The sequence below is a fragment of the Arachis hypogaea genome, chromosome 14, assembly GCF_003086295.3.
Source record: "Arachis hypogaea cultivar Tifrunner chromosome 14, arahy.Tifrunner.gnm2.J5K5, whole genome shotgun sequence".
NCBI classification, from domain to species: domain Eukaryota; kingdom Viridiplantae; phylum Streptophyta; class Magnoliopsida; order Fabales; family Fabaceae; genus Arachis; species Arachis hypogaea.
In genome coordinates this window covers 11,649,975-11,708,942 of record NC_092049.1, presented here as the reverse complement: position 1 = coordinate 11,708,942, position 58,968 = coordinate 11,649,975, and the positions used below count along the sequence as shown (strand labels likewise).

Here is a 58,968-nt window from a genome sequence, read left to right as displayed (position 1 = left end):
AATAAAGGATCTTATGTTTCGAATGAATCATAGTGACCTTCTGTTGATGGCAGCCCAGCTCCTTTCATCCTGGGAAACCAAAAACAATAATCAGCAACCAAAACACCTTAAAATTGGTAATATACACCCAAATGTAACAAAACCCTGTGCAGCAGCCTTTTCGTTGGTCTTCTTCTTTTTTTATTCTCTTAAGAATTCTTCTTTTTTTACACTGCTTTGATCTATTTGTCCTTGAAACAAAGGATCACTCTCGCTTCCTAAGTTAACCACTGACATTTAAAGCATATAATAAACATCATTCAGTAAAAATACTATTTAGTTAAATCAGAATGTCAAAATTTTATCAAATAAAGGATCTTACGTTTCGAATGAGTCATAGTGACCTTCTGTTGATGGCAGCCCAGCTCCTTTCATCCTGGGAAACCAAAAACAATAATCAGCAACCAAAACACCTTAAAATTGGTAATATACACCCAAATATAACAAAACCCTGTGCAGCAGCCTTTTCGTTGGTCTTCTTCTTTTTTTATTCTCTTAAGAATTCTTCTAATACTTCAGTTTCAATATCAGTTCTAATAGTACGTGCAAAAGAACATGTTGACAAATATAATTTTGATGATAAAGGGTAAGATAGGTTTACAAAGTATCTTACCCATCATATGATTGAATTTTTTCTTCAGAAGACGAATCCTCAACAATATGCTTTCTCTTTTTGGATCGCGTCCTGGAAATAAAAAAATATGAATCAGAAAAATACAACAAAATTGATGATAAAATACTCTTGAAAACAATCCATACTTTTTGTGGGGAGTCTAAATTTTTTCTTTGATTTTTGTTTTCTAATTGGCGACGATTCTTCACTTCTGAAATTAAATGAGAAACACTATGTTCTATTAATACATCAAATTTTGAAAATAAACAGAAAAAAAAAAGCTATGATAATTTCAAAATTTTACTCATCATTGGATTTACTTTCACTTTCTGAAGTGGAATACTCTAAAATCTGCTTCCTTTTTCTTGATTCCATTCTGGAAGGCAAACAATCATTAGTAAAAAATACCCTAAAAGTGACAAAATACACAAAAAAAAATATTACTTACTTTTTAGATGTTCTGGTGGGTTGTTTCCTTCTTGGTTCCTCTGAGTCTTCTTCAGACCGAAGACTCAGAGGAAAAATCAAGTTCACTCTCCGATGGATCACTCTCGGATGAATTTGCTTTCTTCTTTTTTGTTTTTTTTTTTCTTTTTTTCTTTCTTTTCTTTTTTTTTTCAATTCTTTCAACTTCTTTTTTGTTTCCGCCTTCTTGACAATGCCCTGAAACAGTAGAGACATTAGTTTACACCATCTAAATAATTAAAATACACCTAAATTAGAGAAGGTAATCTGTTCAGTTACCATATGACCATCTATCTCTGCTCTCATTTTTGTAACCAGCAGCTCTCTACTCCAGTGGCTAACCCAAGGAGGTCCAGGGATTGCTTCTCCCTTCTTGTCTATGTGTTTTGATAGATGGAAATACACTATCATCAAGGCATAGAGGCAACTGTCAATCGATTTTTTCTTTTTCAAACGGTAATTGGTTATGCCTTTGATGATGAAATTGAGTACATGGCCGCCCCAGTTGCCCTCCGTTATTTTGTTCATCTAAAAAATTGGAGTTAGGTGCACAGGAGATACTTTGTTTATCGTAGTTGGCAACAAGAACGCCGTCTGAATATAGAGGATGAAAATCCTCTTGAACATCAGGCGATCGTGGTCGTTGTCAACACTGATATTCATCATCTCATCAATTAGATGCTTTAATGTCTTCCCCTGAAACCTTCTAAAAATTAGTTTGTTCTCCTCAGAAAGTTTCTTATAACTCACTTTATCGGGAAACAGATCTCCTATAAAAAAAAAAAAAGAAAACAATTTATACTCTAAATCACTTGAAATACACCCAAATATCACTCATATACACCTAAATTTTTTACTTGATTACATGATATCAAAATAAAATATTACAAAGAATATATTACAGAGAATGCAAGTATAGAGGTTTTCTGTAATCAGTTACTTGATGCATTGAGGCCAAGTGCAGCCCCTATTATTTTGGGTTTAACTTTAAACAAACCATAGCTTATGTCCAGTTTGTTTTTGTCCAAATTAAAGGAGTTAGCCAACTCCTTTAACAGTTTGTGCGGTACATTCATTGGTGGGATGTGCATGAGGCCACCAAATCCTAATTCGGGAACGATGGCTTTCTTTGGCTCGCTCATCATTTCAAACTTTTCACTCAATAATCTCGTGGCACATTTCAAGTCTTTAGTTTGCTGTAAACAAAGCAAAATGAGAGTCATTTAAATAACCTATATTTACATTAGAAATAATTGAATTGTTCTAAGATATATATATATATATATATATAGACGTGCTTACATTTTATTTTTTTCACATTGGCTCTTGGTTGTCATTTTTATTGTAAGGAATAATAAGAAATACTATCAATAGATAAAAATACCAGACAGGTAACAGACACATACACCCAAATACCAGTCACGTACACCCAAATTCCAGCCTCATACACCCAAATTCAGTCCTATACACATTTATTATTTTTTTGATTATACGAAATTAAATGAGTTCAAAATGATATTCAAGACCAAACATGCATACATTGACACTACAAGGTCAAGCACAAGTACAATAGCACCAGTTACACTTCAATACTCTTAATATATATATATATATATCAGTTCCATACACCTCTATTTTTTTTGGATTCCGTGACATTATATTAGTTCAGAATGAGATTTAAGTTCAAAATGTCACTAGAAACACCAGTCAAATTGGAATTTCGAGATATACACCAAAAAATAATTTCACTTGAAATACAATACAGAGTTTATATTTATACAAACTTACTTTAAAAACATGCAAATATGCACAAATCATGTTCCGTCACTATCCGCAAGTAATAAACTACAGTATCCGAACCCGCCCCTGCGGGTACCCGCTCCGCTCTTACCCGTCCCTATAAAAATTAAATAACATTTTAATTTTTACATATTCATATATAAATTAAGACAAAAATTTAAAATTCATAAATAAATTAAATATAAAACTTGAGCTAATGACAGCATCTTTTCAAATTGCAAACTTGACAAATCACAAAACACATTTTTCAATTATTTTCCTTTCTTGCTTTAATTTTTCAGTTTAATATATGATTGGTGCCACAAAATATATATCTAAAATCAAACTTACTCTACTATAATCTAAAATAAATAATTGAATCTTTATTATTATATAGAGTAAATGTCCAAAATAGTCCCTGAATTTCAAATCGCTATTTAATTTAGTCTTTGATTTTTAGAAATGACCAACTAAATCCCTAAAATTCAAAAACGTGCATCTCCGTTAGTCCCTCACATAAGTGCCGTCTAAACGTTGCTGATGTAGAACGTGAACTGCCATGTGGGCATTTTCAGCTGTATGCTTATGTATACCAAGGTTGAATTTGATTCAAATTGGTATCTGAAATTGCAATAATACCCAAATTAATCCATTTCAATTATAAAACCCTAATTGTCTTCTCTTCTTCGACCTCTATGTTGTCTCCTTCTCTTCTTCGACTCTCCTTCTCTTCTTCGTCCTCTCTTCTTCGCCCTAATACCCAAATTAATTTCTCGTCTGTGTGAGTGATGATGGATGGTGGCGAGAAAAGCCAAAGTAGCTCAAGTAGGAACAACTATGCAGGGAGACCTTATGGCAGCAAAGGAGGAATGCGCAATAGGGGAGGTAAGAACGCCATTTTCTGCAATTCAGGGCTTCGAACGGTGATGAAGTACTCAACGATAGCAAAGAATCCTGATAGACCATTTTATGGTTGTCCGAACTATGAGGTAAGGTTATGGCTGTGAAGAAAATGTTAAGATGGTTTCACTTTGAGTTTGGATTCACCTGCGTTTTTTACTCTGCAGTATGAAATTCATTATAATTTTTTCTGCTGGGCTGATGGATGTGAAGAACCAGTTTGTGCAATACCCATTCCACAAGAAGTTTTGCATGAGTTAAATTGGAGGATGATAAGTTTGGAGAGTGATGTTAAGATCGTGAAGATGATGACAGTGGTGCTGCTGGCTTTTGTAGTTACTTTTGGTGTGTGTTTAGGTTTTGACAAACTGAAACTCAAACAGAAGTTGCTGCTGAAGGGGGTCAAGGAGCTGAACAAGAACCTGCAACTCGGGTAATAATAGTATTAACAACATTAATCAAAATTAGAGCTTGAGTTAATCAATTTGGATTAACTTGTGGAACAGATTAATCTTTAGAAACAAATCCATTTTCTTGTTAACTTGAGAGGATATGTTTTTGGTTTCATTTTATTCTTGTTATTGCTATCATAGGCTGCAAAGACTACAAAGAATGCCAAGAAAGGGCTTCTAAGAACTAAAAGTGAGAGGCGCAACGAACTCCCTGTCAAGAGGACAACTTTATCCACTGCTGCTATTGCTGTGGTTGCTCCACATCCAACTGAGGTTTCAAGGGAGACTATTCAGGGAGCTAGTGCAGCAACCTCTGAAAAACTAGCCTGCTTCTTGAAATTTGTTCCAACTCCAGGATTCAACCCACCAAGAAAAAATGTCTAGCTAGCACAAAGTGTAGTGGCTTTTTGAGTTCATATTATTGTAGTTGAATGCTATAGTTAAACAATGTGTCTTTTTATAATGTAACCTTTGAAATCTGTATGCATGGCCTTTGAATGTTGTTATGGCCTATGATGTTTTGGGTTGTGATAGTATGTTATGCACAATGTGCTTTAGCACAAACAACACTTGTTCCATGTTTTGGAATTAGTTATGTTAGGTTAAATTAATTTCATATCAGTTTTGTTGCATGTTTTGATTTATCTCTTTTTGGTTTAATTGAACACAATTTTAGCAGAACAAGTGTAGCATCAAGAGTTGAACTCATGTAAAATTAGTATTTCATTTCATTCCATCTTTATCAAGACATTACATATCACTTAAGAAATTTAAAATTTCATAACAAAATAATTATTTGTTGAATATAAATCCCAACAAGCAAAAACCTAAACACACACCAAAAGTAACTACAAAAGCCAGCAGCACCATTGTCATCATCTTAACGATCTTAACATCACTCTCCAAGCTTGTCATCTTCCAATTTAACTCATGCAAAATTTATTGTGGAATGGGTGTTGCACAAACTGGTTCTTCACATCCATCAGCCCAGCGAAAAAAATTACAATAGATTTCATACTGCAGAGTAAAAAACGCAGGTGAATCCAAACTCAAAGTGAAACCATCTTAACATTTTCTTCACAGCCATAACCTTATCTCATAGTTCGGACAACCATAAAATGGTCTACTAGGATTCTCTGCCATCGTTGAGTACTTCATCACCGTTCGAAACCCGCAATTGCAGAAAATGGCGTTCTTACCTCCCCTGCGCATTCCTCCTTTGCTGCCATAAGGTCTCCCTGCAGAGTTGTTCCTACTTGATCTACTTTGGCTTCTCTCGCCACCACCCATCATTACTCACGCACACGAGAAATCAATTTGGGTATTAGGGTGAAGAAGAGAGGACGAAGAAGAGAAGGAAAGTCAAAGAAGAAAAGGAGACAGCATGAGTTCGAAGAAGAGAAGACAATTAGGATTTTATAATTGAAATGAACTAATTTGTGTATTATTAGGCAATTTCAGATACCAATTTGAATCAAATTCATCTTTAGTACACATCAACATACAGCTAGAATGCCCACATGGCAGTTCACATTCCACATCAACAACTTTAGATGACACTTCTGCAAGGAACTAACAGAGATGCACGTTTTTGAATTTCAAGGATTTAGTTAGTCATTTCTAAAAATTAAGGACTAAATTGAATAACAATTTAAAATTCAGGGACCATTTTAGACATTTATTCTTATTATATATAATTGAATAACAGATAAAAATAATTAACGAAGCAACATCACTATTGCCTAGTTGAGACCTATTTACTGAAACATAACCATGTGGTTAGCAAACAGTAACTTCCATTAGAAACAAACTTCATTACCTCTTCAAAAACCACTTTATTTCTTTGAAAAGGACGAAAATACAGCTCATTCTCCAAAACAACTAGAAATAAACTGTAAACAATGGGACTATCCCAAAAAATCATGCTCTGGTACATTCAACAATACAGTAGCCCTAAAAAATAGAAATCTTCCATCAAAAAATCATAAATAAGACCTTGTAGATGACTGTGGCATGATGAAACAAACAAAAGCTCGACCTTTTCGAAATCTCATATAAACTAAGAAAAAGGAGAAGACGAGAGCTAAGCCGGACTTGATATGTTGTACCCTTGTAGGCTTGTACTACGAAGACGAGAGCTAGCTCGATTTGTGCTGAAATTAAAATACGTTACAAGTAAAATAGTACACACAATTTTTATTAAAGGAAGAAAAAATTGTTCCGATAGAAATTGCAGATTATTTAGAGAAACGAGAAAGTAAGAGGGGGAAGTTGGGAGTTGGGAGGGAGAAGTTGATCATTTGCTTCTTGGCTTGATTTTGACAAGGAGGGGATGCATCCTGTGGGTGGTAAGGCCGACTGTGTCAACATTCTCCTCTTCACCTTGAGCCAGCTCCCATTCAAATTCCTGAACCAGTCTCCCAATTGACGAGCATGCTATCAGATTCGCCTGCAGAGCCCCTGCGCACACCCTCTTCCCCGCCCCAAATGCAATTGTCTTGTACAGATCCATGCTCTCATACTTCTCATCATCCAGAAACCTCTCCGGCATCCACTGCTCAGGATTTTCCCACACTTCCTCGTCCATGTTACACCCGTATATGTTTATAGCAATCTGTTGAAATCACCCTACACTGTCATTACTGGAAAGAATATAAAATGCTTAAAAGTTGAGCCCAAAGGATAGGATAAGACCTCGCTCCCAGCCGGAATGTGATATCCTCCTATTTGAGTATCTTCATCAACATGCCTTAATGGGACAATGGGAGCTGCACTGTGCTTCCTCAAAGTTTCATGGAATACAGCCCCTAAATACGGCAGCTTAGCCAAATGGTCTTCTGTTACCCTCTCATTCCCGCATGCATCTTGGAGCTCCGAATACAGTCGATCCTGCCATACAAAGAGGAACAGGCCAGTTATGCTATCTTATCTAACAGAAATAACTAACCGGTGCAATAGATAAAACACAGGTAAGGCGAACAACCTGACGTGTTTTGTCTTTAGCAAGTTCATACATAGCCCATTCGGACGTAACTAATGTAGTATCCGAAGTCTCTATGATGGTCTCCCAAAGAAGCATCATGATTTGGTCTTCGGTTAGCTCCTTCGCTTCCGATAACAGGTAGTCAATGTAACAATTCACTTTCTGCAAGAAACAACCAAATTGGGGTGAGCCTCTGCAGATTTTAAGTTGAGCTGTACACTAGGGCTGCATTTGTTTTTGAGAACAAGTTAAAGACAAGACACTGAGAACAAGACATGAAGGACAGAAACACAAAATTTTGTGTTCTTAGCATTCCTTACCTTTCCCGAAGCAATTCTCTTCTTCTGCTCATTGATTAATGCTTTCATAACTGCTTTCCTGCGGAAGCACATTCTCTGAATTTTTGTCTCCATGCTCCTATTTGGAATCCATCTCAAGTATGGGAAGAAATCTCGCCAATCAACCTCAATTGCACCCTCCATTATGTCAACCACTAGAATTTGATACATGTCCTTCCTTGATATTTTATTTCCAAAATCATCCACATAAATGGATTCCACATCACTTCCTACACCCTGCGAATACCCCATGCTTAGTTTTATAACAACTATATTATTTTACTTGTTACAATAGATACCATTTGTCAATCATAAAATACAAACTCACTTGCTTCATTGCCAATCCAAAAAGTTGAGAAGAAAATATATCCCTAAAATTAATTGGGGAATCAGAGGAGTTCTTCACATGTTCATTAAACTGCCTCGACATGTTTTCCACCATTTCTTCTCTGTGGAGACGATGCCGCTTCTGAATAATAAACAGAAAGATATATATTTCAGAGCCTCTCACATTCCAAAAGGAAAAAAAGATGCTGCCACTCAAACAGATAAGGTTGCCAGATAACGAACCTGTGCATTGGGTCCGAGAACATTTGCAAGAATAAGTTTTTTGACCATTTTGTGAAAGTCATTGTAGTCACTTATAGCAACCATACATTTATTGGAAGTCAGAATTGTTAATGCATTTGACAGCTTCCTTGATGAAATCGATGAATATCTGGTAATCATGGCCTGATTACAAGAAAACAAGAAGAATTAAAGGGATGGAGTTATGAAAAAATAATAAACTAGTGTAGTGCAAAATAGCCAGAATTGGTCCTGATGTATAATATATTGGTCAAGAGTAAACACCAGTAGTTACAAAAAAAGGCTATGGCATCGCTCTCAGAGTCTCAGTTAATCCCAAGTAGGGTGTTTCATCTAGTGCCTAAAAATTAGTACTTAACTTTTAGATACTAGAGCAAACACTTCCAAAGTATTTGTCCCAAAGTCATGCTATACATAGAACCATAACTTTATTTAATTGAGACTTTGATAAAACTTTTTAAGGAGGTTGTTTGTACTTTTGAAATAAATCAGACTAAAAATGACTTTAAAATAAACAAGAACATTAACAATTGTGTTTGGTAAATTAATTTTTAAAATTTAAAAAAATCATAGAGACATAAATACGATAGCAAATTTAAATATTTACTATTATACAAAGTTATATTAGATTTTTTAAGTTTGATAATTACAAATAAATTTTGAAAAGTTCTTCAGATGCTTTTAAAGTGCTTTCAAACACAAGTTATCTTTTTTATTTTACAATTTCTTCAGGAAAAAAAAAAAGGGAAGTTTCATCAGAACAAAGCTTGACAACAATTCAGCATAAGGTCAATGTTTATGCTTCAGCATAATATGTGATCTTGGTACAGAAAAATTCGATACTAAACTTGGATGATTTCGAATTCGTCAGATTCCATAATTAGGTTGGAACTTGAAAGAGATAAAATTATCAATTTTAAATCTTAAGACTACAAACGGTTAAAAAGTTGAATTAAAATAGTAGTATATAATTATCTACATGAAGATATATACTTTTTTGGTGACTTAAATGAAGATATATACTATTACTGTTAAACTAAGAAATTAATTATTAATCATAGTATTCAATGATTCAATAAAAAAAAATAAGGATAATCCTGGCTTCTTGAATCAGAAGTAGAGTGGATAGTTGGAACTAAAATTAGAAAGTAAAATAGTAAAGTGGAGTGACTGGGTTAGTGACCTCCTTGACAAGATGGGCAGAGTTGAGAACGATAATGGTGGAAGCACCTGTCCTGATGGAATATATGGGACCATATTTCTGGGCAAACTGTGCGAATGTCTTGTGCGGCTTCTTATCCTTCAATTGCAGCAAATTTCCAACAAACGGTAAACCCGGAACCACTGACATGTATCAAAATCACCCAATTTCAGTTCAGTTAAAGGAAGGTAAATAAATAGTACAAAGTCTAGTGCAGAAGAATTGAGCTAACCTGTTACTTTAGGAAGAGAAGAAGCAAGACCAACCACAAGTGAGGCAGCTGCCGGGGTGCGGTTACGGTTTATTAGATAAATAAAGAGGAGAAGCGAGACAGCAGCTACCACAAGTGAGGCAAAGGGTTGTGCCTGAATAAAGATTAGGGTGTCCATTTGCATGCCTCGTAGCTCTTGGAGCTGTGTTGAATTGCAGGAAACGAAATGGTCATAGAACTATATATATCGACAGACAGAAGCAGGCGAGGGCCTAGGGCAGAGGGAAAGTAAGTAGCATGCAATCGTGACACGAACCGTCCCAGTCACACAACACAGACATAGAGGTCAAAGGAGTATCTCTCAACTTCCAAGAAACTTTTAGATTCCGTGCACGGTGTTTATCGAATCCCCATTCTACTCACTTGTCACCATCATATTTTATCATTTTCCATAATTTTTGCCCATTTCCCGTAAATATAAGGGAAAAAATTTTGTTAATAAATACATAGTAAATTACTAAATATATCATAAAATTAAATTTTAGAGAAAAGGACAAATAGGTCTCTGACCTTTTGTTCCGCAGATATTTTTGTCTCTAACCATTGAAAAATACTTTTAAGTCCCTAATTTTCACAAAACTTGGACGGATCAGTCTCTCCGTCCAAAATGTCTCCGTCAGAGACTGAGGGATTGATCCGTCCAAATGCCTCCGTCAGGGACTGATCCGTCTAAATTTTGTGAAGGTCAGAGATTTAAAAGTATTTTTCAATGGTCAAGACGAAAATATTCGTGGAGCAAAAAGTCAGAGACCTATTTGTCCTTTTCTCTAAATTTTATATATTTTTTTATAAGAAAAATTCAGTTGATAATATACACACATGTTAAGTGAATTTTTTTAAAATTTAAATAAAATAATTATACTATTTACAAAAATATATAAAACATAAGAGTAAATATAGAGGTGGTAAGAGTACCCGAACTTGTGGGTACCCGCCCTGGATGCGGGGTAGATTTTTATCGGGATAGGTTTGCTAGTGGGATGGGACAGGATCAGGTTAGGGTGAATCCGTCTCAGAGTATATATTATATATTATAATATAAAATAAAACATATAACATAAATATATAAAAATTAATAAATATTATTAAGAGTAAAAGATAAATAGGTTTCTGACTTTTTTTGCGGACATTTTCGTTTCTGATCATTTAAAAATATTTTTAAGTTCCTGACATTCGAAAAAATCAGACGGATCAGTCCCTCCGTCCAAATACCTTCGTCAAACCCAACGGAAAATGCTTGTCATGCATCACGCGTACGCGTCGCTATGAATTCTCCAATTTGCATTTTTTTTCATTTCTTTCGAACCATTCTTGCCTTTAAAACTTTAAACCACTCAAACAAACATATCAAGGCATCGAATGGCAGAAAAGTAAATTAAATTTAGCCATTTAGGATGTGTTTGGTATTCACGTTGGGGAAGAGAGAAGTCCGTTTGAGTGTTTTGAACGTTCTATTTTTATATTTGGCAACTTTGTAACACTCTGAACCCAGAATTGCTTTCACCTCTGAACGTATTTTGTGAAGCAAAAAATTTTAGCTTTTGCATTTACATTAGGGAAGGTTGATTACAGTTGAGAAATTAAATGAGAAATTCATTCATTTTCTACCAACTCTATCCTTTATTTATTTGGTTTTATTTATATATATTTTATTTACTTATTATAATTTTTTTGTTCATATGATATATGTTGTTGGTTATAATTATTATATATTATGTTTATATAAAAAAAAATTTTTGTTGTTTTTATTGTACTTTTTATTGTACTTTATTTTCGTTTTTATTATATACTAATGATAAATAATAAAAGAGTCATAAATAATAAAAATTTATAGTCCAAAATAATACTAAATTAAAGAGTATTAACGGTACTAAAAAAATTATAAAATATTTTTTTTGTTTGATATTTTAAAATATATACTACTCTTTTTCATATTTTTATTTTTTATTGTATTTATTTTATTTATATGATTAATATTTTTTTATATTTTTTTAGTGTTTTGCTTTTTTATGTATATTATATGAAATTTTTTTAGTTCATCTAAATTTTTTTATTATATGAAAACTTTTTATAATATTTTTAATTATTTTTTATGTATTTTATCAATATTTTATTAGTATTTAAAGTTTTGAAGGTAAGAATGGCTTAAAAGAAATAGAAAAAAGTATGCAAAGTGGAGAATTCATGGCCAAGTAGAGAAGTCATGACGACGCGTACGCGTGACCCACACGCACGCGTGAGAGGGAAGTCTGTCCGTTCCGTTGGGTCTGACAGAGGTATTTGGACGGAGGGACTAATCCGTTCAGACTTTTCGAATGTCAGGACTTAAAAGTATTTTTAAATGGTCAGGGACGAAAATGTCCGCGAAAAAAAGGTCAGGGACTTATTTGTCTTTTACTCAAATTATAATTTTAAAAAATTTAAAGGATTTAAATTTTAAAATAACTACTATATTATTTACTGAGATTTAAAATATTAAATTTTTAAATATATAATCAACAATAATTTGATAAACTCGTTTAAATAAAAAAATTTACTATAAAAAAATTACAATTTAAAAATGTAAAATTTTAAAATACAAATGACAAAATAACTTTATAATAATATAATTATATTATTTTATCTAAAGAGAAGTTTATTTATTAAGGTCTAAAAAAATACTATCAAAAAATATTTTAAATTTAATATTATGAAAAAAATAAAAGAAATTTATATAAGGACTAATTTGATTAATTTTTAAAATTTAAGGGATGAAAATGACTTATATCTAAATTTTCAGGAACTATTTTGATTATAAATAATTTTTTTACATGTCAAGTGACACGTGATATGCTAGGTATCACTGACCTGACACGTTAACCAATTATCTTGTGACACGTAACATTAACTTACTACATCATCATGTCACGTAATACTTAACGTGACACGTTGACTAATTTGACTTATATTTTATCTTTCAATGACTAATATGACTAAAAAAATCATTTGAGGACTAATTTAAAGAATGAGTGATCTTTTAGAAATATATTTGACTATTAATCTAATTATCAAACATATAAAAGATAATTGTAACATTTGATTACCCTAATTAATGCTAATAACACAAATTCATTACATAATAAATTATAAGAATAGTAACAAATTTTTAGTTTTGTTTTTAGTTATATTTAAAAAATTAATATTAAACTTTATAAATAATGAGAACATGTGACAAAAAAGAATTAAAAGGATTGAGAAATATTTTAATTAAAAATAAAAAGATTAAAAAATAATTTAATTAGATAAATTATGTTTAAATTGTATGAATTAGTCACTTAAGTTGATGTGGTATTATGATAGAAAATAAGAAAAATAACAATACATTTAAAAGAAAAATCCAAAACCGTCATTGACAATTATCTCAAAAGACAACGAGGTTTTTGACAAAAAAAATACCCAACTCAACTCCTGAGCTTTACTTTTATGAGACTGATTAACTTCTGTGCTAAAAAAAGTCAATATTTTTTCTTGGCACAGGGACTAATCAGTCCCAAAAAAAAAATCCGGGACTGGGTTGAGTGTTTTTTTTCTTGGAGGCCTCGTTGTCCTTTCGAGATAATTATCAAAAGTACAGTAGAATATTCACTCTACATTTAAAGGTTACTTGGCTCTAATTTAATATATTATTAATAGATATAAAGATAGATAGATATGTATAATTCTGTACTCTAGGTAATATTCACTAAAATTGTGAATGGTATCAGAGAGGTTGGAATCAATTGAATGAACAGAAACTGAGGCATGGATAAAAAGAGTGAGCGAGCTCAGGTTTTACGATGTATTGGCTTAAAGCTCCATCATGATCAATTGAGTTCAGCTAAGCATTCTCTTAACTACCTGACAGCTCAGCAATAACAAAAAATTAACTTCCTAATTGTAAGTAGAATACCCACAACTAATTGGTCCTAGGATCACTCACTCATATAAATGGCACTATCATATTTTTTATCTCTCAAACTCACTAATACTCATAAAACAAAGGAGAGAATTTTTACATTTCAAAACATACACATTTCATTATGGAACACACAAAATACATAAGGCATATATGCCTTTATATAGGCAAAGTTTCATACTAAAAGTTTATGATTCTACTAACTTTTTAATACACATACTTATCCAACTTTGCTTCTTACTTTGACTATTCAAATAAGTAATTTCTAGCACATCTTGAAAATTCTTTATTAAGTTTAGTCATCAATCTTGTAGCTTTCAATGCACTTCTTGATTCTTCTAGTATGGAGGTGATGAGTGCAACTTCCTTTCAATTCCAATTCAATTTGATTTTGAACTTCTTCATTGTTGTAGAATGTTGTAGTTATACTACTCTCTTGAATGTTCTTCAAAAATCTTCAAGCTTCCAACATTAGTTTCTAGCAATATCTAGCCAATTGATGATTATTATATTCAACTCAAACTTTGCTTCTTCAATTCTTTAACCATGCTTCATGAAAATTCTAATCTATGCAAGTTGATTTAAAATTTTTAATCAACATTGCCTCTCTTAAATCAAACTTGCAGAATTAATCATTCCAAGCATCTTCTTCAATTTGTAAAATAATTCAGTCTTCAATGACTTTGTAAATATATCTGCAACTTGTTCTTCAGTTGGACAGTACTCGATCACAACTTCTTTTTCATTCACCAACTCTCTGATTTTGTGACCCGAATATCAATATGTTTCGATCTTCCATGAAATACTGGATTTTTGCAAAGTGCAATAGCTGACTTGTTATCACAAAATATTGTTGTTGGAGTATTTTGTTTCTCGTTCAATTCCTCAAGAATTCTTCTTAGCCAAACTGCTTGTGTTGCACAACTTGCTGCTGCTATATATTCTGCTTCTACTGTAGATAGTGCTACTACTGGTTATTTTTTTGACGACCATGAAATTGTACCAGAACCAAGATGAAATACAAACCCTGAAGTACTTTTTCTTGTTTCTATATCTCCGGTCCAATCACTATCAGTGTAGCCAACAAGGTTTACTTTATTAGTATTCTCATAATAAATTCCATCATTTAAATTACCTTTGATATATCGAAGAATTCTTTTTGCCGCTTGCAAATGGTTGGTACAAGGCTCCTCCATAAATCTGTTAAGCAAACTAACTCCAAACACAATATCTGGTCTAGTCGCAGTCAAGTACCTTAGACTTCCAATCAAGCTTTTGTAATATGTGGGATTTACTGCTCTTCCTTTATCTTCTCTCAACAATTTGAACTTCTCTTCGACTGGAGTAGAAACTGGTTTTGAGTGCTCCATCTGAAATTTCTTTAAAATATCATTTGCATATTTCTTCTGAGAAATGAAAATTCCATCATCTTTTTGAACTACTTCAATGCCAAGAAAGTAAGACATCAAGCCCATATCTGTCATTTCAAAGTGCTTTATCATAGCCTCCTTGAATTCTGCAATTATCTTCAAATTGTTCCCAGTAAAGATCAAATCATCAACATAAAGACACACGATCAAGATATCTCTAGGTTCAACGAACTTGATATAAAGAGTATGCTCAAACGGGCATCTTCTAAAACCATTCTCAATGAAATAAGAATCAATCTTCTTGTACCATGCTCTTGGACCATGCTCTTGGTGCTTGCTTTAACCCGTACAAAGCTTTCTTCAATTTGTAAACTTTATCTTCTTTTCCAAGAACTTCATATCCTGCAGGTTGCTCAACATACACTTCTTCTTCTAAAGTGCCATTTAGAAATGCAGACTTAACATCCATATGATGTATCTTCCACATATTTTGAGCCGAGAGTGAAATAATCATACGAATAGTGTCTAATCTAGCAACAGGAGCAAATACTTCAAAATAATCGATACCTGGCTTTTGTTTGTATCCCTTAGCAACTAATCTTGCTTTGAAACGATCAACTTCACCGTTGGGTTTGTACTTAGTCTTGTAAACCCACTTTACTCCAATCGGCTTCTTATCTGCTGGTAAATCTGTCAGCTCCCATGTGTCATTCTTCTCAATGGTATGAATCTCCTCATCCATTGCTTTCTTTCAATTGTTGTCTTTAGAGGCTTCTTCAAAGTTCAACGGCTCACAATCTGAAAATAGAGCAAAATTTATGATTTCTTCATCGGACGGATCGTTGTCATTGCCAACTTCATAATCTGATAATCTAGCAGGCAGTTTCCGCTCTCTTTGCGATCTTCTAGATGATTCTGATTGTTCAGATGTGTCAGGTTGCCTTTCTTCTACTTCATCACATGTATTTGGAATTATAGTCAGCTGCTTTTCTGTCTTTGTGTTCCAGTCCCACATGACTTTCTCGTCAAACGTCACGTCTCTGCTGATGATTACTTTCTTTGTTTTTGGATTGTATAGCTTGTATGTTTTTGAGTCTGTGCTATAGCCGATAAAGATACACTTCTCGCCTTTATCATCTAACTTCTTCCTTAATTGATCTGGTACATGGGCATAAGCAATACACCCAAAGACTCTGAAATGATGGATGGAAGGCCGCTTTCCACTCCAAGCTTCCTCTGGAGTTTTATCACGAACACTTTTTGTTGGACACCTGTTTAAAATATGAACTGCTGTGGCGACTGCTTCTGCCCAAAATTCTTTAGGCATTTGTTTTGACTTGAGCATGCATCTGACCATATCCATGATGATTCTGTTCTTTCTTTCAGCAACTCCATTTTGTTGAGGAGTGTATCTAGTTGTTAGTTGGTGTTGAATTCCGTGTTGCTTAAAGTATTCTGAACATGCAAGATATTCTGTGCCTCTGTCTGTTCTGAGAATTTTGATTTTATAGCCACTTTGTTTTTCGACAAACGCCTTGAATGTCTTAAAGACATCACATGCTTCTGATTTCTGCTTCAGAAAGTATACCCATGTATATCTACTAAAATCATCAATAAAAGTGATAAAGTACTTGCTACCACCATTACTTGGAACTTCTACAGAATAGAGATATGAATGCACAATTTCAAGTAATCTTCTAGCTCTCCATGACTTTCCTGTAGGGAATGGATCTCTATGCTTCTTTCCCAGTTGACAAATTTCACAAACACAATTGGGAATATGAATCCGCGATAGACCAGAAACAAGTCCTTTTCTTGACAGGTAGTTTAGGCCAGAAAAATGAAAGTGCCCAAATCGCTTATGCCACAACCAGTTATCATCAAGTATCACAGAACTCATGCAAGAGAGATTAACATGTTGAATTTTTAACGGAAACATTTTGTTTGAAGTCATCTTTGCTTTATCAATGAACCTTCCATTGCTGTCAAATACAGTGCAATATCCACGATAAGTTATCATCTTATATCCCTTCTCAGATAATTGCCCCATACTCAGTAAATTGTAATCAAGTTCAGGAGCATAGAAAACATCAGAAATATAACTCAGAGAACCATCCTTCAATCTAATTGGTATGTGCCCTTTTTCTTCAATAAGGATCTTTGTACTATTACCAAACTTCAATAATAGTTTAACTGAATCATCTAATGAAGAAAATAACTCCTTTCTACCAGACATATGATTACTGCAAGCATTATCCAAGTACCATATATTTTCATCTTCAGCACATGAATTACTTGTAAAAAATAAAGTCTGAGTACTCGGATTATCATTAGCATTTTGATGCTGATTTTCTGCAACGTGTGCTTGATTGTTATTCACCATTTTGAATCTGCAATCTGCTGCTTTGTGTCCATACTTTCCACAATGAAAACAATTGAAATTAGTTCTTTCCTGATAAAAATTGCCTCGACCTCTTCCTCGATTGACAGGCCTGAAATTCGTTCCACCTCTTCCTTGATTAGGTGGTGTAAAATTGTTGTAACTTCCTTGGTTGTAATTGCCACGACCTCTACCTCTGAAACTTCCTCTGCCTCTACTTTGAAAATTGAAACCACGACCTTGTTTTTCTTGTGTACAGCTTGATTATGCAACATTGTTGAAATTCACTCGGCTTTTTAGGGCTTCCTCGGTTGATTTTTCTGATTTCTCTAGTATTCTACTGATGTGGCTTTCCATGGTTCCTTGCAACTCTACAATCGTCATGGTATCCATATTGTGTGACTCTAGTATCGTAGTCACCACATGGTCATACTTTATCGGCATGGTGCGAAAAATTTTCTCCACCACTTTGCTATCGGGCATATCTTCTCCATAAACTCTCATCTTATTGACAAGATCTGTAACACGAGTAAAATATTGCTCAACGATTTCTGAGCTAGACATCTCGTACCTTTCATATTCTCTTCTTAAAGACTGTAGCTTTGCTTTCTGAGTTTTATCTACGCCTTTGTATGACAGCTTCAACGTGTTCCATGCTTCTTTTGCACTTTTGGCATTTGCTATTTTGCCAAACACCGTATAATCTACTCCTTGATGAATTTGAGATAGTGCCAATTGATCTCTCCTTTGTTGGACAGCATCTGCTCCTTCTTGCAAACCCGGTTCAATGAAATTCCACAGGTTCTGGGCCTTCAAATGGGTAGACATCAAAGTCTCCCAATAACTATAATCAATTTTTCCATCTAACTTGGGACCGGACCACACAATATTGAAAGTGTTTGCCATACTGACTCTATGAATAAACAACTATGTGAGAACTCTCCCACACCTCACAAACTCTAATCTCAAATACCAGGTGCTGGATTAACCAGCTCTGATACCAAATGTAAGTAGAATACCCACAACTAATTGGCCCTAGGATCATTCACTCATATAAATGGCACTATCATATTTTTCATCTCTCAAACTCACTAACACTCATAAAACAAAGGAGAGAATTTTTACATTTCAAAACATACACATTTCATTATGGAACACACAAAATACATAAGGCATATATGCCTTTATATAGGCAAAGTTTCATACTAAAAGTTCATGATTCTACTAGCTTCTTAATACACATACTTATCCAACTTTGCTTCTTACTTTGACTATTCAAATAAGTAATTTCTAGCACATCTTGAAAATTCTTCATTAAGCTTAGTCATCAATCTTGTAGCTTCCAATGCACTTCATGATTCTTCTAGTATGGAGGCGATGAGTGCAACTTCCTTTCAATTCCAATTCAATTTGATTTTGAACTTCTTCATTGTTGTAGAATGTTGTAGTTATACTACTCTCTTGAATGTTCTTAAAAAATCTTCAAGCTTCCAACATTAGCTTCTAGCAATATCTAGCCAATTGATGATTATTGTATTCAACTCAAACTTTGCTTCTTCAATTCTTTAACCATGCTTCATGAAAATTCTAATCTATGTAAGTTGATTTAAAATTTTTAATCAACACTAATAATAACTATACTAACTGCCTAACCACTTTAAGATTTCTCCTGACAAATTGGTTATATATTTATTTTGAAGCAATGACAAGTTAAGAGTAAAAATCACAGACTCCATTCACCAAAGATGGGAGATCCTCGACGAAGTGATTCCAAGAGGTTCCAATTACAAACAATTCTCTTCTTCCTACAACACCAACAATCCAAAACTCTCTAACAACAGTACAACACCAAACTCAGACCTCATATTCAGCCTCCATAACACCATCCCATTTAGAAATATATAATTTACACTTATAGTTATCAGAATTTACACATATAAGTCAATATAATTTACATTCACATTTTTTAGAATTTGTACACATGAATTAATAAAATTTATTTGTTGAAGATAATTTAATATTTATATATATTAATCAAACAATGACCAAAATTACTAAAAACTGTTATCCCTCCTAAAATTTTTGTTTTGATAATGATGATGAATCTTAGTGCTCTTTTCATTTGAAGGACAAATTGGTCACTTTTCCATCTAATTAAAATTTTTTATTACCATATAGACACTTTTTGAATTTAGCTTAACATTCATTTGTTTTTAGGATAAATTACTGAAATAAATCAAATGCAACTCAAAATTACTCAAATCCTTCGAAATAAAATTTCCTTTGTAAATGTCGCAAGACACATTTTTATATAAATCGATTTTAATAAATTCGATTTACAGAAAATAGCACTAAATTGAATTAAGTAGATTCGAATTACATGCATGAGAAAGACTATAAATCGAAACAGTAAATTTCGAACTAGAAATGACCATAAATCAAAACAACTGCATTCGATTTTTATTTGCATGTAAATCGAAAATCGAACCAATTCGGTTCGATTTAGACACGTGAACAGCAGTCCATATAAATCGAAGTCAATTATTTCGGTTTAATGGTTTATAGAAATCAAAACCCATATATTCGATTTACAAGAAAATCTCCCTCAATAATTTTTAATAAGCATAACTAATAAAAATTATATTTAATAAATAATTTTTTAATTTTAAAATATTATAATGAATATAAATATATAACTTTTAAATATATATAAAGTTATATTAAATTTTTTAATTTAATAAGAACAAATTATATATTTATTAATGACTTAATCACTCAACATACTCTTTTAGTATTCTTTTTAAATGTTCTAATTATTATTATTATTATTATTATTATTATTATTATTATTATTATTATTATTATTATTATTATAATATATGATCAATTTTTTATTTACTTTTTAAAAAGGATCAACAATTCATACATAATAATCTTATTATCGAGAGTACTTAAAAAAAATTTAAAATATATTATTTTATATATGTTAATTTTAATTTAATAAATAAATTAAAAAATCTTGTAATTAAATATTTTATTAGCTTATTTTTTTAATGCATGAAATAAAATAATTTTTAAAATTTTTAAATTATTATTGATTAAAAGAGTATTGTATTTGAAATTTGAGTAAATATATTTTTAAATAAAAACTAAAAATAATTTTAATAAAAACTAAATAATTTTCAACAAGCACAACTAATAATAATTATATTTAATAAGCACAACTAATAGTTTCGAATTAAATCATCATACTAAATCGAAACCATTAGCTTCGATTCACCATGGGCAGCTATTTATGTGTATAATCGAATTGAATGGATTCATTTTACTAGCAAATATAAATCGAATCTCTTTATTTCGATTTAATATAGTGATTTAATTCGAAGCCATTAGCTTTGATTTATACGTGAACTTCATTTGCATGTAATTCGAATCCAATGGATTTAGGGTTGGACAATGGGTAGGGTAGAGTAGGGTTTCGACTCTATCCTAACCCTACCTGCTGGTTGAAAACTATTTTAAAAACTTTTTTAAAACTCTACCTTATTCTATTCGCGGGTTGAGAATCTGTTAACCCTAACCCTACCTGCACCCTAAAGTAGGGGTGTGCATGGGTCGGGTGAAACCGGGTTTGATGTGACTCAGACCCGATCCGAAATATATACCGGGCATATTTATTAGACCCGAACCCGGCCCTAGACCCGATGAAACTTATACACTTTCGGACCACGATTATACTGGGTAAAAATCGGGTGAAAATCAGGCTGTTAATATTACATTACCTTGATACCTTCTTATAAGATAGCATGTGAAAATATCCAAATTTTCAAGACTCCAACCCTTATTTGACATGGTAAAATTCACTTAGAAAAATATAACAAGAACCAACTCTTCTCTAAAATTAAAGCATAACCATAATCAATACTAATATTGTCTAATAACTCCAAATATTTAAATCAATAAAAATAACACAGTATTATGTATTAGTCTAAAATCTTATGCATTTTAAACATAAAACATTAACTTATAGTCTTATAATAACTAATAACACAAAATATTAAGGTTTACAATACTTAAATTCCACATAAAAATAGTCATCATCCATCACTAATAACACAAAATATTAATTGTATATGATGACCGGGCCACTGGGCCGATTTCGGATGATCCGAGCCATGGCTCGGACCCCGACCCGAAATAATGACCGGGTCTATTTTTGAGACCCTTACCCGACCCTAGACTCGGTGAAATCACACCAAAATAGTCCCTAAAGTGTTCAGGGCCGGGACGGATCTTCGGGCCGGGCCGGGCCATACACACCCCTACCCTAAAGTTCTAAACCCTACTCTACTCGACGCAGAAACAAAAAAAAAATCAAATAAATATAAAATTCAACCATTCCAAATTTCATACATAAAATTAAAAACAATAAAATCTAAAAAAAATCCAACATAAAATTACAAATAATATGATCGTCAACTAGCTTAGTATTTATTTCAAATTTTTATAAGAAGAAGATTGTGAGTACAAGATTCACTTTTTTCATTACATACATAACTTTTACATATATATAATATATTATATAATATATTAGGGATACGGGTAAGATAAGGTATACCCTAAACCCGTACCTTATTCTATCCGCAGATAAATTTACACCTTACCCTATAAAGTAGACAATCTTATTCAAACAAATTGGTCTAGATTGAATACTTGTGGATAGATATATATTGCCAGCCCTAAATGAAAATATGAAACATTTTTGATGGAATATGAAGCAGTGGCTAGCTATAAAGATTGATTCAATTTATTTATTATATTATTATTTATAAAGATTATTGCAACTATTTAATTCATTAAAATTTGTCCAAATTAAAAGAATGTTAACATATTTTATTACCATTAAAATATGTTTTCCATGTTATTTAAATGTTTATAAATAAAAATATTAAAGTAATTACTTCAATAATTAATAATTAATTAAAACTTTTTTAATTATAAAAAGAATTTTCTCTTTCGAAATAATAAAGTTAAGAATTAGAGAAAAGGACAAATAGGTCCCTGACTTTTTGTCCCGTAGACATTTTCGTCCCTGACCATTGAAAAATACTTTTAAGTCCCTGACCTTCACCAAACTTGGACGGATCAGTCCCTCTGTCCAAATGCCTCTGTCAGGGACTGATCCGTCCAAATGTCTTCGTCAGGGACTGATCTGTCCAAGTTTTGTAAAGGTCAGGGACTTAAAAGTATTTTTCAATGGTCAGGGACGAAAATGTCCACAGAACAAAAGGTCAGGGACCTATTTGTCCTTTTCTCTAAGAATTATTTTTCTTTTCTTCCTATTGTGGCTCCAACTACCCAAAGTTGTGCACTTGAACTTGTCTCTGTCTTCTTTTTTTATTCAGTATTTTAATATCCATTTCCACTTTTTCATATTGGAGGAAGGAGGACTAAAAAGGGAAAGTAAAGGATTTTTTTTTAGAGCTTTTTAATGTAGGATTGTTCAAGAAGATATGGTTGACCCAAACACCAAAAAAAAAAGAGGAACAATAATAAGTTAATAAAAATAAAAGGATAGCTATGGAAAGAAAATGACAATTGTCTTATGTGGCTATAAGCCTGTAACTGCTGAAGTACTTTACTTGTTTGTGTTGTGCTCTGCATTTTCCATCATCTGATTTAGAAAATAATTAATCAATACAAACAATAATAATAATTAATAAGAATAAATGGATGGCACATAGTTGAAGGATTGTGATGAAAATCTGCTGATAGTTTTGTTGCCACATTGATGTTCATATGTTCACATCTATCTGGTCCATTGCTAGCTGGCCACTGCTTCATATTCCATCAAAGATGAGATACATTGATAGTGGTGTATAATCGTAAATAATTAATTATTTTATTATGTGAAAAATTATAGATTTGATTATATTTATAGGATAAGTTGAAGTTGCCTATGTTGGTTGTTAGAATTTAATTTCTATTGATTATGGCCTTTTCATTCTATTTACTAGTTACTAATTTGTCTTCTTCATTCATAAAAAATTGAGAGTAGTAGGAATAAAAGAAGGATAACCTGAAATGGCTATGCATGCAACCACCAACAAGGCAGAACCACCGAAATGAACACAGAAACCACACAAAGGTTGAGAACTTGTTGATATTCCTCAGCTGCTCTCAATGGCAAACAAGTCACACATCGCCCGAGTTTTGAGAAGCCAATAATTTATATATCAGAGGCGAATGCAAAGGCTCGTCCCTTCGGGGACATCCGATAAAATTGGAACGATACAGAGAAGATTAGCATGGCCCCTGCGCAAGGATGACACGCACAAATCGAGAAATGGTCCATGGCAGTATGTAACGAAATCTGCTTTTATTTTTAACTTATGGGTCTGTCAGAACACCGTGATGGCGGAATTATTGAACGACACTGTTTTTGGTTTGGCGAAAAAATATAAAAAAAAAATTTTATGGGTCTGTCAGAACACCGTGAGACCATCTTGACCACAAGGTGGTGGTAAGAACGATCCTCCACCGTTGAACTGTTAGTCACGCTCTGATCTCACAGTCATTGTTCATCCACCAGACTTTGGTTCCTGTCTCCTTTGAACTCAAGGATACAGTTGTACGAGCCTATAGAACAGATCCTGTTCAAGTAAGGTCGTGGCTTATTAATGGTGTGTTTAGCAATAAAACCTGCATCTGTTTTGTGAATGCTGACGATGTACGACTAAGCTTACCCTTTCGAAATTCAGAAAATCTTAAAATTTAACCACAGTAGATACAGGCAAGGCAAGATTTTGTTTCTCCGTAATCTGCTGTTTGTTGCCTGATTAAAATGCATGCCCAAATTAAAAATGTGTGTTGAACCCTGCTGATGTTTCTCTCTAACACTATGTCTGATATGTAAATGTGTTTAGTTCTCAAGTCTCATATGACTTGGGCACAGAGAAGTATGGTTAGGGAACAGCATTGGTAAGTTATGTTGCCTCTTTAGCTCTTCCAAAGTGCTTCTTGTTATTAAACCTGATCTGTCATTTGTACATAGCTCAACTTGAGTAAAGGGATATATATCAATGCAAGTTTCAAATCATCCAGATCCACCACATTTTATTTATTCATACCCTGTGTGCATAGTTTGTTCATTGGAGCTTATCCCGGTTAAACAAAGTGGTTAAAAAACACACCCATTTTGACTCTTGTATAGCATAGTCGTTTCATAAAACGGCACTCCCTTTTCTCTGAGTCATATCTAATAATCAATATCAATAATTATATGTATTTTTGGATAATTGTGTTAATACAAGAACTAATCGTTACACTATTAATCACGCTCTGGTCTCAAAGATGCAGATATACGAGCCCTTATACCGATGACTGTCATTCATATCAACCCTCATTTTCTCTCTACCGATGTGCCACTGTGGGACTATTATACATGTTACATAGTGTCTGTGCTTCTTTAATCTATAATCATCATCCTTATCTATTATCACAAATTTGCTGACATTTTTAATTACATGCTTTGTATGAATACATCTCATAACATTCTTAGTATACAGTTTTAGATATAGTAACAACATATTTGTTTTTAAATTATTTTTACTCGACATTTTTGGTATACTAATACTTTATGTATCACTCATCTTTTTTAAAATAATAATTCTCAATCTCCTTGATGTTATTTTGGAAGAATATTGTTATATAGTTTGATATATTTGAAAAATTATGATCATTATCATCATCAAGAAGTATCAATATTATTATCAGTAATTTATATTATTAGATAAAAATATATCGAGTTTGTCAGTGTCAATTATTATGAAAAAAATTCCAAAGTCCAAAGTGCTGATATAATAATACATCTATACTAATATTAATACTAATATATTGTACTACAAATGTGTACCATTGTTTTCCAAGTTCTAAAATCACTCATTCGTTCAGTGCTAGAGACCAAATCATGGGAGAATGAGTTAAAAAGAGGGATGAGGGCGAATGGGTTAAAAAGAGACCAATAAGTAATATATTAATTATTATCTTGCGAACTTTGAAGAAGGATGACGACGGAGTTAAAAAGAGTCATATTCCACTCATTTCTTTTGTGAAAGGTTTTCACCAGTGTAGATATGGCTACAAGAATGTAAATGATCTTGAGGGTGTGGTTGCTAACTACACAAAGGCACACATACCCCTTGAAGTTATGTGGACAGATATTGATTACATGGATGCATATAAAGATTTCACCCTTGATCCTATCAACTTTCCCCTGGATAAGATGAGAATATTTGTTGATACTCTTCCCCAAAATGGCCAGAAATATGTGCCTATCTTGGATCCTGGTAACTAATCCTCCTACGATTTCTTTCGATAAGACAAAAAAAAAAAAACTAAGAACATCCATGCATTATTCGTCATTGATTGAGCTTTTAATTTTGCAAACAGCTATCAAGGTGAAAAACATATGCAACCTTTGTCAGAGGATTGGAGGCTGGTAGGTATGCAGCTCACTGGAGAGGAGATAACGCCGCGACTTGGAAAGTTGGAATGATTTAGCATACTCAATTCCTTCTATATTAAACTTTGGAATTCCAATGGTTGGAGCAGATATATGTGGATTTTCGGGAGATACAGCCGAAGAACTTTGCAGAGGAGATAATGCATACTTCTTGCAGAAACTGGTTTGATCTCTTCAATGTCTCAAATTCAGTGAGTGCTAAATTAGGAAAGTATGTTACTCTTGATGCTCCATCCGATCACATAAATGTGCATGTTGGGGAAGGTAACATCTTGGTCATGCAAGGAGAAGTAATGACGACGAAAGCAGCTAGAAAGACCGCATTTCAACTTGTGGTGGTTGTTAGTAGCAAAAAAACTAGCTATGGACAAGTTTATTTGGATGATGGGGAGACACTTGACATATCAGGACAGAATGAGCCATGGACATTGGTTGCAGACGAAGAGTGTGTTTGTTGCATCTAATATCATTAATGGAAGATTTGCCCTGGACCAAAGATGGATCATAGGAAAGGTCACGTTCTTGGGAATAGCTAAGCATAAGAGAATAAGTTTGAATGGAACAAGTTCAATGAATTCGATGTTTATGTATAGCTTTAAATAGTTGAGTGGTTTGTATAATTTTTTTTTTTAAGTGAAAGAGCTCAACATAACAAAATGGAGCAATAAAATACAAATAACACCGAACAAATAAAACACAAGGAACTTAATTCATAGTCTCTGGTATTGTCATCAACAACCATTAAACTCAACATCACTCCACTTTGTGTGACTCATAAACGACCTTGCAATAACATCCTCTACACCTGTTGCTTGACTCTTAAATATTCTGTTATTTTTTTTCATTCATGTGTTCCAGATAATAAGAAAAAAGGAAACCCTCTATAATTTATCATAGGCAACTAACCACGTACACCACATTTGTCAAATAAACTCACAACCAATAAATAAGTGGTAAACTATTTCAACATTCTTGTTACATAACACATATATATTATCATTCTGCTCTATTACGCCTAATTTATATAATATCTCCTTAGTATTGACCTTATCAACTAAAACGTTTCTTTTTCAATTTTTGTCAACAATCTGCCGAACGATATCTCGAAGAAGGAATTATTTCACCTTTTTCACTGGACAGGACGAATCAACGACATCTATCTGGCTCGAAAGTTGAAGAATGGAATTGTGTGTATGTTTGCGTTTATATGATATACAACAAAAGGGGGAGCGATGAAGGCCATAGCCGAAATGCATCGTACAAGAATAAAGGGAAAGGTCATCAATGTAGGTGAGGCCAAGTACAGAAGGGCTATCGGAGGAGAGAACACTGGGGTACGTGAGGGAGTTATGCAAGATCTGAGGCGGAAATCAAGCAACTAGAGAAGGGTGAAAGTTCTACGAGAATGGAAGAAACTAAGAAGATAGCACCTGTCAAGGATAACCAAGGAAGTGGTTGGACGAAAAAGGTTGAAGTGCCAGTAGTAAAAGAGAATTTCGATTGGCTGTTGAGGAGTTTAGTAGGAGGAACCACAAGAGCCATGGACCTCAAAGCTTTACGGAGAGCCATCGCTAACAACTTTCCTCAGATTGTTGAAGTCAGGGAGCTTGGAGCTTACAAAGTCCTACTAGTGTTTGATTCAGTGAAGAATACGGAGGAAGCGTTTACCTTCAAAATGAATAGTTTCTTACAATTCTTCTACAGGGTATGAAGATGGGAGGAATCCGAACGTAGTGAGACAAGGAGAGTTTGGCTAGAATGTTATGGAGTGCCTTTACATGTTTGGTCAGTGGAGACGTTCAATATAATAGGCGGCTTATGGGGAGAAGTAGTCAAGTGTGATGATGTGACGAAGTCTGCCTTATCCTTTAGTGTTGGGAGAGTGTTAATTGATACCTGTGTCTTTGATGAGATCAAGGAAACAATTCATATCACGGTTGGAACCAGTGGATTTGATGTTTTCGTGAAGGAAATAGGGCACGAAATATACGGAGATGAATGCTCTTTGGAAGACGAAAGCGTAAAGTCTATATGTGTAAACGCTAGTTCACAAGCCGGAAAAATGTTGTTGACGGCGGCAGTGTGGGATCCGGCGGCTGACCTAATCAGGACACGAGCTAATGACGGTGGTGAAAATAAGGGTACAATGGTCACAACAGACATTTTTTTTGAATGATTGCAATAAAGATAATTTAATGGCCTTGCAGAAGAAACGGATAACGGCTCCATTCAATTTTAAGGGCTTTAATGATCAAGCTGATTTTGGGAGATTTGATGAGTGCATTGAGTGTGAATCAGAGAGAACTGTTACACAGATTTGTCTTGAAAAAAGAAGTGGGACCAAACAGCTAGATAAAAGTCTTCACGGTGGGGATGAGATAAATATGCTTTCACAAAGGAGAGAGGCCCACAAGGTTTGTGATAAAGGGAGGCAGCTATCGGGCCATTCAACAAATGGGCTTCAGGAATTTGTTAGCATGATGGGTTGCTGGGTGGAGCCCAAAAGCATCAACTCTGAGCTCCCCAAGGCGTGCTAACTGGGATAGAACCCCAACCAGGAAACGGGCATGATGATGGGCTTGGTAACCTGGACCCTCGCAGACTTGGGGCTAGAACGAATGATGGGGCGAGCCATGAAATCGTTTGCGGAGATGAAGATGGACCGGGTCTGCCACACCCTCATGGATCCGGGTCGGAGAAGCAAGACAGGGCAGACCGGCAACGAGTGCATGGATCTGGGCTGGGTCACTCGCTTCGGTGTGTTCCAGGGTTGATGACGAACCGCGTTCCAATCAGGGGCGCACTCCGCGAGGCTAGCTGTGCGACTCATCCATTGGTGAACGAAGGGGATAACCGAGGCTGCCCGCATCTATGTGCAGTGAGGAAAGATGCTGCTGGCTGGCCTGGCGGGGAAGCAGAACCGGTAAAGGATCTGTGAGAACGGGGGGACTACAAACGCCGGCTGGTTTTGATGACGAACCGGAAGTGGAGGGGTGTGTTGATGAAGTAAAGGGCCGGTCTAAACATGAGAATCAACACATGCTATACTAGGAAAAGGTGAGCGAATTGGAAGAGATAGATGGGGAAGATGAAGGCGTGGGTCAAGGCAATGTGAACAAATGGGGGTAATGAGGATGCTGGATTCGAGACAGAAATTGAAAAGGCAATACCAGATTCTGATCAGAGAGGTACGCAGTTAGGACAGATAGTTGAGAATAAGGAAACGCTGAAGCTGGCAGTGGAGTCAGGTGCGGTCCTTTATGACGATGAAGAAGATATTATGGCGATCCTATAAAGTCAGAATGAAGCAATCGCCGCAAAAAGGAAGATGGCAAAACAAAAGGAGAAAGCTAGGAGGAGCAGGCCTAAACATCATAACAAGGTGTGTAGAAATTATTTTAAATGATTTATAGTTATTGGAATGTTAGAGGCCTAGGAGGGTATGGAAAGTGGAGTATGGTGAAAGAGTTGAAGAAAAAATATAGATTGAATATGCTAGGTTTGATTGAAACCAAGAGGGAGACTGTGACTAGGTTTGATGTAGCACGCTTGTGGGGTTGTGATACGGTGGATTGGGAGTTTGTGGAATCTGTTGGTGCATCGGGTGGTTTATTATTAATGTGGGATAATTTTTTATTTAAAAGATTGAACTGCTATAAAGGGGATGGTTGGCTGTGCGTTGAAGGTTCTCTGACAAAAATAATTTCAATTGTGCCTTCTGCTTAGTGTATGGTGCACATGTTCGGAGTGAGAAACTGGTGATGTGGAAGGAGTTAAGCTACATGGTGGGCTTATGTCAGGTTCCGTTTTGCTTCATGGGAGATTTTAATGAGATACTACACTTGGAAGAAAGGAAAGGCGTTACTAGTCTACCGGCATCTGCGGAGGATTTTAAGGAATGGGTACAGGATTCACAGCTAGTCGATTTACTGCTAACTGACCGGAAATTCACATGGTTTCGAGGTAATTCGTGTAGCCGCATTGATAGGATCTTGGTCAGTTTGGAGTGTCTTGAGGAGTTCCCAGATACTCGTTTGAAAGGAGGACCGAGAGGCCTATCAGATCATTGCCCTTTGATTTTAGAAGATTCTAGAATTTGTGCGGGTCCAAGACCTTTTCGCAGTTTTGATTCCTGGTTTACACATGAAGGGTTTCTGAAGTTGGTAAAGGATGAGTGGAGGAAACTAAGAGACGACATGTTTACAAACAAGTTGAAGGCATTGACAGTACCGCTTAGGAGATGGCATACAGATAATTTTGGGGATATGGACAACATGATAAAGAAGTTTGAGGAAGAGATTAAGAAGATTGATGATAATGTCAGTGCTGGTAGTTATGACGGAACAATGGAAGCTAGACGTAAGGCTCTGGTGACCTGATGTGCGAAGTGGTATGCCAGAAAAGAGGTGCATTGGAAGCAGATGTCCCAATCCAAGCATGCTAGAGATATGGACAAGAACAGTAGGTACTTCCACAACCTAGCATCGGCAAGAAGGAGGAATAACAGAATCGATTCATTAGTGATTAATGGAAGATTGGTACGGAATCAGGCCAAAATAAAGAGCGCAATTATTGGCTTTTATAAAGACCTGTATAGGTAGGAGCATGCCCCTTTGATTGGGATCCGTGATGGGCTGGTTAAGCAGATTACTGACGAAGAGGCAGCAGTCCTAGAGCAAATGCCGTCAACGGAGGAAGTACGAGAGGCAGTTTGGGATTGTGAGTCTAGTAAAGCTCCAGGTAGTGATGGCTATAATATGAACTTCATAAAGAAATGTTGGGACGAGCTTGGTCAGGAGTTTACTGCAGTTGTGTTGGACTTCTTCCAGAATGCAAAGCTACCAGCAGATGCTAATGTTACGTGGGTGGCGCTAGCTCCAAAATTTGTGGGGGCCAAGGAAATCAAGGACTTAAGGCCGATCAGTATGGTTGGCTGCGTCTATAAGGTGATATCCAAAGTACTGGTAAGAAGAATGCGATTAGTGATGCCACATCTAGTGGGGGAGACTCAGTCTGCATTTGTAAAGGGTCGCAAAATTCACGATGGTGCCCTCATTGCTTGTGAGACGGTTCAATGGCTTAAGCGGCGAAAGAAGCAAGCGAAAATTGTTAAACTGGACTTTCAGAAAGCCTATGACAGAGTAGATGGAGCTTTGTGGATATAGTGCTACAGAAGATGAGTTTTGGTCTTAGATGGCGGACATGGGTGAAGGAATGCGTGACTACAGCATCTATGTCAATGTTGATCAATGGGTCACCAACCAAGCCGTTCAAGATGGAGAGGGGCCTCAGACAAGGCGATCCACTCTCTCCTTTCCTGTTTGTTCTTGTTGTTGACGTTCTGCACAGGATGGTGGGGGAGGCGGTTAGAAATGGCAGAATTTCTCCTCTGCTAGTGGGAAGGGACAATATAGAGTTGTTGCATCTCCAATTTGCGGATGACACAATCTTATTTTGTCCACAGGAAACGGAGACGCTAGTGAATTATAAGAGGCTCCTGCGTTGCTTTGAGTTGATGTCCGGCCTGAGTATCAACTTTGAAAAGTCAAGCCTAATTTCAGTCAATTGTGAGAAGGACTGGGTGACGAATATGTGTGGCCTGTTAGGATGTGCCGAAGCGGTATTACCTGTAAGGTACTTAGGAATTTCTCTTGGCGCTAATCCTCGGTTGGTGAAGACATGGAAACCAATCCTAGACAAGGTGGAAGACAAGCTGAGCTTATGGAAAGCTAGATCTCTCAACAAAGCGAGTAAGTTGGTCCTCATAAAATCTGTTCTCAATAGCCTGCCGGTCTACTACTTAAGCTTGTATAAGATGCCAAAGGGGGTTGCCGAAAAGATCATTGGACTTCAAAGAAGGTTCTTGTAGAGTAAAGAAGATGAAAAAAATGGGATACCTCTAGTGAAATGGGAGGTAGTTCAAGCTCCGAAAAAGCTAGGTGGTTTGGGGGTGGGAGATGCTCTAATTAGGAATGCGTCGCTTCTGTTCAAGTGGTGGTGGAGCTTTTCAAATAAGGACTGCCCGCTGTAGAAGAAGGTTGTTTGCTCTTGTAATCAGTTGGATCCGACGGTTATGTTATCAAACCAACCTTTGCCATCAAGAGGGGGGCCGTGGAAAGATATCTGCCAGCTTAATATTAAGGAGCAACAGGCAAGAGATATGATGATCAGGGGTCTGTCCATGGAGGTGGGGAATGGCAGAAACGTTCGTTTTTGGGAGGATGATTGGTTATAAGGTGGTTCGTTGAAAAATTGTTTTCCGAGACTCTTCTTTGTTTCAAATCAACAAGGATCTGTAATAGGGGACTGTGGGTTTTGGGACGGGTTAGAGTGGGTATGAGACTTCCAATGGAGGAGAGACCTCTTCCAGTGGGAGCTAGAGTTGCTCAATCAACTTCACGACAGGTTACGGGTTGTAAGGTTATCGGTTGATAGAGAGGATTCAGTTGTGTGGAAATATGATAAATCTGGTATCTTTTCTACTAATTCTTTTGTGCAGGTGCTTCAGAAAGAGACTCTCGCAGCCGACATCACAAGTTACAACTTCACAAGCTCCATTTGGAGAGGCTTGGTTCCTCCAAGAGTTGAACTATTTGCTTGGTTTGTGCTAGTAGGCAGGGTCAACACGAAGGAGAGGCTCAGTAGACTAGGCATTATTAATCACCATGATAATATTTGTGTGTTGTGTAAAAAGGACATAGAATTTGTACATCATTTATTTTTTGCCTGTGAGTTTACGTGGCAGGTGTGGTGTGCTTGGTTGAGGTTTACTGATAGAGCATGGGGCATCTCAGGAACTGTTAAAGAATTCTTTGAGAGTTGGACTGGAGCAACAGGTGGGAAGTCTGAGCAAAAGAAATGGCTGATAGGATTCTGTGCGATTGTTTGGAACATCTGGTTAGAGCGGAATAGCAGAGTTTTCCAAAGAGTAGAGACAAGTGTTGAAGGAGTAAAGATTCTGTCCTTCTTGAGCTACAAGGAATGGTGTGGAGTTGATCCGTTTGGTTGTTGATGGCAATGCCGGAGATGACTACGGACAACTTTTATTTATGGTTATATTTTGTTTTGTTTGTCCTTAATTCCTGCTGCTTCACTTTATTGTGTTGAGCTACCTACGTTAAAAAAAAAAAAAGAATTAGTAAAACTGTAGCTAGTAATATCATTTAAAAGTGATTCCGCCTACAAAACCTTTACAAAAGAATTAGTAGAATAAATGCCTGATTTATCAAATTTTCAAACAAGTTCGTCATCTCTCTTAGTTGTTAATTTGAGTGACTATAGAATTCTATAAAGTTAGTTAACTAGTTTCAACTCTCATTCAAATAATTTCCTTCTCTATTAAAAATTTCATATCCACTCTAATCTATCCCAAAATTCATAATCCCCTCTGTAATAGATGCATTTTGATTTGAGACTTAAAAAAAAAAAAAAGTGTCTTTCAACACATTCCCTCAAACTAGCAATTAGCTATATCCTGTGAATTCTATGTTTATGTATAGCTTTAAACAGTTTGAGTGTTTCCTCAATTGTTAATGTAACCACGTTCATCATAAAATATGAATTGTAATAGATTATCTTTAAATTTTGTCTACATCTAAGGTTTATTAAAACACATCCAGAAGCTCTTGCAACACATTCAACTTGTAATTTTTTTCCTTAACTGAATTTTTATTTCTTCTTTTAGAAAGATAGTTTTAGATAATTAATTGCAATAATATAAATGATTGCATTGTATAAAAATTAAACCATTTTCTATACAGAGAGAGAAATAATTTTAAAAAGAATAGTAATTGGAAAAAAAAAAAAAAAAGAAAAGGAAAAAGAATGAAAAGCACTAAACCTTGAAGGGGGTTTAAGAATAAAAGAAGATGCTTTTGTGGTAGCATCGTTTCCCAAAACCATGTTTATAGTGATTCGCAGGCTTCGGCTTCCTCCCATTTCCGTTGGGCGATTCCAGAATCAAGTGTGGACTCCGCCTCTCCATGCTCTCTTCTCCACTCACATTGTCGCCGACAAACCAATTCTGGTAACAATAACCGATTTCCATCCTCTTCATCATCCCTATTCCCTATGCTTATGCTTTTCATTTTCTTCAATTTCTGCAGGTTCGGGATTTCGTTCACTCTGCTTTGTACCATCCCTTACATGGTTACTTCTCCCAACGGCCCCGCTCCGTTGGAGTCCTTCACAGCAGCATCAAGTTCAATCAACTTGAAGGTCCTAATCTTGTTCCTTCATAATCTTGAATTAATTGTGAATATTCAGCTTCTGGAATTTGGATAATTTCTGGTAATTAGTTTTGTGCTAAATACTAATGCATTACAATGGTAGCGGATTTCAGGCAGAAAAGCTTATATGAGATACTTGGATAATATTTACAAGCAGAACGATATCTCTTGGTTTACGCCTGTGGAGATCTTCAAGGTACACTGGACTGTATATTTTTTCAGTCAACAATATATATAACAAATGTTACAGATGCTTATATGGTTTTAATTTAATAGCTCCCAGTTTCATAAGGTGGAAACTGTTGTTTATTTGTCCAAACCATTTATTGAATCACAAATTTGTTTTTTGAGTTTTCATACTATTCAACTTCTAAGAGCTGTCCTTGTAGTTATTTTAGAATTAAATTTGCTGCACTTGGACCTTCTGTGAAACCTTAACTAGTGTTTTGTGTCTCTAATCATTTATGCAATTTGCCTTTTGTGTAGCCTTGGTATGCCCATGCAATTGCTGAAGCCATCATGCGAACTGCAAACTTCTCTGTCCCTCTAAAAGTAAGCACATTTTACTTGTGACCATTGCCATCTGAATTTTTTGGAAAAAAATGTTTTTCTGATATTAATATTAGGATATTACTGTAAAGTGCATCTTGATAGGAGTTATTTGTTTTTTTTTTTAATTTATTTTTTCTATTTATTTTTTATCTTCTGGCATGAATGAAATATTTATCAGATCAAAAAGGAAAATGAAAAGAAAAAGATGATAAAGAATGTTTTGAGTGGCTCTAGGTTTGTGCAGAAATTTCACCGTTCAAGATTTATGCCTGCAAACCACAGACATTTTCCCCAATGTAGGAGAGAGCAGCCTTATTTCTCGTATCATGTATTGAAGTTCGGTTCCCATGAATTTAAACAATTACACTTCTTGAGTGATTTTGTAAAGCCGACCCCACCTAGTGGGACAAGGCTTTGTTGTTGTTGTTGTTGAGTGATTTTGTAAAGATATCTGCTTGTTGTACTTCAATCCCCACATTTAAGTGCCTCACCACAAACATACCTAACACTGTATAAATTTCCTGAATTTCCTTGTTTGGTTGCATGTCTACTGTTTAGAACCCATGAAAGCACCATATTCTATTGTTCCAGCAGCTAGGCTGTGAGAGCCTTGCACCATGATGTTATTAGCTAATGTTTTAGTTATCTATAACTATGCTTCATGCCTGTTTCTTGGTAAAATTTGTTTTTCATTCTTTTCATTACTAAACACACTTAATTTGGACAAAACATTAGTAAGCATTGCTAATATATGTCCTTTACACATGGTTTGCTACTTTTTATTACTTCAATTAGTAGTTAATACTATCCTCTAATTTGCAATCAGATATATGAAATTGGTGGTGGATCAGGAACTTGTGCCAAGGGTATATTGGATTACATAATGTTGAATGCTCCTCCAAAAGTTTATAACAGTATGACTTACACGTACGTGCCTCGACAGTTAATATGTATTTTATGCTAAAACCAAATTATAAGTTAGAACCTGTTCTTACCTTTTCTTAAGATACTGGGCTATGCTTCTGTTATACTATTTTCTGTACATCTAATTGTCTGAGTAATACATCTCTCTATGTTGCTTAAGTGTTCCCCAAGCAACTTCCATTAGGGTAATTCTTTAATTTTGGACTTTGATTTTCACTGAGACATGAATGTTAGAGAAAGTAAGAAACCGCCAAGCAACATTTCCTTTTGGTATAATTTGATTCTAGTCTATTCTCAGTGAGTTCTCACAACAAGAGTGTATGGACCTTGTATTCTGTCCCTATTTTTCTTGTATTTTATTCTTTCAGTTTCTGGCCCACTCTTCTAGTCATGTTCTTTCTTGATGAGTGCATATGGAAATCCAAAGTTCCTCTGCAGTCTTGTCATATGATTGGAACCAGTACATAAAAGGATTGCTACAAATGATTTGCTGTGTACATATTGCCTTGCTGTTTCTCCTGCAATATGTGTTATCTGTTATGTACTTGATTATAGATTTAGCTACAACTCATGCTATGTTTCTAAAAATTGTGCTACTGTTAGTCTATTCTCAGTGAGTTCTCACAACAACAGTGTATGGACCTTGTATTCTGTCCCTATTTTTCTTGTATTTTATTCTTTCAGTTTCTGGCCCACTCTTCTAGTCATGTTCTTTCTTGATGAGTGCATATGGAAATCCAAAGTTCCTCTGCAGTCTTGTCATATGATTGGAACCAGTACATAACAGGATTGAAACAAATGATTTGCTGTGTAAATATTGCCTTGCTGTTTCTCCTGCAATATGTGTTATCTGTTATGTAGTTGATTATAGATTTAGCTACACCTCATGCTATGTTTCTAAAAATTGTGCTACTGTTAGTCTAGTGAGAATATCTTGTTAATTATTCCGGTTATCTACTGTATTTGGAGCCACGTTATGCACATTGCAATTGATGTATTATTTTTAACTACAGCTCAGTTGAGATTAGTCCTTCACTTGCTGAAGTGCAAAGAGAGACTGTTGGTGAAGTGCGCAGCCATATTCCAAAGTTCAGGGTAGAATGTCGTGATGCTGCTGATCGGAGGGGATGGGGTAGGCTGCTATAGTACTTCTCCCTTGATTGAGATGAATTTTTTGAATTTCAATGCTCCTATTTTTGAGATGTTGTGGGGTATTCTATATGTTTTTTTTTTTTTTCAAAATTTATGGAATATATGACCCAAAAAAACTAAGAAATAAATTGACGCAATAATTCTATTATAATTATTCCTTCTTTACAGGGGATGTGGAGAGACAACCGTGTTGGGTTATAATGCTTGAGGTGTGTTCTATACTTGAGTTGCATTTGTTTACTGCAGCTCATTTTTACTAGCTGTAGAAAAGAATTTAAACTTCCCTTTGATGTGGATCTAGTTAACTCAAGTGAAGAAAGTGGCTACAGTAAACAACCTAACATGTAATGGACTTATTGTTGTTAAATAGTGTTAATATCCTTCAAACTGTTCCACTGCCATCCTGTGTAATGTATCACCAGTTACCAGTTGGCTTCACCTAGAAGATGACGAACTGCTCTAGTCAAAACTATGTCGTATTATGATTCTAATAATTTTTTTTTACCAGCAAATCACTTTATCAACTTACTTTGTAGGTACTTGATAATCTTCCACACGATCTTGTCTATTCAGAGAATCAAGTTTCCCCATGGATGGAAGTCTGGGTTGAGAGGCAACATGGTCGGTAAGGGTGCATGTTGATCTTGATCGTGCTGTTGCTATGTGCATCATATCACGTATTCTAATTCTTCATTAACTTGTAACTACCAAACCAGATAGATGCTTTAATTCAAGAAATGTTAAATTTCAATTGTGAAAGATGCACCTTAACAAACCTATGTATGGATTTTACATCACCAGTCACCTTTCTTTTTTCAATAGAGAAACACTCGGTGAGTTATACAAGCCTTTGCAAGATCCACTTATCACACGCTGTGTTGAGATCATGGACATGGATGAGCCTAAAACAACTCGGAGCGCTGCAGTACCTACACTGAAAGGTATTTGGTCTAAAGTTTACCCGAAACCTCGTAGATGTTGGCTGCCAACTGGATGTTTGGTAAGAGAGTCTCTTAATCTTCCTCAAGTTTTATGTACAAATAAATTTTTTGCATTTACATGTTTTTCTTGGCAGAAATTACTTGAGGTTCTGCATGAGGTGCTACCAAAGATGTCCTTGATTGCTTCTGATTTCAGCTATCTCCCAGATGTGAAAGTTCCTGGCGAAAGAGCTCCTTTGGTTTCAACTAAAGTATATTTCTGTTATCTTTACTGAACAATAAAACAGCTACCTGCTTTTTTGTCTCAAACTTTGAGTGAAGTTTTCATGAAGTTGTACTTAAAATGTAGTCATTATCCATCTCCTTTCAACTTTAGTGCTTGACATCTAAATAAAAATAAAAATGGATTGATTTGCAAACACATTGTTTTTAAGTGATGTGTATTATGAACTCTTATCATTTTTTTTTTTTGAGAATTTGTAAGGAATGATGATTTGAATTTTGAAGTTATAAAATACTTTCTCATCCTCTCTCTAGGGGTTTGGGATTTCAAAGGGGAAGGAAAGGTTGTATTGAAAAGATCCAAAATTTAACGCTACACCCCTTCCCTTCCCCTCACTTTTCCTCCAGAATCCCAACTTACAGACTAACCCTATGTGTCCTGAATCCAATGTGTGTTGACACTCTAACACACTTACTTTTTTATTGAATTGCAGAAAGATGGAAGCAGCTCAGATTATGAGAACTATATGGACGCAAAGGTTTGGTTTCCCATCAGCCTCATCTTTCAATCTAGTTTCTTCATTTTCAAGCACATCCTGAAAATGAAGTTACAAGTGATTAGCAATCATCTAAGTCACTAACTCATATGATTAAATTAAATAAGCTGTCCCTCGATATTCAGTGGTTTAGAGGAAGAAGTATAACATTGCAAAGAACCTGTTGTATTGGGAGCATAAATAGCTGCGTAGTAGTAAAATCAACTTCCTACATTATTTGAAGTAATTGGCATCCTCCTGATTGAAGTAATTGGCATTATTTGAATTGTTGTTCGTTACTTGGTACTATTTCCTGGTCATTTTGTTTCCTTTATTGAAAACTATGAACTTGAGCATTGTTTGTAGTTCCTAAATAGAAAGAGTCAACTATTTGTCAATGTTAATATGTGTATGTTAATATGACTCATGAACCTGTCATGATTTTTTTTTTTTTTCCGAACTCCGCAGTTTTATATTCAAAGTCAGCATTTCCTTGTGTTTTTCTTTTATTGCAGGGTGATGCGGATATCTTTTTCCCTACAGACTTTTGGCTTTTGGAACGGATTGATCATTACTGTTCTGGTTGGCTGAAACTTAAGGGTGATCATACATCCAAAAAAGGAAAGAAAAGGAGAACAATTACGGTTAGTTCTGTTAACATTATTACTGCAATACCTTGTCTCCTTAGGTGGTGTTGGTTATATAGATTAAATATACCAATAATCTCAAAAAATATCATATCTAAAAATTGTTTCCCATGTACCAGTAATTACATATACATGTATAGATAGGTAATGTTTCTTTATATAATTATTTTTCTTTGCTTGGCATGCTTACTGATATAACTTACTAGTTAAATTGGATGGCCTGTTCAATGTAGAAGTTCTAAATGAGGCATCTTTGCATAGTGTAAAAGTTAAATGCACTATCGAAAAGAAAAAAAAAAGTTTTACATAGATATCCAATAATATTGTCAAGTTAGTAAAATTGTTTTACTCAACTACCTTCTATTTTAGAAATCTTGCAATCGATAGTACTTGATTGGTTACTAATATAGAACCATTTTAGACTAACAATGTATTAAAATTAAACTGTTGTTTAATCTCAAATCTGAAAATCCTTTTCAATTATTTTATTGGAATTTCTTTTGGTATATTTCGCTTCTATTTATCTTATAAGACTATACCTGATATGCTTCATTTCAATGAATTTGCAAGTTTATGCAATAGTTTTGTCTGATGCAGCTGGATACATCAGCTTTTATGGAAGAGTTCGGTTTGCCGACAAAAACGAGAACCAAAGACGGATACAACCCACTTTTGGATGATTTCAAGAATACCAAATTTTATCTGAGTGTTCCTACACACAATATCAAGTAGATTCTCAATACAAGTACTTGCACTCACATAGACGGGTCAAGGCATTTCATGAGCTAATATTTATGTAAGTACCCTGGACGTAATCATTTATAAATTAAATTATTCTTTTTGGTCAAATTAAAATTTTCAACATAAACATGGTTATGTACTGTCTCATGGGTTCAACACTAAAGCCCCAGAAAATAATATGATTCAACAAGATATAACATCCTGTAAGAGAAGAACATCACCAGTTGTGATGATTGTTTTAAACCGGTGTTTGCAGATTGGGGATGTATTTCTTATGGTTTATACCTATTATTGTACACTGCGATTAGCAAGAGATTAGTTTCTAAGGAAGAACATCTTTATCTCCACGTATCATCTCCAACCTTCATTTTCTCAATTTTTCTGCCAAGTTATTGAAATATATTAAGCCTGAAGTTTTCTTTGCTCAATTTCAGTGTTTTTGCTGTCTAAGATGGGGTGTAAAAAAACATGTCCCTCCCATCATGAGAGGGAGAAGGGCATTAGGAAATCATTATATCTGACTAACAATATCTACATAGTTGAACTAATATATTTTGATACAATTGCATCTTGTGTAGATTGATCTAAGAAGTTTGATAGGAAGAGTTATTTTGAATTGATGGAGGGTATTAACTAACAGTTTTAGTTTGTTATTCCCATCCTTGTATATACATTCCACCTCATGTTCTTGTGACAAAACAAATTGCAAAAATGTGCCAATCATTTTATGACATTCAACTCCCAGAATTCCTTAGCAAGAATTGGTCAAGAATTTAACCTATATGTAGGATTGGTCAGTAATCACCATCAGTGAGCTAAGTCTCTTCATGGGCTTTTATGCTCTAGAATTCCTTTGCAACTCCCAGATACCATATAATTGCATTGAGACTTCCTTCATACTAGGCCGCTTAATACCTTTCAGGTCTAAACATCTTTTGGCAAGCTTGGCAACTGCATTGATATGCTTTCTCCTTCCTTCCCACATGATTCTTTTGTCAATGATGTCAAACACACGTTTTTCCTCCATGCACAAAATAAAGTATGATGCTAAATTTTGCGCCTCATCCGGGGCAACAAAGGAAACCGGCTTTTGCCCTGTTAAAAGTTCAACAAGAACTACTCCGAAACTATAAACATCACTCTTGTCTGTAAATTGACTAGTGTGAAAATATTCAGGATCCAAGTATCCGAAAGTTCCTTTAACTAATGTGGTGAGGTGTGTGTCTTCAATAGCAATCATTTTGGATGTTCCAAAATCAGCCACCTTTGCATTGTACTTTTCATCCAATAATATATTGGTCGATTTAATATCTCTATGATAAATGGGCTTAGAAGCCGCTGAATGTAAATAGAATAGAGCTCCTGCAACTTCAATGGCAATCTTTAAACGCATTTCCCATGTCATTGGTAGATATGCATCTTGGTCATGCAAATATTGGAAAAGGGTCCCATTGGGAATGAATTCATAAACAAGCAGAGGAATCTCTGTTTCCAAACAACACCCCAACAGTTTAACCACATTTCTGTGGTCAATTTGCGAAAGAATAGCAAATTCATTGATGAATTGTTCTATCTTTCCTTGGACCTTAAACTTCTTGACAGCCACAATTTTACCATCTAGTAGCATGCCCTTGTAAACAGTACCTTCACCTCCATTTCCAAGTATCCGGTTCACATTAAAGTGGTTTGTGGCCTTCTCTAATTCCTTTAAGCTGAAAAGTTTAAATTTATCAAAACTACCTTCACTAGAAGACAATACCTTTTCTAACAACACACCACCATTCTTTTTGAAGAAACTTTCTCTGCTTTTTTTCGCTATTCTTTTCCTTTCAACTTCATAGAGCCACCTTAGACCCAGCAATAAAATAATGGATCCGAGGCTTGACAAAAGTCCTATACATTTGTCACACAACAATAAATAAATAAGAGATTACTTTTTCCAATTCAAAATAATGTAATCATGCACCCACCTTGCATGGAGTTATTTAATTTTTCTAACTTTAGGCAAGCTATAAATCAAAACAAGTGAGAGTTGAAAACAAATACACATGTTTCTTTTAACTTACTAGATGAACAATGTGATTTAGGCAAGCTATAAATCAAAACATGTGATTTCATGTGAGTTGAAAATAAACAAGAGGGGGTGAAGACTCACATGCAATTGTTTTCTGGTGAAATTGATAATTAAAAATTGTTAGATAATAATTTAGTCAAATTTGTTAAATTATCTAATGGCTTTTAAATATTAACTTTATATGAAAATAACTGCATATGAGTTTTTACTACAAGTGAGAGCTTATGCATACTTACCAACCATAAGCTCTTTTGTGGGAGTTCCTTCGGAATGGTACCAACGGTCTCGAATAACTGAAACGTGAAAATGGAAAAAAGATTGAAATTATAATAATAATAAATAAGTAAATAATATTTAGTTTGTATGGACTATATTAATATAAAGTTTTTGTATATATCTAATCTCGTATATTGTTATATCAACAAAAGTGTTTGGTTCAACTATCTTTACCCCAAGTTAAATATACACTAACATCTCATTGAATGATGGTATTAAAGCCTTTTGTATTTTCAAGACATAACATTACAGTAAACTCAAAAGATAGTACACAATGAAAAGGATTTTCAGTTCAAGATAAATTCTCCTTCGAACAAGTCTTAACCATATAAGCCTAGACATACATACCTATATTAAAAGTTGATCTACTATTTTATATGTAAGATAGGATTCACATTTGGTAAGCGTGTTTATTTGAGTTATTAGACTTACTCACACTAGAAATTTCTTCAATATAGGTAAAAAATGTTATGTGCACATAAAAAATCAGTCATTATGTATTTATGTATCAATTTATATGTTCTTTAACTCATTTTTATTGTGTATTTTATATTTTAATATATATTATATATGGATAATTAATTTAGTGACTGTTTTTTTATACACTTAGTATGACTAATATAGATATGTTTCGTTTCACATAAAAATTGAGTGAAAATATTCAGAAATTTATGCATATGGGTAAATATTTTTATATTCTATTAAAAGATCTCATTCATTCATTTCAATTAAGTAATAAAGAGAAAATAAGAAAGAGAAAAAAATACATTGGGTCCTAATTTTTTTTTTATATCGTAACGATAATTAAGTCTCACACAAAATTTAATTACAAATAAGTTGTCTATTGAAAAGTGTCGAGGACTAAAAATTTTTATCAAAAATTTAGTTATACTTTTCTCTGATAAATAATAGATAGATGTGATAAAAGAAGAAATTAATATAAGGTTAAATTGCTTCAAATTCACTAGATGGTTAAATGGATAATATATTAATATCAAACTATCAAAGTCATAATTAGGATTGGTTCAATGGTAAACAATTTGGATTACTTTTATGAGGTGCTCAAACTTCGTTTCTATGAATTATGACATTGTCAGTGTAAATATACTTCTGTAAAACATTTCTAGCTACATACTATGATCTAATTCGAATCAGAATAGTTCATACATATAGTTTTATGATAAAATTAGATGTCTGCAGCAAAAAGGTACTGACCTACACAGCCACCAGCAATGTATGGGTTCCCATGGAATCCTACTCTGCATTTGCATCTCCAACCTGAGTGCTCCATTTTTGAGGACGTCACATTAGTCTTAAGACATTCTGCATTAGTTGCTTCAATGTTGATCCAATTCAGAATCTCAAACTCCAGCACAGCATGTGCATAGTGACTCACATTCTTCTTGAGTTCACTCTCTTTCTGATTCACCATCCATGTTAATTCCTCTCTCCATTTTTTTGCTATCAGCGCATAGTCGTCGCACCCAGGAGCAATGCTTCCATTTCTTATATCTTCCATTGTCACCTCGTACTCTGATAGATGACTTGGTATTGAAGCAACACAACAGAACTTTCCATGGCAACCAAGATTAACCTTTTTTCCACTGGCAACCAATTTCTTGAGTCTTGTGAACTCTTTTGGACCGCAAACTGACACGCAGCCGGCGACTACTGAACGGTTAGAGTGCAAGAATCCAAGAATGTTGCAACCGAAAGCTACGAATGTGTTGCGCTTGTTGGAATACACAAAGGGGCTACCTCTCAAAGAAATACCTGCAGGATCTTCTATGGTTGGTTTGGGACGAGAGAGAGAAGAATCTCTGCCTCCATCGTGACACTTCCTATGGAAAACTGGATTCTTGACTTCAACGGTGCTAATGTTAACGTCAATGGCTGTCACTTCAAGGTTTATAAGCTTGAGGTATGGTGTGTGGTTACTCTTGCATTCTATTTGGAACCACTCCTCTGCATAGCATTTTGGATCCTTCATTCCAAATGGGTAAGGGATCTCAACATCTCCACACGTTAAATCACACCCAGGTTGTGCCATGATTGGGTCATGCAAAAATTGCAAATCCAATTTTCCACTTGCCAATAATAGATGCATGATGATGATTATATGAAATAGAAATCGAAGCATAACCATTGTAGTCATTAATGGTTTAATTTGATCCTTGTTGAGGAAGGTAGAGGAGTGATTATATCTTTGAGAAGAAGCACATATTATAATTTATATAAGCCTAATACAGCTTGCATTAATCACTCGTTTACTGAGGCGGCTTCTTTTATTCCATAGCAGTAACTAGGGACGAGAAGAAAACCCCAAAGAAGTTAAGAGTGATTAATAAAGAAATGTCGTAATCATCTATGCAAGTACCTCAAGTATAGGTAGAATTCAATTTTATCTGATCTAACATGAAGACAATTAACTTGTCACTATGTTTAATTATTTAATATATAGATACCTTTGTGACTATGCTGCCGCCTGAAGGTGTATATATATGTTAACTCAATTCCAGGTTGATGCAGCCAAAAAACATTATGCGGAAATTTATTTTACTTGGATCAGATTCAGCTGTAAATTTTCATTCATCTAAAGCAAAGGTTCCATATTCCAAAGTAAGAAGATTAAAGGACTCTGCCTATGATTGACAGTACATACAAACCTATAATGAGCAGTGTGACCAAAATTACATAAAATATAAAATTTGTCTTTTGGAGTTCATAACTCCAACCGTGTAATGAGAAGTGACCAAAATTACATATATATGACCCAAAAACCTAAGAAAACTTACCAATTATTGGATAAGAATATGCATAACCTCTGACTCCGAGGTGTGTGTTATGTTGCTTTGACATATATCAGAAATAGAATCTGCAACCTAAGGATGGTGATATTAAATTGTAGGATGCTCAATTTCTTGGCTTGTTTCCAGTGAGGTATTGTAAGTGCTTCTTTATAACTCTTTAGTTCAAGACTAGTTGTTAGCTGAGCTTGAAACAGTTTTGGTTTTAAAATTTCATTATTTGATCGCGTTATCATTGGGTGAGTAGGGTTGACAGAGATGCATGATAGCATATTGCTGCTCAGACTCAGCCATCGTTGAAGCATCACGGTTTGAACAAGAACTTGAAGGATAGGCAACTGAGGCAGCTCATTCATGATTGAGACATTTTTTTTGAGGAAGGAAAGCTAGTTTGGAGTAGACTCTTGGTCTTGTCGAAGAACACATGTCTGCTAATGATTGTTTTCCAAGCTGCAGTTAGACATCTATCACCTTTTGTACTGAATTCCATATCCAAGAAAAGCACACAATTCAGACCTATCATCAATTTTATGAGCATTGTGAGGCCTAATATAAGGAAAGTATAGGCATCTGAAAGCTCAACGCCTATTTGATTTGTCTATAAAGTTCAACGCATCAGAAAACATATGATGAGTAGCTCCTGAATTTGGATACCAATTCCGATCTCTAAGCACTGAAGGCATGGCAAAATCAGCTTCATTCTGCGTCAAGGCATTGGAATATGAGAGATTATCCCTAAGGTGGTGAGAAACTGAGGTTGTTTTTAGAGTGTGTGCTTCATAACCAGAGTCATACCAACACGAGCAAATCTGAGGATGCACCATTCTACCTCCTTGAGCAAATCTGGCTCCTCCTCTGCCACAATAAAAGCTACTTCCACCACGGATACCACCATGAATGTGGTAATGACTAATGAGATGTTTGATACATGAGCTTGAATAAAATTATCATGTTTCTTGCACTTTTTGAGTAGTTCTTCATGTGCCATGAGTAAGGCTTCAAGTTCTCCAATGGATACAAGTTTAGAGTAATGATTTAATAAACTAAGTGTATTCCTTAGGTAAGCCATTTAAGATTGCTTCAACATGAGAAGAAGAAAAAGACGAGGAAGAAAATGTTTGAGGGAAAAGAGTGAATTGATAAATTGATAATTTGCTTCCTCACAAATTATATATCGGCTGCTGACTAGGCTAACCAAATAAATAACTTTTTAACCTCGTAACAAACTCTCACATGGGTGCTTAACAGATTAACTAACACATCAACCAATCACATTCTCTTATATTCCTTACACGGCAAAATACTTGCAGGCTCCGTGATGGTTACTTTGGGATGAGAAGGAGAAGAATCTTTGCCTCCAAGGCGACACTTCCTATGGAAAATTGGATTCTTAACCTCAACCGTGCTTATGTTAACATCAATGGCTTTCACTTCAAGGTTTATAAGCTTGAGGTAAGGTTTATGGTCACTCTTGCATTCTATTTGGAACCATTCATCTGCATAGCATTTCAGATCATTCATTCCAAATGGGTAAGGGATCTCAACATCTCCACACATTGAATCGCATTCAGGTTGTGCCATGATTGGGTTGTGCAAAACTTACAAATCCAATTTTCCACATGCAAATAGTGGATGCATGATGATGATGATCCATGTTATCAAAATGATAATACGAAATACAAATCGCAGCATAACCATTGTATTCATTAATGGTTTAATTTGATCCTTGATGAGGAAGGTAAAGAAGTGATTATGTCTTTGAGAAGAAGCACATATTAAAATTTATATTAACCAATAGCTTGCATTAATCACTCGTTTAATGGGGTGGATTGTTTTGTCCTATAGCACTAACTAGGGACAAGAAGAAAACCCCAAAGAAGTTAAGATTGATCAATAAAAAATGTCGTAATCACTTATGCAAGTACCTCTAGACTCTAGTATAGGTAAAATTCAATTTTATCTGATCTAACAAGAAGACAATTAATTTGTCACTATGTTTAATTATTTAATATATACATATCGTGTGACTTTGCTGCTGCCGGAAGGTGTATATATATGTTAACAACTCAATTTCAGGTTGATTCAGCCAAAAAGCAACCAAAGAAAGAAGATTAAAAGACTGAGCCTATGACTGACAGTACATATATATAAACCTATCATGATCAGTGACCAAAGTTACACAAAAATACCATTATGACTTGTTCTACATATATATGACCGAAAATATTAAGAAAACATACCAATTATTTGGTAAGAATATCCATAACCTCTGGCTCTGATGTGAGTGTTAGGTTGCTTGGACCTATATCAGAAGCAGAATCTGCAACCCAAGGATGGTGATATTCAATTGCAGGATGCTCAATTTCTTCATGATGATTTTGTAGTGCATTATTAGACTTCCTCTCCAATTTCCAGATCTCATCCATTTCTCTTGTGACTTCTTTCATAGTTGGCCTTCTTTTCCCATTTAGCTCAAGGCATCTGTATGCAAGATTCGCAACTGCAATGATATGTTCTTTCTCTGCTTCTTTTGTCACCCTATCATCGATGATTTCAAACAAGCAATCTTCTTCCATGGAAAGAACAAAATATGAAGCCAGACTTTTCTCTTCGTCAGATCTTGAGTAGGATAACGGCTTTTGTCCTGTCAAAAGTTCAAGAAGAACTACTCCAAAACTGTAACATCACTATTTTCTGTCAATTGGCTAGTATGGAAATATTCAGGATCTAAATATCCAAAAGTTCCTTGAACTACAGTGGTGAGATGAGTATCTTCGATAGAGATCATTCTAGAAGCTCCAAAATCTGCTATTCTTGCTCTATACTTCCCATCCAACAAAATATTTGTTGACTTTACATCTCTGTGATAAATTGGTTGAGAAGCAGCTGAATGTAAGTAAAACAAATCTCCTGCAATCTCAGATGCAATTCTCAAACGCATATCCCATGTCATTGCAAGTCCTCATTTTGGTCATGCAAATATTCATAAAGATTGCCATTGGGAATGAACTCATAAACAAGCAAAGGAATTTCTTTCTCCAAACAACATCCTAACAACTTGACTACGTTTCTATGGTTTTTTTCTGAAACAAGAAGAGCTCAACACAAACGTGGAGCATTTGGTACATAAACAAGCAAAAACAAACTATAGACAACAATAAAATAATACCTATTGTTACCACCTAGAAAGCTCAACAAATACGCATCCCCATGTCATCTCCGGCATTGCCATCAACAACAAAAGGGATCCTCGCACCTCCACTCCTTATAATTAAGTATAGTCATGTTGATAACGTCACCAGCACATTTTCCTATATTCTGAAACAATTTCCGATTCCTTTCCAACTAGACGTTCCAAATAACCGCAAAGAAGCTTATGAACTACTTCTTGCTTTCCTCCTTCCTAGTTGTGACACCTGTCCAGCTTTCAAAGTGTTTCTTTAAAGTACGCGCCTACGCGGAACAGACCATTTTATGCCAAAATCGGATAATCAAGTGCACCACACCTGCCAAGTAAATTGACAATCAAGAAACAAGTGGCAGACATTTTCAACATCCTTATTACATAAAACACACACATTATCACCCTGGTTAACAATTCCAAGTCAACACAGTCTTTCTTTAGTATTCACTCTGCCTACTAAAGCAAACCATATAAATAGCTCAACCCTTGGAGGGACTAAACCTTTCCAGATAGTCTTGGTAAAGCTATAGCTTGTTACGTCCTCCGGACTACGTTTCTATGGTTAATTTGTGAAAGAATGACAAATTCAATTGTGAATTCTTCAACCTTCCCTTGGACCCTAAACTTTTTGACTGCAACAATTTTTCCAGCTACTAGCATACCCTTATAGACTGTACCTTGTCCTCCCTTTCCAAGTACTCTGGTCATGCTGAAGTTATCAGTGGCCTTCTCTAACTCCTTTAAGGTAAAGTGTTTAACTTTGTCAACATTAACTTCGCCGGAAGATATCCTTTGTTCTAACAACAAACCTCCATTCCTTTTGAAGTTCTTTTCTTTGCGGTTCTTTACTATTCTTTTCTTTACAACTTTATATACCCGCCATGAACCGAGAAGTAAAATTATTGATCCAACACTCGAGAAAACACCTAACAGATTTTTAATTATTAATTCAATTTTTTTAGTTTAATTTTTTTAATCTAGTAATCTAATGTATTTTATCTTATATTTTTAAATATTAATGATTAATTGATGGTCAAAACCAATAAATTCTGATGGCTTTTATAATTCTTCATTTGGTAAAATGATTTTAAAATAAATCCAATAGTCAACAGTTAATGTAAAATACAATAATTTGCTCTTAGTCTTAGCTGAGAAAGGAACTATCATACCGTCATTGAGCCTGCAGCCTTGTGGAATGTAGGGATTGCCAGAGGAGTAGTCGTGGCAGTAACATCTCCGACCGGATGAGTTCTTGGAATATGATGTAACATTGCTGCCCCTTACAGTTGCTAGGAAGCCTTACGGACGACTCCATCCCTATAGATTTGCCTGCATTCTATTTGGAACCACTGGTCTGCATAGCATTTGATTTCCTTCATTCCAAATGGAAAAGAGATATCAACCAGCTTGTGCTATCGGAGCAATTTCGTATTGTGCAAATGCCAGTGTATGTAGAATAGTGCATGTTATTAACATGACATGATGATCAAACGCGAATTGAAGATCCATTGTTGTGGCTTAAAGGTTGGTATGATGAGTTTCATTAGTTTTGGACTATGGATTGGAGGATATTTATAAGGTGAATTTTAACATGCATGTGATTTCGTGGCTACAATGATTATGAAGTATGTTAAAGTTAAGATAATAATATATATTTTTTATGTTTTTATAATATATTTTTTAATATTATTTTTTTTTAAAAATGGTTAATATATATTGGCTGAAAACAATAATTTACTAATTAAACTCATTTTTTTATTATTTCTTTTTTAAAAGAAAAAGTAGAGACAAGAGTGCAATCAGTGAAAGGCTTTAATAATTTGATATTGCCTTTTTGAAAGGCTTATACACACACCCCTTTGTGACTATGCTGCCGCCGGAAGGTGTATATACGTGTTAACAACTCAATTTCAGATTGATTCAGCCAACAAGTATTAAGATGAAATTTATTTTACTTGAATCGGATATGACTACATTTTTTCATCTAAAGCAAAGGTTCCATATCTCCAATCAGATATGACTACAATTAGTCTTTTGGAGTTCATATCTCCAATCCAATCATTATGTCTTATGTTACATATATATGACCTAAAATCATAAGAAATATTAAAACTTACAAATTATTCGGTAAGAATATGCATAGCTTCTGACTCTGAGGTGAGTGTTACGTTGCTTGGACTTATATCAGGAGCAGAATTTGCAACCCAAGCATGGTGATATTCAATTGCAGGATGCTCAATTTCTTCATGACGATGTTGCTGTGCATTATTAAACTTCCTCTCCAATTTCCAGATCTCATCCAATTCTCTTGTGACTTCTTTCATAGTTGGCCTTCTTTTCCCATTGAGCTCTAAGCATCTATATGCAAGATTCGCAACAGCAATTATGTGTTCTTTGTCTCCTTCTTTTGTCACCCTATCATCAATAATGTCAAACAAGCGATCTTCCTCAACAGAAAGAACGAAATACGAAGCCAAACTTTTTGCTTCGTTGGGTCTTAAGGAGGATAATGGCTTTTGTCCTGTCAAAAGTTCAAGAAGAACTACTCCAAAACTGTAAACATCACTCTTTTCTGTCAATTGACTAGTATGAAAGTATTCAGGATCCAGATATCCAAAAGTCCCTTGAACTACTGTGGTGAGGTGAGTATCTTCGATGGAGATCATTCTTGAAGCTCCAAAGTCAGCTACTTTTGCTCTGTACTTTCCATCCAACAAAATATTTGTTGACTTCACATCTCTGTGATAAATTGGTTGAGAAGCAGCAGAGTGTAAGTAAAACAAAGCTCCTGCAATCTCAGATGCAATTCTCAAACGCATATCCCATGTCATTGGCAAGTCCTCATTTTGGCCATGCAAATATTCATAAAGATTGCCATTAGGAATGAACTCATAAACAAGCAAAGGAATTTCTTTCTCCAAACAACATCCTAACAACTTAACCACATTTCTATGGTTAATTTGTGAAAGAATGACGAATTCGTTAATGAATTCTTCAACATTTCCGTGGACTCTAAATTTTTTGACTGCAACAATTTTTCCATCTACAAGCATTCCTTTGTAGACGGTGCCTTGTCCTCCCTTACCGAGAACTCTGTTCATGTTGAAGTTATCAGTGGCCTTCTCTAACTCCTTTAAGGTAAAGTGTTTAACTTTGTCAACATTAACTTCGCCAGAAGACATCCTTTTTTCTAGCAGCAAACCTCCATTCTTTTTGAAGTTTTTTTCTATGCGGTTCTGTACTATTCTTCTCCTTACAACTTTATAAACCCGCCATGAGCCAAGGAGAAAAATGATAGATCCAACACTCGAGAAAACACCTATCAAATTTGGCACATTATTCTATGAGATGTTACTTTGTCTTACATGCACCAATATCATTATTTTGTCAACATATACATGGATACAACCTGTGGATTCCTTGATTACTACTATAAGTGCAAGTTCCGGGTGAATAAAAAGAACAGGTCAAGTTAAGTGAGAGCATAGCAGCGGTTAACAAAATGAAAAGAATATATTTAACAGTAAAATACTAAAATTACACATCAATGGCTTTTTATGAATCAAGTTCAACTAAATTAAATAATAAAATTTGGAGTAATTAGGGATGTCAATGGGGCAGGGCAGGGGCGGGGGATGCCTCCCTGCTCCCCATCTCCGCCCTCAGATTTACTCCTCATCCCCGCCCCATTTCCCGCTGTGGGGGAAAATTGCTCCCCATCCCCATTCCCCACGGAGCCCCATTCCCAGCGGGGACCCCATTCCCTATCTACATAATAGTTCTAACTAATTATTAATTTCCATATGAATAGAGCTACAAGTATCTATCTTATACAAAAACTGCAAGATTTTATACAAAAAGTCTAAATAACACGATGGTGACTTCTTTCGAAATAACGCAATGAGAAGACGTAACGACAAGCCAAAGAAAAAAGCAGTGGACGAGGTGGAAGACGCGACAACAAAGAGGAGAATGGACACGACGGCAGAGTTACGAAAAGGAACGCCGCAAATAGAAATTACGACGCGGTAAGGGTAACGGCATGGTGAGGTGTGACGATGCGGTGAGAAGGGTGACGAGGGGGTGGCTGCAGAGAGGTTGGATGGAGTATGGACAACCTTAGGGATCTCTGAATTGAAGAGAGGTTATGTAAATAAAGATTAGGAGTTTTGGGTTTCTATATATATGTGTGTGAGAAATGACTAAAAAACATATATGAGAAATAAACTATTAAGGATAATTCAAGGAATTCATAAAATTCGGGGAATAGCGGGGACGGGGCGGGGATCCCCGCTCGGGTCCCCGCACTTGCTTCGGGGGAATTTTGTCCCTCATCCCTATCCCCGCGGGAAAAATTTTCCACAATCGGATCCCCATTCGGGACAGTCCCCGCAGGAATCCCCGCGTCTCGGGGAATTTTGCCATCCCTAGGAGTAATACTATCTATAAGTGATTTTTGTTGATATTAGACTAATTTAATTAAATTTATTTAATAAAAAAATTAAATGTGTTGTATTATTCTATATTTAAATGATTAAATCTTATATTAATGGTAACAATATGACTATCTTTTATCACAACATAAAATTTCTAATTTTAGTTATACGTACAAACTGAGAAAATGTTAGTTTGGAAACATTTTTAAATTATTTTTTGTACAAACATATTCTCTTTTTTTTTTTACAAACATATTCTCTTTTTTTTTTTAATCCTCGCTTCTTCAACTAAAAAAAAAATTGTTATTTATTTAGAGCCAAAGATATAGTATATTCTTTTAAAAAAAACCTAGAATACAATCAATATATAATCAATAATCTCTTTTGGACTTTTCCTCCATCACAAAAAAGAGGTAAAAGCATGCATATTTAATTATTTGATTTTTTTTTTCCTTCTTGAGTTAACTATATGTTTGGTTACAAAGGACAATGACCACTAATGGCTATATTAACAGAAAGAGAAAATGTAGGGCAGTAGATTTTGTGGTTTTTAATCATCAATTAGTCATCAATGATATTTTTAATGGTTTGAAATTGTATCTAATGGTATAGGATCATTCAATTTTCCTTTGATGGTTAAGTACTGGTCAGAATTTAACAAAATTACTGGCTCCTAACACTCCTCTTTTAGTATATTAGACTATTAGTTATTGATCCAGCCAATTTTGACCCTTTTTATATTAATATAATGCAGCCAATTTTGACCCTTTTTATATATGACGTAGTACAATTATTTTATGCGCATATTAAAAATTAGTTATTAATTAATTAATTATATAAAATATATATTAAAAATAAATTAAATAAATATAGATCTATCAAGATAAATTTGGTGATAAATTTTTTGTTTAATTATTCTGTGGGTTCTTATAATTTTACTAAATTTTTAATTAGATTTTTATATATATTTTTTTAATTAGATCTCTATATTATATCAGATTTTGTAACTAAGTTTTTACTATGACAAAAATATTAAAATTAATAGAATATTTTGTTAAACTATATAGAACATTTAGTCAAATGTTAGGTATATTCGTTTTAATTAAGAAAATATTCTGTTAATTCTAATATTTTTGTCACTGAAAAACTTAATTACGAAATCTGATATGATACAGGGACTCAATCAAAAAGAAAAAAAATAAAGATCTAATTAAAAATTAACAAAAAAATTAAATCTAAATTTTTTATGTATAAATAGTATTTTGTATATCATTCATATATATATATATAAACACTGACTTGATAATATATTGTTTATCTTCAGTGTTTATAGTAGGTACCTACTATATTATATGAATATCTTCAATGCGTACCTATTATAGCCCATTTTGACCGGTTTTTGTTTCCTTCGCCGTTGTCACCATAATCTGAAACGTAAATTATGATGTTAAGTTTATTTACTAAGCGAAAATTAGACTTATGGACGCTTGATAAAGGAGAATCACAGAAAACTTTGATTTTTTTCTTCTGATCCAAATTTTTTTACAATTTTGATGATTTCCTCTTGCCTATATTCTAATCACTAGTAAAATACTGAGATAGCTACTCACGTGAAAATATCTTCAAAGAAAATAATAATCGAGAATCGTTATCGTCTTTGAAGACGTGAGTGCGTGAGAAATTAAAGAAAGAATACCGTTGGCGTAGCTGCAGCCTCCTTCAATGTAGGGATTGCCGTAAGAGTCTTCGAGGCAGTAACATCTCCGACCTGAGTGATTGTTCTTTGCAGATGTAATGTTAGTGTTGACGCAGTGACCTGAGCGAGGGAGTGTTATGGATGAGTTATGAATCTCCCATTCAAGCACCACCGCAACTTTCTTCAAACTCCGAAGATCTGTCATCGAATTCCAACGGTAATAGGCGTAGCTGCTATCATAGCGCATGTAGTCAGGAACACGAAAGTAATGCACAATCAACGCATAGCTACTGCACTCATCATCATCACTAGCACGATTGTTGTTGTTACTCCCGAAACTCTCCGTTGTGACGTTAAATTCCGAGAGATACAAAGGCAAGGAGGTCACACAGCAGTATTTGCCGTTGCAATTTTGGATTTCAATGTTCTCCTCAACGTCCTTCTTGTCGTCGCAAATTGACACGCAGCCGCTAACTTGCGTGCCGTTGGACACCAAGAAAGAGATTTCATTGCAGCCAGCTGACACAAACATGTTGTTTTCCTGCGAATACACGAAGGGGCTTCCTCTCAGGTCAACCACTTCTTGCTCAGTATTCGTAGCGTTGTGTTGGGGTTTGCAGTTCCAACGGTGAATTGGATGCATGATTTCAATCGTGCCTTCTGATACATCAATTGATGAGACCTCCAGCCCTATAGATTTCAGGTAAGGTGTATCGTGCCTACACTCTATTTGGAACCAGTGGTCTGCATAGCAATAATTGGGTTCGTTCATACCAAATGGGAAAGGGATTTCAACATTTCCACATGTGGAATTGCAGCCAAATGGTGCTATACGAGTATTTTCGTCCTGTGCAAATGCCAGATTATGTATACAACACAGGATTAACATGACATAAAAAAGTTCAAGAACCATTGTTATTGTAGCTTAAAGGTGGGTTGTCAGTTGCTGAATTTCATTCATCTTGGACTATTTATGGAGGCTATTTAATATTATAACTATAATTATTCTATGTATACATCAACACTTATGACTTAACTATTTATATAAAATAAAAAACACATTAAAAAAAATCATATATTATATATATATATATATATATATATATGCATGCGTAGCAATTTTTCTTTCTTTAACCCAAGCAGTAGCCGGAGGAGTTTCGTGGAAGTTAGCCTAATTTTTTTTTTATTATACATATATTACCTGTTAATCTACATCCACTAATTTCAAATAATATCCGTTTTTTTTTTTAATACGGATGCAAATTTTAGCAATGGAGGAAGACTTGGGTGACTTTGACCCGTGGAGATTGGAGTCCACTCTGCACCTTACTGCTGCTTGCATTGCTAGCCAAAAATCTACCAAGAGACTCGCATATTAATTTTGAAGCTCTTCTATTTTTCTCCATGTAGAAAAAAATTGTACGTCCACATAATTATTATTATTATTACAGTCACCCATTGTTTAAGAATATAATTTTTATACAATTTATCAGTTTGAAATACTTTTTATCTCTTGAATTAGTTTTTGAATTATTGGAGTTAAATTTAGTCTATTTTATAATAATAACAATAATAATAATGTGAATATAAAAGAAATTTAATATATATTTTCTTTTCTAAAATACTCATCACTATTATATATAATTCATAAAAAGGTGACAGTAGTTTTATTGTTAAGATATAGTGGCCACCCATGACCCACCCAAGATAAATAACAAGTTAATTATTAGAGTAAAGTATCGTTTTTGTCCTTAACGTTTGGGGTAAGTCCTAAAATTATCCCTAACGTTTCAATCGTCCTATTTAAGTCCCTAACATTTCAAAATTGACTTAATGTTATTCTGCCGTTAGGAATCCGTTAACATAGTTGACAGCGGGACAAAATTGAGTCGATTTTAAAACGTTAGGGACTTAAATAGGACAAAAATGTACTGGGGACAAAAATGATACATAGAAATAAATTTTAATTTTATCCTTCAATAATATTAATTTTTAACTATACATAGTATTCAATTATTTTTTAATTACATCTAAGTAAATTACACTTGATCATATTACTTTCATTTTAAATAAATTAATTTTTTTTATAATTTTACTCTTAAACATTTTTAGTTATCATGAAATGTTTGTAAAATGACTAGTATATAAATTTGTAGAAAAGAGAAAAATAATATATATACAATAAAATATAAATTATACTTTTTGTCTCTAATGTATCAAAATTCTTTAAAATTATAAAAAAATTAATTTATTTAAAATAAAAGTAATGTGATTAAGTGTAATTTATTTAGATGTAATTAAAAAATAATTGAATACTATGTACAGTAAAAAATTAATATTATTGAAAGATAAAATTAAATTAAAATTTATTTTTATGTATCGTTTTCGTCCTATTTAAGTCCCCCCTAACGTTTCAAAATCGTCTCAATTTTGTCTCGCCGTCAATTCTGTTAACGGATCCCTAATGGTAGGACAACATTGAGTCAATTTTGAAATGTTAGGGACAACTTTGAGACTTACCCCAAACGTTGGAGACAAAAACGATACTTTACTCTAATTATTATATTCATTTTATATACCCCAGATTAGCTGTATAGTGTATATGATAAATAGTTTATTTATTTGTTTTATGTAATTTTCAAAATTTTTTGGGAAATATTCTACAGGACCGTTAAGAAGATTTAATTATTAAAAATGACTTTTAATACCAAAATTAGTAAGAAGGACTAAATCTTTTTATAATATTTAAGAAAAAGAATCAAATTTTTTTATAAAGAGATAATTATATCTTTAATTATTTTTTATAATCTTTAATATATGCTATTTGATTTTCAATGCTATATGCCTATATAGATATATATGAATATTTACTTGAGATTAATTAGTTAATTAATTTAAAAAAATTACTCTAAAAGATCGTTAGAAAAATTTAACTATTAAAATATTAATTCTTAACCATTTATTTATTTATTTTTTATAATTTTTTATATTAACAATTTTTATTTTTTCTAAAATTTAGTAATTTTTATTATTTATTTATTTTTTACTTTTATGATCTTTTATCTTTTTTTTTTCTGTTAGCTAAAGATCACAAAAACAAAAAAATAAATAAAAATAAATAATTAATTAATAAAAAATAATCAAATAATAAATGTCTATCATTCAATTATTAACAAGAGTATGAATAAATATTTAAATATCTTAATATTTTTTTATTAATTTTATCCGAAATTATTTCATGTATACGCTATTGTTGTACAGAGTGCACCTGTATATAAACATGCTTAATATGTGCAAGATTCACCTGAAACAAAAATTGGAGCACTACTGCCTCTAAGATTACATTGTCTAAATGGCTCTTAGATGGCTTGTTCACTCAGCTTGCCATGTTTTGGGGTACTACTCTATTGACAAAACTGCTAAGAAGGATTGACCCAACAAGAGTATCCTACTATTTGATCAGAGTTTCAAATGCCTCTTCATTATCCACGCTACACCAAAGAGGACTATAAAATCATGGAGGAGTGGAAGGTGAATTTGCTTCTTCAGTAGGGTGGACTAAGCTTTAAGGGCACCCTTCATGACAAGAGGGTTTTTTATAAAAAGATTTATCTCCTTATTATAAAAAGATTTGGTTCGTCTTCTTAAACTTAAATATTATAAAAAGATTTGGTCCTTCTTACTAATTTTGGTATTAAAGATCTTTTTTAATAATTAAATCTTCTTAACGGTCGTTGAGAATAATTTTCCCAAACTTTTTATCATACAAACAAGGAATTTTCTATTTAGGTCTTTTTCTTTTTCCTTTTTTTTTTTGGGTCAAGAGAAAAATTTATTTTTAGAAGAAACAAATTATAATAACAAAACATTAAAGATTTCATTTCAACATCTCCACATGTAGAATTGCGTCAAATTGTGCTATGAAAGCATTTTGGTATTGTGCAAATGCTAACAGAGCACGGTATTAACATGACATGAAACGCAAATTCAAGAACCATTAGCGGCTAGGTAAATATACAGTAGCCACGCAGTGGGAGGATCGCAGTTGCGTGGAAGTTGGTCCCTTGACAATGAAGATTTGCAAATATTAATAATAATTCAATTAATACATAAAATTATGCGCAAAATTTAGCTTCAATTCGTGCTGGTGGCTAGCTGCGAAATTTCTACTACGAATAGACTTATATTTAGATAGAATAGCTAGCTAGAGTATAAAAAAATAAATGAACTGGGTAATGACACGCAACACTATTATCACAATGATGCTGCTACTACTAGTCAATGTATAACAAAGTCATATTTTGAAGGGAAAAAGATAAATAGGTTCCTGACTTTTTAAACTTTTGACAAATACATTTTTGACAAAATTTAAATACAAAAAAATCCCTGACTTTAACAAATGGAGGACAATTTAGTCCTTCCGTCTATTTGCCTCTTATACACCAAACAGAACTGGCTGACGTGGCTGAAACGGTGTTGAGGTGTCTGTTACGATGCCACGCTGGAAGGGGAATAAAGTTCGAAGGACAAATAAGTCCTTGACGTCATTTTACAAATAAAGTTTGAAGGACAAATAGGTCCTTGAGAATTTTTTTTTCATTATACTTCTATTATGCTTTTATTATGGGAATTTAGTTTATGTAGGCTAAAAGTTGGTTTTTTTATAAAAAAAAATTATTTCTTATAGGTCGAATTGATTATTTATTTTATATGGG

The 58,968-nt window shown here is 34.3% G+C and overlaps 6 protein-coding genes, 1 long non-coding RNA gene, 1 other non-coding gene and 2 pseudogenes across 11 annotated transcripts; 3 read left to right on the top strand and 7 right to left on the bottom strand.

The window, feature by feature from the left end:
• Window positions 1–6,429: 6,429 nt before the first annotated feature.
• Window positions 6,430–10,017, bottom strand: LOC112741508 (ent-kaurene oxidase). Its single transcript, XM_025790521.3, has 8 exons — window positions 9,591–10,017; window positions 9,341–9,501; window positions 8,140–8,301; window positions 7,898–8,038; window positions 7,552–7,806; window positions 7,232–7,393; window positions 6,943–7,137; window positions 6,430–6,862 (listed from the first exon to the last, which is right to left on the bottom strand). Exons 1-8 carry the CDS (start codon window positions 9,751–9,753, stop codon window positions 6,545–6,547), a joined length of 1,557 nt encoding a protein of 518 aa, XP_025646306.1. The 5' UTR covers window positions 9,754–10,017; the 3' UTR covers window positions 6,430–6,544.
• A 7,560-nt stretch (window positions 10,018–17,577) lies between these two features.
• On the bottom strand, window positions 17,578–18,219 carry LOC140178475 (uncharacterized). The gene has a single exon (XM_072215565.1). It carries the CDS (start codon window positions 18,217–18,219, stop codon window positions 17,578–17,580), a length of 642 nt encoding a protein of 213 aa, XP_072071666.1.
• Window positions 18,220–23,571: 5,352 nt separating this feature from the next.
• LOC112745784 (U6 spliceosomal RNA) lies at window positions 23,572–23,674 on the top strand. The gene has a single exon (XR_003173695.1). It is a non-coding gene; the product is annotated as a U6 spliceosomal RNA (small nuclear RNA).
• Window positions 23,675–23,792: 118 nt separating this feature from the next.
• LOC112746383 (small nucleolar RNA U3) lies at window positions 23,793–23,984 on the bottom strand (annotated as a pseudogene).
• A 1,422-nt stretch (window positions 23,985–25,406) lies between these two features.
• LOC140178813 (uncharacterized) lies at window positions 25,407–26,507 on the top strand. The gene is made up of 2 exons (XR_011871743.1): window positions 25,407–25,661; window positions 25,765–26,507. It is a non-coding gene; the product is annotated as an uncharacterized lncRNA (long non-coding RNA).
• Window positions 26,508–33,631: 7,124 nt separating this feature from the next.
• LOC112741506 (protein arginine methyltransferase NDUFAF7 homolog, mitochondrial) lies at window positions 33,632–43,725 on the top strand. 3 transcript variants are annotated; one of them, XR_011870621.1, is made up of 14 exons: window positions 33,632–33,863; window positions 33,943–34,054; window positions 34,179–34,261; window positions 34,552–34,617; window positions 35,444–35,544; window positions 36,555–36,673; window positions 36,862–36,902; window positions 37,230–37,318; window positions 37,516–37,693; window positions 37,769–37,885; window positions 38,351–38,395; window positions 38,908–39,036; window positions 39,637–39,835; window positions 43,599–43,725. XR_011870621.1 is itself a non-coding variant. In XM_025790520.3 (13 exons), the coding sequence occupies exons 1-13, from the start codon at window positions 33,738–33,740 to the stop codon at window positions 39,769–39,771; spliced, it is 1,341 nt and encodes a 446-aa protein (XP_025646305.1). In that variant the 5' UTR covers window positions 33,633–33,737; the 3' UTR covers window positions 39,772–40,023. The 3 variants fall into 3 exon arrangements, 1 of the variants encoding a protein (XP_025646305.1); XR_003171492.3 differs by lacking the exon at window positions 43,599–43,725 and adding an exon at window positions 40,037–40,174; XM_025790520.3 differs by lacking the exon at window positions 43,599–43,725 and having other exon boundaries at window positions 33,633–33,863; window positions 39,637–40,023.
• Window positions 40,413–42,143, bottom strand: LOC114925130 (wall-associated receptor kinase-like 10). The gene is made up of 2 exons (XM_029292010.2): window positions 42,091–42,143; window positions 40,413–41,673 (listed from the first exon to the last, which is right to left on the bottom strand). Exons 1-2 carry the CDS (start codon window positions 42,095–42,097, stop codon window positions 40,616–40,618), a joined length of 1,065 nt encoding a protein of 354 aa, XP_029147843.2. The 5' UTR covers window positions 42,098–42,143; the 3' UTR covers window positions 40,413–40,615.
• LOC112742237 (wall-associated receptor kinase-like 9) lies at window positions 43,317–44,180 on the bottom strand. Its single transcript, XM_029292433.2, has one exon. It carries the CDS (start codon window positions 44,178–44,180, stop codon window positions 43,317–43,319), a length of 864 nt encoding a protein of 287 aa, XP_029148266.2.
• Window positions 44,181–46,956: 2,776 nt separating this feature from the next.
• Window positions 46,957–49,392, bottom strand: LOC112741507 (wall-associated receptor kinase-like 1; annotated as a pseudogene).
• On the bottom strand, window positions 46,957–55,323 carry LOC112741504 (putative wall-associated receptor kinase-like 16). 2 transcript variants are annotated; one of them, XR_011870619.1, is made up of 5 exons: window positions 54,254–55,272; window positions 53,931–53,984; window positions 50,239–51,440; window positions 49,291–49,494; window positions 46,957–48,443 (listed from the first exon to the last, which is right to left on the bottom strand). XR_011870619.1 is itself a non-coding variant. In XM_025790518.3 (3 exons), the coding sequence occupies exons 1-3, from the start codon at window positions 55,164–55,166 to the stop codon at window positions 50,242–50,244; spliced, it is 2,166 nt and encodes a 721-aa protein (XP_025646303.1). In that variant the 5' UTR covers window positions 55,167–55,323; the 3' UTR covers window positions 50,052–50,241. The 2 variants fall into 2 exon arrangements, 1 of the variants encoding a protein (XP_025646303.1); XM_025790518.3 differs by lacking the exons at window positions 46,957–48,443; window positions 49,291–49,494 and having other exon boundaries at window positions 50,052–51,440; window positions 54,254–55,323.
• Window positions 55,324–58,968: the final 3,645 nt, after the last annotated feature.

What these genes read in the sequence shown, in the direction of transcription:
- LOC112741508 (XM_025790521.3), bottom strand. Translation starts at nt 9,753, where the DNA reads ATGCAAATGGACACCCTAATCTTTATTCAGGCACAACCCTTTGCCTCA. An exon ending in CTGCCCATCTTGTCAAGGAG is followed by an intron (nt 8,302 to 9,340) that starts GTCACTAACCCA and finishes TCTTGTAATCAG; the next exon opens with GCCATGATTACCAGATATTC. An exon ending in TTCTCGGACCCAATGCACAG is followed by an intron (nt 8,039 to 8,139) that starts GTTCGTTATCTG and finishes TTTATTATTCAG; the next exon opens with AAGCGGCATCGTCTCCACAG.
- LOC140178475 (XM_072215565.1), bottom strand. Translation starts at nt 18,219, where the DNA reads ATGGCAAACACTTTCAATATTGTGTGGTCCGGTCCCAAGTTAGATGGA.
- LOC112741506 (XM_025790520.3), top strand. Translation starts at nt 33,738, where the DNA reads ATGTTTATAGTGATTCGCAGGCTTCGGCTTCCTCCCATTTCCGTTGGG. An exon ending in TATAACAGTATGACTTACAC is followed by an intron (nt 35,545 to 36,554) that starts GTACGTGCCTCG and finishes TTTTAACTACAG; the next exon opens with CTCAGTTGAGATTAGTCCTT. An exon ending in TGCTGATCGGAGGGGATGGG is followed by an intron (nt 36,674 to 36,861) that starts GTAGGCTGCTAT and finishes CCTTCTTTACAG; the next exon opens with GGGATGTGGAGAGACAACCG.
- LOC112742237 (XM_029292433.2), bottom strand. Translation starts at nt 44,180, where the DNA reads ATGGCACAACCTGGGTGTGATTTAACGTGTGGAGATGTTGAGATCCCT.
- LOC112741504 (XM_025790518.3), bottom strand. Translation starts at nt 55,166, where the DNA reads ATGGTTCTTGAACTTTTTTATGTCATGTTAATCCTGTGTTGTATACAT. An exon ending in AGGCTGCAGCTACGCCAACG is followed by an intron (nt 53,985 to 54,253) that starts GTATTCTTTCTT and finishes TTTACGTTTCAG; the next exon opens with ATTATGGTGACAACGGCGAA. An exon ending in GTCAAAATGGGCTATAATAG is followed by an intron (nt 51,441 to 53,930) that starts GTACGCATTGAA and finishes CAAATTTGATAG; the next exon opens with GTGTTTTCTCGAGTGTTGGA.